General features: G+C 38.1%; 2 protein-coding genes, 1 long non-coding RNA gene and 2 pseudogenes across 3 annotated transcripts; 2 read left to right on the top strand and 3 right to left on the bottom strand.

Annotated features, from left to right (window-relative positions):
• The first annotated feature begins 28,252 nt into the window (after window positions 1–28,252).
• On the top strand, window positions 28,253–28,916 carry LOC125775601 (uncharacterized). Its single transcript, XM_049446250.1, has 3 exons — window positions 28,253–28,380; window positions 28,438–28,630; window positions 28,694–28,916. The coding sequence occupies exons 1-3, from the start codon at window positions 28,364–28,366 to the stop codon at window positions 28,832–28,834; spliced, it is 351 nt and encodes a 116-aa protein (XP_049302207.1). The 5' UTR covers window positions 28,253–28,363; the 3' UTR covers window positions 28,835–28,916.
• A 1,508-nt stretch (window positions 28,917–30,424) lies between these two features.
• On the top strand, window positions 30,425–30,554 carry LOC125775940 (small nucleolar RNA U3; annotated as a pseudogene).
• Window positions 30,555–32,730: 2,176 nt separating this feature from the next.
• Window positions 32,731–34,109, bottom strand: LOC125775736 (uncharacterized). The gene is made up of 2 exons (XR_007421344.1): window positions 33,700–34,109; window positions 32,731–33,626 (listed from the first exon to the last, which is right to left on the bottom strand). It is a non-coding gene; the product is annotated as an uncharacterized LOC125775736 (long non-coding RNA).
• Window positions 34,110–53,074: 18,965 nt separating this feature from the next.
• Window positions 53,075–56,133, bottom strand: LOC125777676 (uncharacterized; annotated as a pseudogene).
• Window positions 56,134–57,625: 1,492 nt separating this feature from the next.
• Window positions 57,626–58,243, bottom strand: LOC125777675 (uncharacterized). Its single transcript, XM_049452782.1, has one exon. The coding sequence runs from the start codon at window positions 58,241–58,243 to the stop codon at window positions 57,626–57,628; it is 618 nt and encodes a 205-aa protein (XP_049308739.1).
• Between the last annotated feature and the right edge of the window lie 13,846 nt (window positions 58,244–72,089).

Raw genomic sequence — 72,089 nt, 5'->3', positions numbered from 1 at the left:
CTCCAACTTTTGTGACCGCATGCAGGGAGGAGGTTCTCGACCTCACCCTAACATCTCATGCGATTGCCTCGCTGATCTCAAACTGGAGGGTCTTCGATGATCACTCATTTTCCGATCACAGGTATATCGGTTTTAGTCTAGTCGGAGAAGGTCCGCCTAGGAAATCTTTTAGAAATCCTAGGAACACGGACTGGGAAGGCTACCGAAGGAGGCTTCGACAAACTCTTCCACGTGCACCGGGGGTGAACACACTGGGCACCGCCGATGTGGTGGACGGGTGGGTCGAAGTCTTCAGCTCAGCGCGCATTTCTGCACTAGAGAGCTCCTGTCCACTGAAAACGCCAAAGGGCAATTGGAAACCTCAATGGTGGACTATTGAGCTCTCGTAAATTAGGGCGTCTTGTAGGCGCTTATTTAACAGGGCCCGTATGAGTGGGTTATCTGACGGCTGGGCGCTGTATAAAACAGGTCTGTCGATATACAAGTCCGAATTAAGGAAGGTCAAGAGGATCTCGTGGAAAACTTTCTGCGAAAGAGTGGAGGGCTGCCACGAGTCCCCTAGATTCAGGCGCATTCTCGCTAAAAACCCAGTGTCTCTGGGTTATCTCAAGGATGTAAACGGGAGGTGGGCCCTGAGCAGTGAAGATACACTTCAGATGCTCCTTGATGCTCACTTCCCTAGCAGCACGTCCTCTATAGAGACATCTCTCGGAGAGTTGCACACTGACTGCACGGCTTTTGCCGACCTTCTGGATGAGCGACACTTGACATGGGCGATTAACTCGTTCAAACCGTTCAAGTCCCCGGGACCGGACGGCATTATACCAGCGCAGCTGCAGCAGGCTGTTAAGGTGTCATGCAGCTGGTTGCTACCGACCTATGCGAACTGCATCAGATTAGGTTACATCCCGGGGGCCTGGAGACGAGTCAAAGTTACGTTCATCTCGAAGGCCGGCAGGGGGTCCCACGTTACGGCCAAGGATTCCAGACCCATCAGCCTCTCCTCTTTTCTGTTTAAAACTTTGGAGAGATTGATGGACTGGAATTTAAGGAGGCGCATTCCGAGAGACTACCTATCAGGAGCGCAACATGCGTATCGTAAAGGCAGGTCGGTGGATACTGCCCTGCACACTATCGTGTCGTGGCTGGAGGAAGCCATTGAAGCTAAAGATTTCGCTGTTGGGACCTTCCTTGATATTGCGGGAGCTTTCAATAACGTCTTGCCGGAGGCAGTCATAACTGCTCTAGACGGTCTTGGGGTTGAATCGAACCTCAAGCACCTCATCTTCAGTCTTCTGTGTGACAGAGTGGTCGAGCTGACGCAGGGATATCTCGGCGTTGTAACTAAATGGGCGGTCGGAAGTGGACTCGCCATAAACCCGAATAAAACAGAAATGGTTTTATTTAGCAGAAGATATAAGATCCCAGTGGCACCGTTGCCGCAAATGGGAGGTATTTGCCTACAACCGGCAGATACAGTGAAGTATCGAGGGCTCATCCTGGATAAGAAGCTTCATGGAAGCCGAATATCGAGGAGAGAGCCAAAAAGGCGTCGATTGCCTTATACTGCTGTAGAGGAGCTATCGGCAAAAGGTGGGGCCTCTCACCGAAGGTGGTCCTCTGGCTCTATGACGCCATAGTAAAGCCTATAATGTTCTATGGAGTCTTTATGTGGTGGAGGGCTTTACAGAGGACCACACTTGCTAAGAAACTCGAAAGCGCTCAACGGGCTGCGCTCATCAGCATGTGCGGTGCATTAAGGTCCACCCCAACTATGGCACTTAATGCAATTTTGAACATAACGCCCGTTGACATTGCCGGAAGGTGTATGGCCGCAAAAGTGGCGATCAGGCTCAGGGAATATGGGTTCCTAAAGGAGCGTGTTTCTGAACACTCAGACACCTTACAAGCTTTGATTGCATCCCGGATCATCTGGATCAAGGAGTCACCATATCAAACTCTCGCGGCTTCTTCTCTACCCATATACCGAAGCGGCAGCTATGGGTGGGCAGAAGCCGTTGGCGGAGGGGGCAGTTAGCTTCTTTACGGGTGGGTCAAAGCTTGGGGGAAAGGTTGGTGGAGGGGTTTACTGTCGGGAGCTCTCCATCAGCTCTAGTTTCAGACTTCCCGACTACTGCAGTATCTTCCAGGCTGAGATTGCAGCCATCAAGGTAGCAGCAGATCTGCTACTCCGGAGAGTGTCCACATTCTGGGAGGTGACCATTCACTCAGATAGTAGAGCAGCGATACTAGCCCTGAACTCATTCACAGTGCGTTCAGGGCTGGTTGAGGAGTGCCTGGCGGCACTGTCCCTGGCGGCGACAGTATTTACTATAAGACTTGTATGGGTGCCTGGCCACAGCGGAATAGCGGGTAATTGCAAAGCTGATGAGCTAGCAAGGAAGGGCATCCTAGAGTCACTATCGGTAGAATGGGAACGGGTCGGTGCTCCGGTGTCCTCTTGTGTCCTACTACTGGATAATTGGGCCTCACGGATGCTTGGTCAACGTTGGGCCAGCATTGGTATTTGCGCGGTCGCAAGAGCATTCTGGCCAAGAATAGATCGCAGAAGATCCAACGATCTCTTTGCCCTCAATAAAGCTAGCCTCTCCTTAGTGGTGGGGCTTTTGACGGGCCATTGCCCTATTGGCACACATGCTGTAAGACTAGCCAGCACTTTCTTCTTGACTGTCCCGCATTCGGGAGGTTAAGACTTAAACATTTGGGGGCACATACCTTCAGACATCCTACCGAACTGGTGGGTGTAGATATTAAATGCCTTTGCAAATTTGTATTGGTTACCAAGGGCTTTGCCGATCTGTAAGTCCGAACACGGGAGTTCTTTTTCTATGGCATCACAAAGGACTACGTACAGTCCACGTGCGATCTTTGATCAGCCATCTAACCTAACCTCTGGGTAACCTAAGAACATCCGTTTGAAGGCGAGCTAAAGTTAAAAGGCTCAACATCTCCTACACAGGGTTGTGCGCTGCGTTTGGGACCCAGCACGTGAAAAACGCCCCCAATGAAGATATTATGTATGTATTTACTTATGGATAATATAATTTATACCAGAGAATTACATGAGTGCCTAATTTTTTATCAAAAAACCCTTTTGTCGCCCAAACCGGTTTTTGTGGGAGAGGGAACGACGAGGAAACCCGAAGAGTTCGCTACTACGAGTTTAACATTCCTTTTTATTTTGAAATTTTTTTCATGGTTGCAATGCGCTAGGTTTTAAATTAATATATACGATATGTTCAGACGATACGATATGTTTTCTGATCAATTTTTACACCCTTGTAACCTGTTGCCATAGAGTATTATTTCACCTAACGGTTGTATGTATCACCAAAAAATAAAAGAGATAGATATAGGGGTTTATATATATAAAAGGTCAGGATGACAAGAAAAGTTGAAATCGGGGTGACTGTACTGTGCTCACATTGAAAGGTGAATTTTGTCCATTTCATCTCCTTCAAAGTAATCCCCTCCCGCTGCAATACACTTAGGCCAACAAATTTTCTAGCCATCATATCACTTGGAAAAATTCTCCGTCGTGATGGCTGTCTGAGCCTTCTTCGTTTACGCTTTTATATCCTCAGTTGAGTCAAAACGGTGTTCTCGGAGTGGTCATGTGAATTTGCTGAATACCCAGAAGTTACACGAAGGTAAATCAGGCGAATGCGGTGGTTGCGGCACGATATTAGTTGAAAATATGGCGAAATGATCACGAATAACCAATGCAGTATGAGATGGTGCATTATCGCACTTCTTTGTTCAATGAATTCAGACATAGTGAAAATCGAATCGATCACAAAACGGTGCGTACCTCAAATATTACTGAATATTTTAAAATGATATTTAGCATAGATGTTACTAACAGCACTACTAATTTACAGAAAAAATAGTACCAATTCGAAAAACACGTGAAGTATAAATTAAAAATTCATCATTCAATTTGGTCACAGTACTATGTCTGTCCGTCTGTCAAAACTACTAAAAGCGAAATAAATCAATAACTAAATACGCCAGAAATATAAAATTTCACCTCTGAGATGGTGTGAGAGGGCTTTATGGGGCTAGCATCGCCCACTGGCGCGTAGCATCGCCCACTTTTTGACCGAAAGACCGATTTCGACTAAATTTGGTACGTACCATTCCTTTCATATTCCCATGGTACAGTGCGAAAATGGCGAAATCAGACCACGCCTACTTCCCATATAACACTATTTTGTGTGACTTTATGCTGCATATGTCGGCAATATATTTTATTTCAATGAATATCAAAGAATATTTTTTACTCATCTTTGTACTTAAAATAGATACAATTGGGCGAAAACTTGACCTAACCAACATATATCTATGTAATAGCAGGATTTTTGAACATCGGCTAAATTAAATCCATATGATTAGTGATTGTATGTGAGGTACATCTAACAAATCTTATGCCAAATAGATTCCGATCCTCTGGTTGCCGTTATCAGTATTTAGTGTAATAATACAAATAATTAATTTTAATAAAAATTAAGTTACTTTACATTTTTGTATTTACATAAAAATAGTAAGATGCTTTCATATTTATTTCATTCAACCGCAAAGGTTTTAGTTCGTAACGAAATTACGGGCTTTTAATGCTTCCCAAAAGAGTAAGAAAAAATCTTGTCACAAATTTGGACTTGCATAGCGAGTATTCAATACATTCTGATGGATTAAGGAATTTCCGACATATAGTTAGAATTTCTTTGAAAATACGTATTAATAGCCGGTATTATATATAATCTTCTACCACATTCTTGGTAAGTCCTTATAAGCAAAATGTGAAAAATTAACTATACAATCTGATCTATGCGGCGTAGATGAAACGCACAAACATTTGTGAAAAATTTGTAAACAAGAAAATGGAAAACTCTACTCGAGGTGCTGGAGTTGTTCTTTTCTATGTGAACGCCAAGCAGAGACAAGACTCAGAGACTCAGTAGACCCGTATACTATATATGTATATGTATGTACATACTTTCTTCATTTATATTGTACAAGTATATTTGTGCTCTATAGTTCTCTGCTTTATACATTTTGTTTGTCTCGGCTAGCTAACAGCATATTAAATATTGTAGTAATCTTTAAAAAAATTACAACCATCATAGTATGCAGCACAGTTCTAAATCGTAGACAGAAACTGCCACGAAAACACGAGCAAATGGGCAGTTGTAATTGACGCTTCACTACATATTGACGTTGCCGTCATTACCGATGTGCAATTTATACAAGTTGAGTAAAATTTGCAAAGATCGGGGAGAGAAGATATGTATGTGTAAGCGTTGTACTAGGTGCGTGCAGGTGCCAAATGTTCACGTACACGGAATTGTCTGTAACTGTTGCACACACACATTTACTTTGATGTTGAGATATATAGGTTTTCGGATATTTAAGTATGTATGTGCATAAGTATGTACATATTGAATAAGAAGTAGACTTCAGAAAAGTTTCCTTACATTCCACTCAAGCATGACTTTCTGTATTTTAAAATTTATTTCCCTTACTTTGCATTTCCGTTTCAAATTGCTGTATCGGATTCCACATTTTCACTTAATATAATTTGATATTTTGTCACAATTCTAACAGCGGGGAATGTTGGATTCATACTGTATCTGAAGTAAACTAAAATCATACACATGTATATGTATATGTAAATACAGGGGCCCTGCGCCTATATTAGTTCACAAACAGAAATTCCTATATGAAACCCAAGTGATCCGGAAAATATCAGATCTTTGCTAATCAAAAAATCTGTTTCCTGCTCTTACTTTCTTTTTTTTTATGTTATTAAATGAAAGCTTTAAGATAAAAAAACATTAAAACGGAAAAAATTATTTAAGAACTTTAGTTCCATTTCTATAGTACCTTTTTTTTAAGAATTATATTATTATTGCAACATTAATATTTATAATAATATAATATAATATTATTATTATGTGGCATATTGTCCGATCTTTGATTTTTTTTAATTTTACTATAATTGAAAGAGGAAGAAAATAATATATTTTGATCGTTGAAAGCTAATGGGAAAATTTAATGTTCACTTATAACTCAATCTCAAACAATTCTTTTTTCCAATGTTAATATTGTATTTATAATCGAGATTGAGTTATAAGTAAAAATTAAATTTTTCCATTATCTTTCAAAATTAAAGTATGCTATTTTCTTCCTCTTTCAATTATAGTAAAGTTAAAAAAATCAAAAATCGGACAATATGCCCTATCCATACAATAAAGATCAATACACGCTGATCGTCTAAATACATTAAGAGGTACTAATGAACCAATTGACGTCCAAGAAAATAAATATACCGGTTCAGAGTACAGCATAGTATAATACCGGATATCTATACTACGCTCTCTTCTCTTAAACTTTATACCAACCTTTCAACACCAAGAATAACAACATACACATATTTTTACCTACATCTCTGGATCGTGCAACAACATTTTAATGTCTTCGATTTGTTTAGACATTATCGAGCCTACACGGTTAAATGCGCTATTAAAAAAATCTATAGACGATTCAGCATTTTAAATTTTTTACATACTAATGATAGTACTAATAAGTCGGGGCATACCTTCCTGCTTTCCAGGAATAAATCAATCCAATTTTTGATAACCTATTGTTTTCCAAATAGTTTTTTACAGGTCTCGCAAAATGAGTCCGATCGTCATTTTCACTTTTCCAAAAAATCTAAAATGTTACTAAATTTTTATAATTTTCTTAATTTAACTAGAATTTATTAACAAATATGAATATCTTTGATTTTTTTGTTTCAGATAGAAATTGCGACCTAATCCTGAACGTCACCCGACAAATGCACATGCGATATGCATCGGGCAACTGCTTCCCAAAGGCAGAATAGAGAAGATTTCATATCGAAAAAAATTTGGGGATGATGTTTAAATATATATGTAACTATAAACCCTAGAAATTTCGTTTTAATTACTTATTTCTCTCCCTTCCAAAAAACTCTTCAAAAAAATCGAGTTTTTTAAACCTCTAAAGAAGGCTCTTAAATGCCCCTCCTTAAATGCATATTCACAAAGTATTTACCATGAAAACAAAGAGAAAGGAACCATCATTTCATATCATCAGCAGCGGAAATTAAACTAGAAACACACTGTAATGGAGGAAATGAAATGAACTATGTCAAAATTGATTGTTGCACTTCACATATTTACTTCCAGTACCGTTCTAAAGATATTTTTGCAACCCTTTTCCATATGCATACATAAGTATTTGTTCAAGTTGAAGCCGCTTTTTATCACATAATTGAAATAAAATTAATCAGGCGTTGTTTCCTTTGAAATGTCGTCATTACCCATATCGCACATAGCAAATTTTTAAGCTGCTTGTTACTTCTACAAACACCTGCAATACTTTCACGTTTATACAGAGATTTGCATATACATACATATATATACTTTTTTTCAAAAAATAAATTCAATCATATGTAGTTACATACATGTAGTTATATACACACCTTGCTCTCTCCACTCAAGGAGTTTTAGTTTGTTTTCTAAGTTGTAGTCGAAAAGAATCCCTCTTGAAATTCCACTCTAACAAACTCGAACCTCACTAGGTAAACGTACCAGCACCTAAGTGTGTACAAAAGCACACACAAAAAATAAAATCATTTTCCTCACAATTGTAGATATAAATTTCTTAATATAAATAAAAGAACTGTACGTACGAAGATGTGCTTAAGAGAACTCCTCACCACGGTAGTTAAGAAAATCTCGACCATACGCGAGACCGATTAGCCGAGTTTTATGTTAGACAGTAATGTCATAATAAAATTTCCGTATGCCAGCAACAGTTATAGGTTGGTTAAACTTTGCGCTTAGTGTGAATACTTCGATTTTATAGCATACTTTGTGGTGCAATGTTTGAATAGTTTAACAATTGCAATGAAATTCGCAAATGATTTATTCTATATCGACTTCTTTGTTAGGATATGTATGTATATACATATGTAAATAATATGAATGAAAATAGCTTTATATAATTAATCCGCACTTAAAAAGTATCTAATAAAAAATAAATTAATTAGTTATATCCACGCATATTTACAAGTATTTACATGCTCATAGACGCCGCTTACGCGGTTATAAGCGAGTTTACAACAGTGCGGCTGTCGTTCTTTCTTTTCACAACGTGGCGCCAATTAGAAATTCCAACCTCAGCCAGGTCGTTCTCCACCTGGTCTTTCCAACGGAGTGGAAGTATTCCTTTTCCTCTGCTTCCCTCGGCGGGTATTGCGTTAAATGCTTTCAGAGCTGGAATGTTTTCGTTCATACGTACCTATGACCTATGACTATGTCAATGGCGTCGTACATCTCACACAGCTCATCTTTTCATCCAATGCGATATTCGCCGTAACCAATGCGCAAAGGACCATAAATCTTCCGCAGAACCTTTCTCTCGAGATCTCGTAATTTCGACTCATCAGATGTTATCATCGTCCATGTCTCTACACTATAATAGGACGGGAATATTGACTTATTGATTTTGGGGTTTGTTTGTCGAGAGAGGACTTAACTTCTCAATTGCCTCCTCAATCCTCTCACCTGTTGGCCAAAGTTATTATGCGTTTGATTTCGAGGGTGAAATTGTTGTTGCTGTTAGTACTGGTCCAAAGATAGATGATTTATCTAAAAAGCTACGACTGCCAACAGTAGACGAGGGAGCCTAGTAGCATGTGCGCCGACTGTTTGTTTGATGACAGGAGATATTTCGTCCTGCTCTCGTTTACTAGCAGAAACTCAGGAAAACGCAGAACTAATGACGCAGTTGTTGAAGATAATGATAATAATATCACCGGCGCTTACCAGCAGCTGTGCATTCTTGTAGAAGATGGTACCTTCTTTATTCAGTTCTGCAGCCCGAATTATTTTCTTCTAGTTGCCGAAACCTCTGAAACTTCCTTTGGTATCGAATGGCTCGGAGAAGTCGTTCCCGATTTTGACGGAGCTCATTTTCCTAGTGGTAAAAGCAGTTTTGAATTGGACGAAGAGTTGGTGTGCGCCGATTCTCTCTTTACGGTTATTTTGTGATGTTGATGAGGCTTATCAGTGTTTCTGTTAGTCGCCGCATCTTTTCGTAGAACCTCTGTCGTTCAGCTTGTTAAGCTCTGGCAGGCAGTCTGTTTTCACTCCATTGTGACACGGCCCTCCTCATCGTATCAGTTGTTCGTTTGCATTTTCCGAAAACCAATGGTTTCATTTGCAGCTGTACGGAAGGGACTTGAAATGCCGTCCCACAGTTTTTTTATACCGAGTTACCGATAAGTGCTCTCGTCTGTTGTGACGTCTCGACGTCGAACCTTCCTTGTGTTTGTTGACGTTCGTATTTTACTGCACAGAGGCGGGTGCTTATCTTGACTACAAAAAGATAGTGGGCACAAATCAGCGATATGTTGAAGAACTTCGCTTTGATGGGGATTGTGGCTAGACATAAATGCAGTTAAAATTGTTTATTTAATTAAAATTCTAATTTATTTTGTTTACAGACCAACCACGGAAGTTTAAAAAACCTATATATAGTATAACCAATACCGTGATTTTGGTCTATATTATCCCATGGCGTTAAAGGGAAAGCTGCCTTAAAAAATTATATAACTTAGCATGTATACGTTTTTTACCGACCCTTACTTGGGATCTTATGTAAGTACTCTTTTTACCGACCCTCACGTGGAATACTATTTCGACAGATCTCTTCCTGAGAGGACACTCTTGTGCTCATAAAACTTGAATTTTACTGATAAATCGAAAAAAAAACTTTCACAATAATAAGAGAAATGAATAAAAATTTATTGTATTTATAAATCTATATTTTAAAATAAAAAAAAATTCATTTTTTTTCTTTATTGGTATGCACTTTTCGAGTTCATATAATTAAGTCACTTGCAACAAAAAAAGCTATAATGCTTTATTAAGTCAAATATTTTTTAGGGAAACCCTTTTGCCAAATCACTCTGTCCATCGTTTGCTCATTGTACGTACCATACCTTGTTTCATTGGTATTTAGTAATTTTGTTCCACTCGTACTTATAATTTGCTGTAGTCTTCATTGTGAGCTAGTCCATAACGAACTTGGGGGCAGTTCTTTAGAAACGCTAGCCTGCTTAGAAATCCAAACTGGGTTGGTTATTCGTGATCATTTCGCCACCTTTTCAACTAACGCAACCACCGCATTCGCCTGATTTACCTTCGTGTAACATTCACATGACCACTCCGAGGTTAGCCATTACGACGGAGGATTATTTCAAGTGCTATGATGACTAGAAAATTCGTTGGTATAAGTGTATTGCACTTGCAAGTGAGGAAAGTTCTCTGATCGCCATTCACTTGGGAGTGGCCAGAAACGATTCTTTTACATATGACTCAAGCAGCTCACGACTTCCGGTCTTTGACCAAGTATCCTCTTGGTAGCCTAAGAACATCCGCTCGAAGGCGAGCTAAAGTGAGAAGGTGAAACATCCCCCGCATAGGGTTGTGCGCTGGGTTTGGGACCCGCCACGCAAAAAAACACCCCCAATGAAAAACCACCCACAGCCTCAGATGAGAGAACCCCCTTTTGATGACGGCCATGGTAAACGAATTAAGGACTATGATTTGAGGGCTTGCACCTGGAATATCCGGTCCCTTAATTGGGAAGGTGCCGCTGCCTAGCTGGTTGATGTCCTCGTGAAAATAAAGGCTGACATCACCGCCGTCCAAGAAATGCGATGGGCGGGACAAGGATAGAGACGAGTAGGTCCTTGTGACATTTACTACCGCGGCCATATAAAGGAGCGCAAGTTTGGTGTTGGATTCGTGGTGGGAGAGAGATTCCGTCGCCGAGTACTATCATTCACTCCGGAGAATGAACGTCTAGCCACAATCCGCATCAAAGCGAGGATCTTCAACATATCGCTGATTTGCGCCCACGCCCTGACGGAAGAGAAGGTGACCGATGTGACCAAAGATGCCTTTGAGTGCTTGGAGCGCACTTATGAGAGATACCCCCGCCACGATGTTAAAATCGTGCTTGGTGACTTCAACGCCAGGGTGGGCAAAGAAGGTATCTTTGGCACTACGGTCGGTAACTTCAGCCTCCACGAGGAAACATCCCCAAATGGGTTGAGGCTGATCGACTTCGCCGGGACCCGAAATATGGTTATCTGTCGTACTAGATTCCAGCATAAGAAGATACATCAAGCTACCTGGCTGTCTCCGGATCGAAAAACGACCAACCAGATCGATCATGTTGTGATAGACGGAAGACACGCTCCGAGGTCCTAACATCGACTCGGACCACTATATTGTTGCAGCCAAAATTCGCACCCGCCTCTGTGCAGCAAAAAACGCACACCAACAAACAAAAGGAAGGTTCGACGTCGAGAAGCTGCAATCACAACAGACAGCCGAACGATTTTCTACTCGGCTTGCACTCCTGTTCTCTGAGAGCACTCGTCAACAACTCGGTATAAGGGAACTATGGGAATATCAAACTCCTTACGTACAGCTGCAACCGAAACTATTGGTTTTCGGAAAGTGCAAAAGAACAGCTGGTACGACGAGGAGTGCCGTGTCGCAGCGGAGAGAAAACAGGCTGCCTACCTCGCAACGTTATGATCGACCACAACACGTGCGGGATGGGATAGATACCGAGAGTTGAAAAGGGAAGCGAGACGCATTTGTAGACAGAAAAAGGAAGAGACCGAAATGCGTGAGTACGAAGAGCTTGATAAGCTGGCCGACAGAGGTAATGCTCGAAAATTCTACGAAAGGATGCGGCGACTTACAAAAGGTTTCAAGACCGGAGCATACTCTTGTAGAACCCCCCAAGGTGATCTAGCCACCGATGACCAGAGCATACTTAAATTATGGAGGGAACACTTCTCCAGCCTGCTGAATGGCAGTGACCGCTCAACACCGGGAGAAGGCGAACCCGATACCCCAATAGATAACGATGGAGCAGACGTTCCATTGCCCGACCATGAAGAAGTTCGAATAGCAATTGCCCGCCTAAAAAAAACAACAAAGTGGCAGGGGCCGATGGATTGCCGGCCGAGCTATTCAAACACGGCGGCGAGAGCTGATAAGGTGCATGCATCAGCTTCTTTGCAAAATATGGTCGGACGAAAGTATGCCCAACGATCGGAATTTAAGTGTGCTACGCCCAATCCATAAGAAAGGAGACCCCACAATCTGCGCCAACTACCGTGGGATTAGCCTCCTCAACATCGCATAAAAGGTTCTGTTGAGCGTATTGTGTGAAAGATTAAAGCCCAACGTCAACAAACTGATTGGACCTTATCAGTGTGGCTTCAGACCTAGAAAATCAACAACCGACCAGATATTCACCATGCGTCAAATCTTGGAAAAGACCCGTGAAAGGAGAATCGACACACACCACCTCTTCGTCGATTTCAGCTGCTTTCGTCAGCACGAAAAGGAGCTGCCTTTATGCCGCGATGTCTGAATTTGGTTTCCCCCAAAACTAATACGGCTGTGTAAACTGACGTTGAGCAGCACCAAAAGCTCCGTCAGGATCGGGAAGGACCTCTTCGAGCCGTTCGATACCAAACGAGGTTTCAGACAAGGCGACTTTCTATCGTGCGACTTCTTCAATCTGCTGCTGGAGAAAATTATTCGAGCTGCAGAAATGAATCGAGCAGGTACAATCTTTTATAAGAGCGTACAGCTGCTGGCGTATGCCGATGATATTGATATCATCAGCCTCAACATCCGCGCCGTTAGTTCTGCTTTCTCCACTGAACTGAACAAGGAAGCAACGCAAATGGGTCTGGCAGTGAACGAGGGCAAGACGAAATATCTCCTGTCATCAAACAAACAGTCGTCGCACTCGCGACTTGGCTCCCACGTCACTGTTGACAGTCATAACTTTGAAGTTGTAGATAATTTCGTCTATTTAGGAACCAGCATTAACACCTCCAACAATGTAAGCTTGGAAATCCAACGCAGGATTACTCTTGCCAACAGGTGCTACTTCGGACAGAGTAGGCAATTGAAAAGTAAAGTCCTCTCTCGACGAACAAAAGCCAAACTCTATAAGTCGCTCATAATTCCCGTCCTGCTATATGGTGCAGAGGCTTGGACGATGACAACAACCGATGAGTCGACGTTGCAAGTTTTCGAGAGAAAAGTTCTGCGAAAGATTTATGGTCCTTTGCGCGTTGCCCACGGCGAATATCGCATTCGATGGAACGATGAGCTGTACGAGATATACGACGACATTGACATAGTTCAGCGAATAAAAAGACAGCGGCTACGCTGGCTAGGTCATGTTGTCCGGATGGATGAGAACACTCCAGCTCTGAAAGTATTCGACGCAGTACCCGCCGCGGGAAGCAGGGGAAGAGGAAGACCTCCACTCCGTTGGAAGGACCAAGTAGAGAAGGACCTGGCTTCGCTTGGAATATCCAATTGGCGCCACGTAGCGAAGAGAAGAAACGACTGGCGCTGTTGTTGACTCGGCTATAATCGCGTAAGCGGTGTCTACGCCAGTAAAGAAGAAGAAGATAAGTGTATTGCAGCGGGAGGGGATTATTTTGAAGGAGATGAAATGGACAAAATTCACCTTTCAATTTGATCACAGTAGTATTCAATATATATTTTATAAGTCAATCGGCTGAACGAAAATAATTACGTTGCGTATACAATGTCTGGTGATACATATAGACGGATTTTATACACATTTGTCGTCATGTTTATGAATTTGTACCTACTTTATTTCGTTAAGAAAAAATAAAATCAACAAAAAGAATATAGATTATCAGTAAAACTCCTGTTTAATTTCATAAAGATATCTCACAAAATTCATGATATATTATTAGTAAAGTGGACGTTTCAGATTTTATTATTTCGTCAAATATCGCATTTTATGCTCTCGCAATATGTTGCTACGGAATAAAATACTTTTGTTCACCAAACTGTTATTTATATTACCTAATATAATCGAAATAGTTTTAGAGTTATACCATATACATATATAAACAGTCCGGATGGCAAAACGAGTTGACAATATAATATTTTACAAACCACTGAAGCTATTTCAACAAAACCTGCTGAAGAAGTTTCTTCTTGGAGTATGAAAATGGAATAATCAGTTGATAACCACGCTCATTCCTTATAACGGGTGATTTTTTTGAGGTTAGGATTTTCATGCATTAGTATTTGACAGATCACGTGGGATTTCAGACATGGTGTCAAAGAGAAAGATGCTCAGTATGCTTTGACATTTCATCATGAATAGACTTACTAACGAGCAACGCTTGCAAATCATTGAATTTTATTACCAAAATCAGTGTTCGGTTCGAAATGTGTTTCGCGCTTTAATTTTGTTCAGCGATGAGGCTCATTTCTGGTTGAATGGCTACGTAAATAAGCAAAATTGCCGCATTTGGGGTGAAGAGCAACCAGAAGCCGTTCAAAAACTGCCCATGCATCCCGAAAAATGCACTGTTTGGTGTGGTTTGTACGCTGGAGGAATCATTGGACCGTATTTTTTCAAAGATGCTGTTGGACGCAACGTTACGGTGAATGGCGATCGCTATCGTTCGATGCTAACAAACTTTTTGTTGCCAAAAATGGAAGAACTGAACTTGGTTGACATGTGGTTTCAACAAGATGGCGCTACATGCCACACAGCTCGCGATTCTATGGCCATTTTGAGGGAAAACTTCGGACAACAATTCATCTCAAGAAATGGACCCGTAAGTTGGCCACCAAGATCATGCGATTTAACGCCTTTAGACTATTTTTTGTGGGGCTACGTCAAGTCTAAAGTCTACAGAAATAAGCCAGCAACTATTCCAGCTTTGGAAGACAACATTTCCGAAGAAATTCGGGCTATTCCGGCCGAAATGCTCGAAAAAGTTGCCCAAAATTGGACTTTCCGAATGGACCACCTAAGACGCAGCCGCGGTCAACATTTAAATGAAATTATCTTCAAAAAGTAAATGTCATGAACCAATCTAACGTTTCAAATAAAGAACCGATGAGATTTTGCAAATTTTATGTGTTTTTTTTTTTTAAAAGTTATCAAGCTCTTAAAAAATCACCCTTTATAACAGTTGTGTTGAAAATTACTGAAAGGGCGTTAGCACAATAAATTAATATGTCAGATACCTTGAATTTTATACCTGACATCGTCAAAGAAGATATACATATGGTAGTCGAAAAAGGCTTTTCGAATTTTGTCAATAGATGTCATTGCATCCGTATATGTCCAGTGATACCAATCACATTGTGTCGTACTATATAGTGTTCAAAATCTGGATAAGGCTTGTTAGAGATAGGCCCCTTAAGATAAGGAATCTCATCGTAAAATTAGGGCAATACTTCCGCTAGCGTCCATATGTTGATATACTTATCTAATATTAGAATTTTAAACTTCCCAATGGCAATCAACATGTACTGGAAATGATATCAAAACAAAGCTAAGTGAAAACAAAATACTAGATTTACTATAGTTTAATAACTAAAATGTGTTAAATTAAAAAAAAGTAACCAGAAAATGTAATTAAATTCCTCAGGTGATAATTGTAAAAAATAAATTTTGCTAAGTTGTCCTTAAGACATGCTTCGTTCTAGATGACCTTCGGCCTCTTCAAATGATTAAAATAGAGTAAAAAACATAGTGCTTAAAAATCGACAGGTAAGTAAGTGTTAGAACGATGGCAAAAGGGTCGACATCTCTCACGAGTCTGTTCGAATGGGGTATGCTCCACTCGCCCCGATAAAACTGAATGTACTAAATTTTTTTCGAAAGAGTACGGTCCTCTTTCTTTGGACATGCTTAATCGTGCGAAATCCGATCCCACATTCATGAAGCGTACTATAACTGCCGTTGAGACATGGGCTCATCGGAATGAAACTCGGTTTCAGTCGATCGAAGCCATGAAACAAAATCCGTAGAAAGAGCAGAAGGCCATCCCAAAAAGTGATTATGAAAATTGTTTCAAGGACTGAAAAAATAGTTGGTAGAAGTGTATTTTTTTGTCACAATGTATAATGATTTTCGTTATTCCAGCAGACCTTATGCCGAATGGATCTTTCAGAGTGTAAGTTATCTTCATAAAGGGTGATTTTTTAAGAGCTTGATAACTTTTTTTTAAAAAAAAACGCATAAAATTTGCAAAATCTCATCGGTTCTTTATTTGAAACGTTAGATTGGTTCATGACATTTACTTTTTGAAGATAATTTCATTTAAATGTTGACCGCGGCTGCGTCTTAGGTGGTCCATTCGGAAAGTCCAATTTTGGGCAACTTTTTCGAGCATTTCGGCCGGAATAGCCCGAATTTCTTCGGAAATGTTGTCTTCCAAAGCTGGAATAGTTGCTGGCTTATTTCTGTAGACTTTAGACTTGACGTAGCCCCACAAAAAATAGTCTAAAGGCGTTAAATCGCATGATCTTGGTGGCCAACTTACGGGTCCATTTCTTGAGATGAATTGTTGTCCGAAGTTTTCCCTCAAAATGGCCATAGAATCGCGAGCTGTGTGGCATGTAGCGCCATCTTGTTGAAACCACATGTCAACCAAGTTCAGTTCTTCCATTTTTGGCAACAAAAAGTTTGTTAGCATCGAACGATAGCGATCGCCATTCACCGTAACGTTGCGTCCAACAGCATCTTTGAAAAAATACGGTCCAATGATTCCACCAGCGTACAAACCACACCAAACAGTGCATTTTTCGGGATGCATGGGCAGTTCTTGAACGGCTTCTGGTTGCTCTTCACCCCAAATGCGGCAATTTTGCTTATTTACGTAGCCATTCAACCAGAAATGAGCCTCATCATAAATCGGACGTAAAGCGCGAAACACATTTCGAACCGAACACTGATTTTGGTAATAAAATTCAATGATTTGCAAGCGTTGCTCGTTAGTAAGTCTATTCATGATGAAATGTCAAAGCATACTGAGCATCTTTCTCTTTGACAACATGTCTGAAATCCCACGTGATCTGTCAAATACTAATGCATGAAAATCCTAACCTCAAAAAAATCACCCGTTAGAATTGAACGTTCCAGTATACTTGCTTATTGTCAAAAGTTAATGTAATCCCTTAAATAAATATCAAAGATTATTAAAAAGATTTCCGACAAACAATCATATCTGCGAAAATAAAATTTCTCATTTTGAAATTGAATTTAATTGCAAAAAATTTGATTTTGCAAAAAAGCTCTCTGCGGGAATAAAAGAATAGCTGTGTAAATTTTCACGTCTTTCCGTGCTGTGGTTTAAATGATCTGTGGTTTCAGCGTTTCATTTTTATGTACATACATACATATCGCTCATTTGCTGCAAGACCGGCATAAGTCAAAAAAATCGATTCTCCAGAAAACGCGTTTAAAGTTTTCAACTGACTACAACCTTACACGGTGACTCCAACCTTACACCTCTTCTCAAGCGGAGCATATAAGAGGTATTCATATGAATTTTTCACTCAACATGAAGTACGATATAACGAACAATTCTGCAGCATTAACTCAAAAATCACGTTTTTTGATTTATGCCGGTCTTGCAGCAAATGAGCGATATGTATATGTATGTATAAGATTTCGAATTTCATTGAAATCTGCCAATCAAATTATAACCAACTATGTTTCAAAACTATAAAAACCCTTATGTTGTATTTATATTGCATTATGTACAATGAAATTAGACACAATTTTAATTTATAAATACGGCGAAATTATTGTAACACTGCTTCGTAGTAGGGTGAGTTATTAAGAGTAACTTGTCAATTAGCGTAAATGAACACTTACACGAAAACGGTATTAAATGCTGAGTTAGGTTAATTTCCAAAAGGGACAGTCACAATGGTCCGATGAAGTAGCATTAAGAGCGATAATGTAAACAAAAAGCTTAACCGCCTACCGAACCAAAGCTCGTAACTTGTCTTTACGCTGAGGTGAAACCCCATTTTTGAACTGTGCCTTAGAAAAGCAGAGAACGAAGTCAACACAAGATAATTTAGCAATTTACAAATTGAAATGACAAAAGTTTGACACAACAATAAAAATCATTATTATGTTAATTGGCCGCAAAAGCGAAATACTGCTGCAAACCTAAAACTCCTATTATTATAATTTATGCTACAAAGCAAAAAATGTCCGTAAAAAAGCCCAAGAATGGGGAGCGCGTAGTGGGGAAACTTAGCAAGCAAGTAAACGGTTTAAAGATATTTTCAAATTTTTGTTTTTGTTGTTTACAGAAAAAAATCTTTATTCAAGATTTTGTTTCCTCCAATATTGTATAATCTTACCATCTCAAGTTAGTTTTGAACGCCATAACAGAATGGAACTGAACACGCTTTAATCACAGTGGCTCATTTACGCGGAAAGAATGTGTTCAAAACAAAACCAAAGTTCAGAGTTTATAATGTAATTATGTATATATGTATGTATTATGCTTGTTCTTCTTTAGGTAGGCTATATTTATTCTCTCTTAACAAACAAACATTAAAAAACTTTTGGGAGGCAGATGTTCACGATTAACGTAAAGGTTCACTTCTACGTCATAAAACCAAAAGGGTCAAATAGCAACAAGAAAAAATGTTTATTAGTTTATTTAAATTGATGGCAAATGAGGCACATGAAGATTTTTTTTTTCAAAATTATTTTACTTATTGAATCCGTGTTTTTCTTAAAGCATAACAATAAGTTATAAAATCTTAAATCTATTTAAAAACTAGACAGGCTCACGCAAGTGATTGAGCTGTTTTGGTGATACGTCACTCTTTAATACGCAGGCATATCTCTTCTTTTAAGTCGTGTTTGATCGCAGAAATGTACCAAGGCATTAACCAAAGTGTTTGGGTGTTCTCGGAGTTTAGATATATATTTAATTCTACTGTCTTCTACTTCTTTCTTTACCATAGGGCTACCAAGGTCTTTATGGATATTTTCGTTACGCATGTACCATGGTGAACATGTATAATTATTGTTCTAAGCATTTTTGATTGAAACCTTTGTAATATATGTATCAATATTAGTTGCACAGGTCGTACCCCACAGTTGAATGCCATACATCCAAATCGGCTTTATGACCGCATTATATAAAAGCACTTTCTTGTCTAGCCTAAGTTTGGGGTTTTTATTTAAAAGCCAATTTAAATTTACAGCTCTAATCTTCATACATGTTATTTTACTAGAGATGTGTTTTCTCCACGTGAATGCTTCGCTAATATTCTTGATGCTAAAATGTGGTATTTGTTACGGCTCACTATAGCTGTGTCGTCCGCAAAAGTTGAAGTTAATACATGTTAATACAGCTGTTGGAAGATCTGCTGTATATATGATGTATAGTGTTGGGCCTAAAACACTGCCCTGAGGTACACCAGCGCTTATCTGTCGTTCATCAGATATGAAATCTCCAACTTTTACCATAAATTTTCTATTTTTTAAATAAGACTCCAATGTTTTATACAATTCTAAAGGTAGAACTTTTTAATCTTCTATAAAAGACCTTCATGCCACACCTTATCAAATGCCTGAGCTACATCTAGAAATATTGCTAAACAGTACTCTCTGTGCTCAAATGCTTTCGTTAGTAATTCTATTTACTTGCTCTATTGTGCCATGTTTCGCACGAAAACCGAATTGATGCATTGGTATTGTATTATTTTCGTGGAGGAAATGAGGCATCTTTGATAGTAATACTTTTGAAAGACAGAGTAAGAGACTGTTTGGTCTGTATGAAGACGGCTGTGTTAAGTCTTTCCCAGGTTTATCTATCAAGAAAATCTGCGACTTTTTCCATGAAATTGGATAGTATCTGAAACTAAGAATTGCATTGAAGAGCAACGAGAGCACGCAAAGAGACCACCTACCTCTACAGCAATAATTGGTAACTCATCTAGCATTTTTGGGGAAATATTATCATGTCCCGGTGACTTTTTTGGATTAAGTTCTTTGATACCTATAATTTCAGAAGGTGAAGTCTTAAGAGCCTCGAGCGACTCTTTAGCTATGTTGGGTAAGATTAGCAGCTTAAAGTTGTTCTTTGGCAAATTGAGTTGAAATACAGCAGATTTTAATTGAAGCTGAGTGGAAGCGGAACGATTTATCCGTCATTCAGGCTTGCACGCTCATGAAGTGCAATGAAAACAATAGACCATGCGCAAGAAGTTTGTTTGAGGCCTACGGCTGTAAATACGCTCTATAAGAAACCTCCAGCAACCAGCTATCGCCTCTGAAATACTACAGCAACTTTTTACCTTGACTAACGCAGTTACTTCGGGCAAAAATGCGTCAAAGTAATTAAACAAAAGTAATTAAGATTAGCAACGGACAACCTTCATGTCATCAGTGACGGCAAAAACAGTTCGAATATAGCACTATCGCCATCATCAATACCTTAGGTCATTGGTTTCCGCAACTACACAACTCACTAGTCAACAGACAAGCCATTCACATATATTTTTATACATATAATATCATGCACATTATCAACACCTTGACCCCATTACTCTTATTCATATAATACAGCTTCATTACAGTCGCAGCTGAAATAATTTGCCACCACGTAGAACAAAGCTTTTATCACTTTCTTAAGGGCAGTGTTACAAAACTGATGCAAATAAACGTACTATATGTATCTATATGTATGTAGTATGAGTTTGCATTTCTGTGTAATACATACATATGTATGTATATCGCATTTGCAACTGATTAACTATAATTCTTTACTGCTCACTCTCATTCTTTTCATCCATCAAAGCTAAAAATCGTCAGTTATGCCTCTTAATTTACCACGTCTAAAAATTTTCTGTTGTGACTATAAATTTATCATAATGAACAAATATTTTTCGCAGTATATCATATAATTATGTACTGGTGGCAAGGCCAAGTTTTTGCCCAATTCGACTTAGGGCACAAAGATACACTGGTATCAGTAGATCACGCCCTGTTATTTTCACTGAGATAACCCAGATGTTGACCGATATATGCGGTATCAAGTCAGCTGGAAGTTCGAAAATTGTCCGGATTCAAACCATTTTTGACACACAGACATACTTTTTTCACAAAAAGCTTCTCCCTGAATTTAATTTCTATCTCACCTATTGAACGATACGGTAAGAAGTATGTGGTACCCAGTACCTATATATTTGGTACCTAGTCAGGCCCGTAGCCAGCTTTTCATTTCGGGGGGGGCTGAAGTAAAACCATATATAAACTTTAAATTTTCTGTTTATTAAAAAAAAAAACAATATAAATTCATATACATATTACTTAAATTATTTGGTAGTTGTAACTTAAATAAGTAATATTTTTCTTTTCTTCTTGCTTGCCATTTCATTAATTACTTCATCTGGATCTATTTTAATATCCCAGTGCACTGCGATAACAGCAAGTGCACTCAGCCGCTCATTGCCCATCACACTGCGTAGTAAAGTTTTTATTATTTTTAAGGTTGAAAAAGTTCTTTCAAAGGAAGCGGTCGTCACTGGAAGAGTTGCTAAAATTGTAAGCAGGTAGTGAATATTTTTAAAATACGTTGCATCGCAATGTTGCAGTAATTTCAACACTTCTATGGTTGGATCTATTATTGATAAGCTGGCACACCACAATCGATACTCTGATTTTAATTCTGTCATTGATATTTGCTCCTCGAAGTAAATAGTTAAATTTTTTTATTCTTCGGCTTTATCAATTGCAGCAAAACCTGGGAGTAGAATTTGAAATGACGAGAGTATATCCTCATTCACTAATAAACGTTCTGTCATGTTTTGAATCAGAGCATCAACGCATGGAATAAATATTGTAACTCTGAAGTGGCTTTCAGGGGTTGTGCAAGGTGGATTAGCACGAGTAGTTTGACGCGAAGTCACTGTAGGCACTACAAGATCTGTGTCAAAAAGATCTTTAGACATTTGTGATGCTGTTTGGAAAATATCGTTGAAAAAACCATCCGTTGTTTCTCTTATCTGGTGCAGAGTTCTTATTAATTCTTTGGCTCAGTTCATTGCTGATACAAAATCCATAGATTTTTCTTGGAGTTGCACAGACAGTGGCAGCGTTAAGCTGAACAATTGCTCACAGACGAATAGACTAAGGAAAAATTCGCTTTTCTCAACCGCTGCTAAGAAGGCTGATGCTTTAGACGAAATGGACCATGTCTTACTCGAAATTATTTCCAAACTTAGTACAATGAATTTGAAAAGCTCCACAAAGCTTATAATGCTTTCATGCCTTTCTATAAACCTTGTTTCACAAAGGCGAACAAGTCGTCTTTTTTTGCTTTCTGGTGCGTGCTTCTGTATAACGTCCTGGAAAGTTGTGTTTGCATTTGAATGGTTTCTAAATAAATTTGCTATTTCATTGACAATACCAAGGCAGTTCCGTATTGAAGGTAATGACATAGTATTAGAAAGCGCAAGGTTCAATCGGTGACTAGCGCAATGAACATATCGTGCTTTTGGATACAGTTGTCTTATCCTGGTTTGCACTCCACTTAAATGCCCTGACATGTTTGCTGCTCCGTCATATCCCTGTCCAACCAACTTCGCCATATCAAGATGGAGATCTGTACAACGCTTAAGTATGACTTTTGATAAGTTTTCAGTCACCGTCTAGTGTAGTTGCGTACGACTGTTATAGGTTTGAGCTCAGTGATAAATCTTTTTTATTTGCGATTTATTTAAAAAATTTCCTTATTTCGGGGGGGGCTTCAGCCCTCTAGCCCCCCCCTGGCTACGTGCCTGTACCTAGTGGCTTAAACAGTTTTAGTTACTTTATGATTGGAAAATTAAATGAAGATTTGGACACTTCATTGGATTGGCCATTAAGCGTCCGGATCCCAATCCAAGGGAACGCTAAATGTGTAAAAAGAAACGCAAAGCAATGGTTGACTTGTGGTAAAAAATAGAAGTGTGAGTGAAATCAGTAATTGCCATCCCAAAAAGAGTAAAACGCTAAAAGCTAAAATACCACAAATTAATCAGGGGTGTTGTGGAATCCAAGACAGAATTGCTTAGCTGTCAGAATTGCAAACCAATTCTGATTTTAAATGGTGTCACAGAATCTGATTGGATTTTCGTCTTTTCGAACATACGCAAAACCAATATTCGAACCAGCTATTTACTAATGTGACAAAACTTGCAAATGAATACATTTGGAATACAATTGGAATACTATATTAAAGTTTTTAAAAAGTTCCGTATTAAAGGAAGATTTTAAGAGATAACATTTATCGAATAAATAAAAACGCATTTGGGTGTTAAATTACGTTTATTACGTTTTATAAATCTTCTTTAAAAGCTAAAGCTTTAAAAAATTTAATTCTTCTTTGCTTAAATTTCTTTAAAAATTATCTAAGAATATTACCCCAGAGATATAGATGGGAACTCGAAATATTATCGAAGCTATAAGGGAAATAGTGACCGAGCGTCTAGCAGATACAAATGTATGTACATGAGCGCTTGGGCAGAAAGCGAAAACTTTGACGCGCGATTTCTCGGTTTTTTTACGATTTTTCTTAATTGGCGGGCAGCAAAAAAAAACTAAACCTCGTATGCAAAGTTTACTATCTTTGACATTAAATTATTTTCTATTTAAACTGAAATATACTAAGTTAAATTTGAACACATGTTTAAACAACATAAAGTAACATTTTTTAGTCAAACACCACTTTTTTTCAAACTTTTAAAAATTATAGATTTTTAGACTTTTTTTTTGAAATTTTCCTAGTTTAACTTGAACATACGTTTTTAATAAATATGAATATTTTTAAATATTTTGTTTCCCATAGAAATTGTGTCCTGCATACTGCCCGCCGTCCGACAAATGCACCCGCGAGATAGATCGGACAATTGCTTCCCTAAGGCAGAATATCAAAGAATTCGTATCCAAAAAATTGTCGGGTGACCTAGACATTTCGCAACAATCAACTATTTCTTTCCCTCCCAAAAAAACAGGTTCCCCCCTTAAATATCCGCATTTTTTCCAAAACTCAATAATTAAGACTTTTCGTGTTTTATACTTATGTTTTGTCCTATAGAAATGAAGATACATCAATTCGTAACAATAAAATAACTTGATTTCTTAACTTACATTTCAAGTCTGTGTGCGACTATCTTCTTGATTTGTTTCTGACAGCAAAACCGATAAAATTGGTTTACGTGACACCCAAAACCGATACAAATTCTCTTTCGAATATCAAACCAATAATGTCTGAATTCATGACACCTTCTGCTTTTTTTGATCGGTTTCAATTCTGGTTCCGACAACTATCAGATTCCACAACACCCCTGAATATATGTACCTCTTTTAACGAATTTTTTGCTAGAAAATTGAATTATTTTGTGCATATTTTAATTTGAAATGAAGCATTACCAAATTAAATTATAATATACAAATATTTTTTAGTAAACTATTTTTTATATATTCGTGAAATGTTGTTCTTAATCGAACATTTTTCACCCTAAACATCAAAATTACAAAATATTTTGAATGCGGTTTTTTTTTGTTTCGCTTGGTATATACTTGTACATTTAACCCCATATCCCACTCTGTTATTTTTAAGTGATACAAAACTATTAACTCGGTAGCAACATGTTACAAGGTTATATAAATTAATGAAATAATATATGCTGCCCGAAATAACTCTCCGTGCCCCTTTCTTCAAACAATGGACATGGGGTAATTGAAAAATGGCTAAACAAAAATTAAAATAATCTTATAACATTTTCCAGTTTGAAACTTATGCTACTTACTTATAAACAATACTTGACAACTCTTCTTTTCATTAAAATTTATATTTTTACCACAAAAGATAAAAGAGATATTGTGGAGAAGCAAGCAACACTTTTGGTTTCTCGCAAGGAATAACAACCATTGTTGTATGAAACTCCTATGGAAATATGTGCAGCACACATTTTTAAATTTTTTGGGATATACAAAATTTACTTTTTGAGAAAACTGTAAATATTGACTCATTTTATTGCTTATTTGAGTACCAGTGTTGACAGTACTAAAGAATTCAATTTGTCAATTTTTACTTATGTAAAGGTATGCAATGTAAGTCGTACTTCTGCAAAAATGTAAGAACCACGGGATTTAAATGCACCATGCTTTGAAGTAGTCCTGATTACATACCTAATCGCACATTATGCTGCTCTGGACCATTAAAATTGTCTTTTTCGTGATTGTTTGTCTTATTGATTCGGTTCTGCCTAATTTCAATCCTAGATCTTTACTCAGTTAGTGAGTTTTTATCAAGATGTGAGACGCATTTTTTAAACATTTTTATTTCGTGGATTTGGGTAAGTATATTGTGTATGTTATTATGAAAGAGTGTATAATTTTAATACTAATGGAGTGATTATTGAGGATGGAGTCATGTGTAGAAGTTCACGCAAGTGAGGAAAGTTTTCTGATGGCCATTCATTTGGGAGTGGCCAGAAACGATTCTTATACAAATGCCTTATGCAGCTCACGACTTCCGTTCTTAGACTAAGTATTCTCTGGGTTGCCAACGAACATCCGTTTAAAGGCGAGCTATAGTGAGAAGATGAATCATCCTTCGCCAGGGTTGTGCACTGGGCTTGGGACCCGCTACGTTAAACACGCCCCCAACGAAAAATTACCAACAGCCTCGGAAGAGGAACCTCCTTTTGAGGACGACCATGGCAAACGCATTAATGATTACGATTTAAGGCATGCACCTGGAATTTTCGTTCCCTTAATCGGGAAGGTGCCGCTGCCCAGTTGCTTGATGTCCTCGACAATGACTAAGGTGAGTAGGTTCTTGGGGCATTAACTACAGTAGCCATATAAAAAAGAGTGAATTCGGTGTGGGATTCGTGGTGAGACAGAGACTTCGTCGCCTAGTCCTAGCATTTACCCCGCTGGATGAAGGTCTAGTCACAATTCGCATCAAAACAAAGTTCTTCAGCATATCGCTAGCTTGCGCCTACGCCACGACGTAAGAGAAGGACGATATGGCCAAAGACGCCAGGGTGGCCAATAGTCGGCGCAATAGTCGGTAAGTTCAGTATCTACAAGGAAACATCCCCAAATCGGTTGAGGCTAAACGATTTCGACGGCAAAGAACGGCTGGTACGATGAGGGGCCCCGTGTCACAGTGGAGAAAAAGGCTGCCTACCTCGTAACGTTACAATCGACCACAATACGTGCGGGATGGGATAGATACCGAGAGTTGAAGAGAGAAGCGAGACGCATTTGCAGCAGAAAAAAAGAGAAGCTGGAATGCGGGAGTACGAATATCTTGATAAGCTGGCCGGCAGGGGTAATGCTCGAAAATTCTACGGAAAGATGCGGCGACTAACATAAGGTTTCAAGATTGGAGAATTCTCTTGTAGAACCCCCAAAGGTATGTGACTGATGCCTAGAGCATACTAAAATTATTGAGGGAACACTTCTCCAACTTTCTGAATGACAGTGAAAACAAAACACCTGAAAATGGCGAAACCGCTTCCCCAATCGATGATGGTGGAGTGGACATTCCACTTCTCGTCGATGAAGAAGTTCGAAAAGTCTTTACCCAACAACAAAATGGCGGGGGCCGATGGATTGCCGGCCGAGCAGTTAAAACACTGCGACGAAGAACTGATGTGAAGCATGCAACAGCTTCTTTGTAAAATATGGTCGGACGAAAGCATTCCCAACAATTGGAATTTAAGTGTGCTCTAGATAAGTCTCGTCAACATTGAGGTTCAATCGAGGATATTGTGTAAAAGATTAAACCCCACCGTCAACAAACTGTTTGGCCCTTATCAGTTTGGCTTTACACCTGGAAAATCAAGAACTGACTAGATATTCACCATGCGCCAAAACTTGGAAGGAACCCGTGAAAAGAGAATCGAAACACACCACCTCTTCGTCGATTTCAAAGCTGCTTTTGACATCATGAAAAAGAGCTGCGTTTATGCCACGATGTGTGAATATGGTATATCATCAAAACTAATACGGCTGTGTAAACTTACGTTGTGCAATATAAAAAACCTCCGTCGGGATCAGGAAGGTTCTCTCCCAACCGTTCGACACCAAACAAGGCTTCGGAAAAGGCGACCTTTCGTGCGACTTCTTTAATCTGCTCATGGAAAAAATAGTTCAATGCGCAGAGCTTAATCGATCTATAAAAGTGTAGAGCTTTTGGCGTACGCCGATAATATTGATATTATTATAATCATTATCCGCGCGGTGAGTTCTGTTTTCTCCATCTCATGTCATCAAACAAACAGTCGTCGCACTCGCGACTTGTCTCCCACGTCACTGTTCGCAGTCATAACTTCGAAGGTGTAGATAATTTCGTTTATCTTTGAACCAGTATTAACAGCAACAACAATATCAGCCTCGAAATCCAACGCAGAATAACTCTTACCAACAGATGCTACTTGGGACTGATAATACAATTGATAAATAAAGTCCTCTCTCAACGAACAAAAACTAAAATCTATAAATCCTTCATTATTCCCCTGCTATATGGTGCGAAGGCATGGGCAATGACTTCGTCTGATGATTCGAAGTTACGTAGTTCAGCGTATTTAAATATTCGATACACGCCGCGGGAAGCAGACGGAGATCTCCATTCGTTGGAAAGACCAGGTGGAGAAAGACCTGGCTAGGTTTCCATTTCCAATAAACTCGGCTATAACCGCATTAGCGATGTCTACGCCAAGAATGCGATAATTGCCCCATGGGAAATGGAATTGCTTGGAATTGCTGCAGCTACAAAAATTCCCTCTAAAAGAGATTAATTACTTCAGATAACGTATGTTCATTTTATAAAAAACAAGTAAAGAAAGGGTTAAGTTCGGGTGCAACCCGACTTGGAAGAATCAAAGCCAGGAAAATAAATTACGATGTAAAACGTCAACGAAAGGATCCGAATCTAAACAATTTTGTATATACATATAACTCATACACTGCCCGAAAAATTGGGCAAACGATTTTTTAGAAAAACGAAAATCACTATACGTAGTATATGGGAGTTGAATTATTTATCCGATTTTATAGGTCAAGCCTCCGCCCAATTTAATGTATTTTAGGCGAAAAATACACTGTTAAGAGCACGTTCTGTAATTTTTATTGAGATAACTCAAATATCACGCAAAAGTTCGAAAATCTTTATATGTATTAGCACCCCTAGTCTGTGCTTTTGACAAATTAATAAAATATTGACAATTAACTCAAATATTTATCAAGCGAGAAATATTTTGGTATTCTGTAGCAATCTTGATAAAAGTAAAAGCTTCAATTCGTAAAGCTTTTCCCCACACGTGTGGTGAACAAAATAATGTAAATAGAAAACAGCTGATTTCTATTCAAATTATTCGTTAAAATGGACTGTTCTGCAACGTAAGTATTCAAATTTTAATTATTAACAAAATTTATAATTTAACTTTTTTTTCATAGTAAACCAAAATACGACCGAGCTACGCACGAGCAGCTGGAGGCATATGTGTTATTTTGCCAAGCACACCCAGAAATGTGTACGGGGAAAAAATTCCCACAAACGCCTCAACTGATGAAGGAGTTATGGCAACAGCTGGCAGATCTACTTAATTCGTGCAGAGGACCAATACGAAGTGCTGCAAAATGGAAAGAGGTAACATTTCAGTTTATGTTGATACAAATATTCGTTTATTTATTATATTGTGTTAATTTGTAGACGTTAGGCGTTTGGAAAAGCCAACTGCGCACTCGTGCAAGACGGTTGAAAATGAACCAAAGGCTCACAGGTGGAAGTCCCAGTTCCAAGCCGATGACGGACTTTGAAGAAATGGCTTTGTCTACATTCGATATTTTGTAGATGGGATACAAAATATCAAAGCCTTGATTTAACGCCAATTGAGCAAACGGATGAATGCGCAATTTCATCACCCACGGGTAGTCCTCTACAATTATGCAGTCAGGTAGAAGGAACCCCGAATCCCGAACACCATCCAGCAAGTCCATCGACACCATCTACGGATCTTAGCTTGGAAAACGAGATAAGTTTTCATTATGATATAATTACAAAATATATATGTAATTTTTTTTTTGCAATTTCTTATTACGTTTTTTCTTTTAAGGATGCTTCAACTTCGGTGCTATCACGAAGTGCACGAAATAAGCTTATCAGCACATTGATAGCTGATATACCAAAAAGGAATGCTGCTGAGAAGGAGAGGCGACGGGAGCATCGTGAAATGACCTAGTATAACTTTTATACGTTCAGGTCCATAAATAATATGTGCAGTCAGGCTCAACAACGAACAGCTTTTAGAAGAATTGGCCCAAATATCTGTGGTTATGCTGATCCATTTCGCTTTTTCTAAGACAGCAACAACCTTTTTTAAAACTTTTTCGTAAGTGTCCGGCATCAGTGATGTTCTGAAAAATTTTTCACTTTTCAGTTTCTATTTCGCCGGCATAGTTGGATTTCCAAAATTAAGCCTTTGAAATGCTGCACCTTCCACTATGCTATAGGAAAGCATATCAACAATAATGAGATCCATTATAGTTTTATCTATTTGAAGTGCCAACGGGTGATCATCTGGCCACAAATTTGTGCGTTCGATTGCTTCTGGAATGGTAATTTGCAATTTGTCGCTAATAATATTAATTTCGCTTTCGTTTGCCTTTCTTTTCTGTGGAATACTGACTATCTCCGTCGACTTTATAAATATATTCCACTTTTCCGGGTGCATTTTCTTCAAATGATTTTTAATTTTATGGGTTGTTTGCCTTTTTTTTATCCTCGTGCCCAAGCGACAATTCTTTTTTGCAAACATTGCGGATGGCAGTTTTTTTCACATAACCCGATAACCACCTTACCGTGAACAGCCTATTTGTTTTTATTTTAACACCTTACCAACGCGTTTGTTTGTTCCAATCTGCGAACAGCTGATATTGACAACAATGTTGCGTTGTGCAACTGTCACAGCAAAAGACATAAAATGTTCTCTACGTAAAGCAATAAATGTCGCCAAAAAGTATGCTATTTTTGGAAGTTATACTTCTTATACGACGCCGGAAAAGGTTGCGATAGATTCTGGTTGCGCAACCTTCCATATAAAAGTAACGCAAAGTTGCGCAACCTCGCTTCATCCATATGAATGTAACGCAACCTTGTCTGCGAAGATGTGCGAGCAGCAAGCGAAGCGGTGACAATCGGCGATCGTTTGTTCGTTTCTTTCGGCACAGCTCGGCCGACACAACAACACAACACAATGCTGTTGTTGTTTTTGTAGAACAATGTTTCAATTTTTGGTTGGTGACATATTCACATGTGTGCGCATATGTATGTTTGTATGCTTGTGCATTATTGAAGTTATAGTTATTTTTCTTTCGTTTGCCTTTCTGCGAATTCTCAACTATTTTGTGTGACTTTTAATTGAAATACTCTGCGTTGGCCTTTCAGAATCACACAGAATCATTTCTGTGGTTTTTGAAATTGACCCATGAGGACGAGGTATATCGTTTTATCTGGGAGCGTGAGATTTAAGAAAATCGCTCGCTTACAAGGGATAAAACGACTTCTGAGTGGCGATCTTAATGAATAAATTCACAGAATCATTTCTGTGCTTTTGGAAATCTATACTAATAAATATTTTTTTCTTACTAATAGAAAATAAATTTATCACAGCAATATACATAAACATATACATAATATTGCTGTGATAAATTTAATTTCTATTAGTAAGCAAAAAATTAAAAATAAATTTATTAAGACTATACTTCTCAGGGCATCACAGCAATGTTATGTATATGTATATACATATTATGCATATGTATATACCAGAGGCCTGCACGATTAAGGTAGGCATCGTACGATTACGTTACTAAGTAACACTTCTGACGATTACCACGATGCGAAGGTAACATTGCGCATCGGCATCGCGGCATCGTGGCATCGTACGATTACTATCTGGTATCGTCAATGGCAAATGAAACGCTATAGTCTTACATGATGTTAATTCGTTGCTGGCTCGACAACGACTGAACGATAGAGCGTAAGCGTACGTGTGAAGTTAGTTTCCACAATTGTTCTAAGAAATGCCGACCACTGGTAACATGTTAGTAATCGGCGATGCCGCGATGCCGATACCCACGATGCCGATGCCCACGATGCCAAAGTACCGTTACGTAGCGTGTACTCGCCGCATCGGCATCGCCGCTTGCTAACATGTTACTTTTTTAATTACTCGTGCAGGTCTCTGGTATATACATATTATGTATATGTATATTGCTGTGATAAATTTATTGCGAAAGCAAATGTTCTACAAAGTATGTATATTTCTATACTTAAACAAAATTATTAGAACCATCGTATTCTTCTTGCATTCATAACCAAATTATACTTAAGTCAGCGCAACCTAATTGTCAATGGTGGTGTTGGTGGTAAGCGCTTGGAAGGTCAAGATGCTAACACAGGTCCCAGGTTCGAATCTGGACAGAATAAATTTTTAATTTTTTGCTTTTAACATCGTATACTAAACAAATTAATATTTTTCTTACTAATAGAAATTAATTAATTAAATTTATCTCAGCAATATTATGTATATGTATATTAGGGTGTCCGTTATTTACCAAATTGATTATTTTTGACGAGACGCCCCCTAAACTTATAGTTTTCCATCTAAAAAAAATTATCAGATCATAAAAAGCCCTTAATTTTCAAAATAAACCTTGCCCCAAACACGATACATCTCCCATGGAAATTACATGGGATTTTGCCACTTTTTACAAATATTTTTTTTTTTCTCGAACTTTCTTGTTTGTAGGAATAAAAAAGTCATATTCTTATACAGAATTGAATGCTCTACAAAAAACGTCCGGACAATTTTTCGATATACTCACTCTTTAAAAGTTATTCAAGGTTAAACTTCTGGGTAATTTCTGGAATTTTCGAACTTTTACGGAAAATTGAAATTTTTTTTTGTAAAATTCAATTGTTTTGTTCGACGTTTTTTGTAGAGCATTCAATTCTGTATAAGAATATGACTTTTTTATTCCTACAAACGAGAAAGTTCCAGAGAAAAAAAAACATTTTTGTAAAAAGTGGCAAATTCCCATGTAATTTCAAAACTAAAAGTTTAAGGGGCGTCTCGTCAAAAATAATCAATTTGGGAAATAACGGACACCCTAATGTATATACATATTATGTATATGTATATTGCTGTGATAAATTTATTTTCTATACTTAAACAAAATTATTAGAACCATCGAATGCTTCTTACATGCATAACCAAATCATACTTAAGTCAGCGCAACTTAATTGTCAATGGTGGTGTTGGTGGTAAGCGCTTGGAAGGTCAAGATGCTAACACAGGTCCTAGGTTCGAATCCCGACAGAATAAATTTTTAATTTTTTGCTATTAACATCGTATACTATAAAAATAAGTATTTTTCTTTATTTTAATTTCTATTAGTAAAAAAAATATTTATTTGTATAGTATACAAATCTTCTATCCTATCTTGTGTGTCTGTACATGCTCATAGGAGTGTATGTATACGCATGTGTGCGCATTGACTTGCATGTTCATACATTCATATATACTTATATGTACATATATTTGCATACATTGCCGAAAAAATAAATCACAAGCATACAAACATACATATGCGTACACATATGAATATGTCACCAACAAAAAATTGATCTTCACAAGTCAATCCGGCAGCCAAATTGGCGAAGAACAAAAGAGAGATGATTACGCTGCATATTCAGCCTTATCGTGAATTTTCATTTCGTGTGGAATGATTCACATTTCGCCTATGCCGTTCACCTATGCTATTTTGAATATTCACCATGCGAAACAGTTCGCTTCGAATTATTTCCACCCTATCGTGAACGGCATCAACGGCGAAATAATTGTCAAATTATTGGTGAAATTTTTCGTTAAAATTTTGTGCGCGAAATATATTTGAATCATGTAAGTATCAATAAAAATTAGATAAAAATTCCTATTTTTATATAATTTAAAAACAATTATTTTAAGGTCAAAATCGATTAATAAAACGCAATCTGAAATTTTGCTCAGTAAAATGGCAGAAAATCCTGATTTAGCGGCTGGCTTCTCTAAACAAGGAAAAGACAGACAAGAAGCGTTATGGAAGGAAACGGCCGCGGATTTGAACAGTGCTGGGCCTCCGACTAAAATGGTGTCTGAGTGGAAAAGGGTAATTTTCATATTAGCACTGGCTAGTAAAATTTTAAAATAATTATTACAAAAATCTGTTAAAGGTTTGGAATGACCAAAAGCGTTACGTACGCAAAAAGTTGACGTTTAATGCGGAACAAATTAGAGGCACTGGTGGGGGACCAAACCTGCATCATAAACTGTCAACATCGGAGGAAACTATTGTAGCATAAATTCACTTCGAACACGTCAAGCATCTCTTCTAGTGTGGCACTAAAGGCAGACTGTGACAATCCCACATCGTATTCCCTACCGACACCCTTTTGGTAGCCTCCTTCTGCAAAGAAACGCAGCGAAGCCGCCAACTTCACTATTGGGGGTATTCCAAAAGATTTCATCGGGTTTGAAGCTTTGTTTGTTGTAATGTCTAGTAGATATTTAAACGCTGTTTTGTTGGTCCTATAACATTTCTGAAACCTAGAGGAACAATAGCAAATAGTTGGTATACTATTTGCATCACAAATTATTTACAAATTATACACAAATTTACAATTGATCCTGCAATTCAAGCGGATTTGAAGCATCCCTAATCTTTCTACGAGCGACTCTTTGATCTTGCACATTTTCATCTGCTAACAGCAGTCTCCTTAAATTTATATTAATCATTTTAAATTTTTCACTAAAGTAAAATGCGTTCAATTTGGTTTCTTTGTTAATATTTTATTTGACGTTTTGACAGCTGTCATCTCACATTCGAAATTTCGATGTGAAATGCTGTTCACCCGAAATCTTTCTGCGTTCATGGTAAGGTGAACGATTTCGGGTGAACGAAATATTTCGCTGGTGAACTATTCCACGCGAATATTCATGATAAGGCTGACTATCTTCCGCAACGAAGAGATGGAACTACTTTCTGAGTCAAAATTCCTTCATTTAGACTTCGCTTTATTTTTCATTTTATGTGCATAATAAATTTATAAAATGTGAATTTAAGTTTTCTAGTTTTCTTTCATATAAAATGATATGCATTTCTGAATATCATTAAGAAGTATAACTTCATCCGCGCGTAGGGACTCCACGCACCTTTTTTATTTATTTATTAATAAACACTTGGTTTTAAAAAAGTAATATTCGGCTAAAAATTCGGTTTTTTTTGGCCGAAGCCGAATGCATAGCCGAATGCATTTTCAAAGCCGAATGTTCGGCAAACCGAAGCCGAAGCCGAACCTTCGGTCGGGCTTTAATATTTAATTAATATTTATTGAATTTAATAAGTTTGGTTTTTTGTTTTATAATATAATAAAAAAATGCAATACAAATTTCAATTTGTTTTCTTTTAACAAAAACGATAAATAAATAAACAAATAATGCAAGTAAGTAGTGTATTTCGAAAGTCGAATTGTGAGAATATTTATAAATGTATGTACATATATGGATTGGCTTCTGTATATACTTATATAACTAAAGAGGTGATATATATCTTGATCTTGTTCTTTCACCTTCGCGTATGTACTGTGAAGAGTTATAATCATTTGTTGGAGAATCAAAGTCTTCTGCAACCCCGTCATCTATTTTGTTGAACGTAATGTCTGCTTTCTTCATTATATTATGCAATATAACGCAAGTATTAACAAACAAAGCGGAAGTTTCGTGTGAATAATGTAGAACTCGGTGCTTGAACAAATATGTGAAGCGAGATTTTAAAACACCAAATGCTCTCTCTATGGAGTTTCTTGCAGAACCATGTACTTTGTTGTATTTTTGCTCTTTATGGGTATTAGGTGTTCCCACTGGTATTAAAAGCCACGGTTCTAGAGGATAACCTTGATCGCCAAGCATCCAAGATTATCTCCGTTGTTGCTCAGACGTGTTAGTATGCTGACGAATGAGATGTTCTCGTAGGTCTGAAGTTGCCCAAATTCCAGAGTCATGTGTTGCACCCGGAAATTTGGCATTTACAAATGTAAAACATAAACGGTGATCGCAAACCTAAAACACGATACATTCAAAAATTGCATTGGCATATATGTATGTACGTGCATGCAAAAACAAAACTTACTGCTTCAACATTGATACTGTAGAATCCTTTTCTATTTAAATATAAATTAAGAGGACGTTCGACATTATTTGATGGTGGAGCAATGATAGCAATAAATTTCAAATTTTCTAAAAAATCTGGAATATATTTGAAATAAATTAGCATATTATTATTTGTATTACAATAATACTTGTCCCGTTTTTATAAAAGTTTCTTCCTCTGTTGAGCTGGGAAACTTTATTTATTATTTATTTCTCCTCCCTTCACTTTCACAATAAGTTTTGCTACAGCTCGCACACTTCTCGAAAGGGACGACTGACTCATGGGCAAGTTGACGTTGTTAGGGGAAACTGGGGTACCTTTGACACCTTTTTTTTGAAATAAAATTTCTCGAAATGTGTTTGAATTATCATAAAATAAGTTGTTACCTGCTTTAGAGCAATTATTCAGCTTTATAATATTGCCGGAGTTTTTTTTTCAGCGACTCCCTTTTACACTTTAATTTACAGTTTTTAAAAAAAAGCCATTTTGTCAAATGTGCCCCTGTCACGGGGTACATTTGACTTTAGGAGGGGAGCATTTGACACCTACATGCATATTTAGGTAAAACAATTTTGTGTTGTCTTTGAATTAAAATAAACCAGCATTTTGTATATAAACTCATATTATTTTAATTTTGAGAAGCAAAAAATATTTCAGTTACAAGTTTTGAATTAAAAGAAAAGAAAAATTTAAAGGAAATGAATTATAAGTTTTGATAAAAAATTATTTTATATAATACTTTGATAAGTCCAGTTTAAAAATATATTTTGTACGACACCGTGAAGTTGAAGCCGGATTTTCAGGAACTGGCAACTTCAGCTCTATTTCACTGCGCATAATTATAGCCAAATCTTCAATTTCTGGATTAACAAAAGCCAAACTTGAAGGAGATGTCTTTCGGAAAAATTTGATGTTATAAGTGCAGTTGCCAAACGTTTCTATTATTTGACCTACATAGAAAACGCTGTTTTTGATGTTTTCTTGGAATTTTACCAGAACGTAGTCTCCCACAGTCAAATTATCATCATCAGTTATTTTGTGTGTCTCTAAATCATCTACCCGGGATTCAAGGTAACCTTCATCATCAGGAGGGAATCCATTAGAGTCAATTGTGTCAGCGTAGCTAATGTTACCCGTACTTTCGTCTGAAGATTCGATTTTCAGTTGAGGTTTTCTTTTTGGTTTCTTCTTTTTAGCCTGCTGTGTTCTCTTCTGTGAAAACTTGAGAGTGCGCTTGGCGGTTTTAAAATTTTTCTTTATAGTAGTAAGCTGCTCAATCCTTCTTTTTTCAGTTGAAGAAGTAAGGGTTCGGGAAGTTCCACTTCTCGAAGATTTCGTGGATGCATGCAGTTGCGATATAGGCCTAACTGATTCTGGCATAGTACATGGTGAGTTATGATTTAGGTTGCTTTGTGGATTTTTTGTAGCATTTTGTGATGAATTCATATCATCTGATCTATCAGGAGGAACGCGTTCAACTTCCTCATCTGTTACAGACTCCAGCGCAAATGTTTCATCTTGAAAAACCTGGGTATTGAGAGGACAAATTCCTGTTGCTTTGAATCCGTTCATTATGTTTTCTGGGGAAAATGCTCTTTGAAAAGGTTGTTGAGTTAAGGTGCCGATGTATATATGATACTGATTTGTTTTCCAGGATTTGTGGTTAAAAAATCGTTAAAGGCTTTGCGGCAAAATTGCTTAAAGGGTCCGAAAACTGATACATCCAATGGTTGTAGACGATGGGATGTATGTGGAGGAAAAGAAAGTAATACAATTCCAGCCTCGGCGCAATAGTTAATGCTTTCCAAACTGCAATGTGACGCATGATTATCAAGCAGAATTAGAATTGGGTTTTCAACTGAACAGTTCGTAAAGTTTTTAATGTGTTTCAGCACATTTGCAAAGAGTTCGGAAATCATCCATCCGGATTTTGTATTCAATATCAACGAACCGGGCATGCATCCACTTCCGAATCTTTCACTGAAACGTACACGAGGAAATATATAAGCCGGAGGCAAACGATTTCCGCAAGCGTTAACTATGCCAACGATTGTAACCAAGCTGCCGCGCTCAGCGGAAGATGCTTGAGAAACAGAACGTTGTCCTTTTGCAGCACAAATCTAGAGAAGAAATATGTTATTTAAAGTCATTAACGTGTATTTCCAACCATGCTAAAAATTCGACCAAATGTATACATAAGCCTATCTTACCTTAATAGGCTCCATCACGGTAGTTAAACCAGTTTCGTCCAAATTATAGATATCTTTTGGCTGAAATGAGTACTTTTCAAACAACGTAGTAAGGCTTTTGAAAAAACTTTCCACTGCTGATTTAGTAAAACCGCGTAATCTTGCCAAACTGATCTTTTCAGGTTTACGAAGAGATATAGAATCATTTCTTTTAAGAAATCCGTAAAGCCAATCGTCTCCAGCTTCTTTGGATTTTTCCCAGGCAGTTGGAGTAACCAAATTTTTAGCTTTAGCGTAATCATATGCAAACTTTTTTAAAGTTTGATAAGTTAAGCCGTAAGAATAAAAAGCACATTTCTTGACGTAATCACAAATATCGGTTTCTTGTTGCTTATTAAATGTCTGGCGAGATGTGAATTTCGATTGAAATTTAAAATAATCATCAGAGCTGCTATCATTGCCAGAATCTGAAAGATTGCCAGAAGGTGCCTTATGTTTTAAACGCATGATTAGAGTTGTTCTATTTATTCCGTATTTGATGGCAGCTGTAGTTTGCGTTTCAGTCCCATTTCTGATATCCGTTATTGCCTTTCTAATATTATCTTCATTTATGGCACACCGATTAGTCTTTTTTTTGTAATTGCGTACCATTTTCCTGCTGAATATCAACACTAAATTGCATAAAGTGTATTCATTACATAGTCAAAACAGAGACGGGGTACATTTTGTCAAATGTACCCCATTCGAAAATGTTAAATGTACCCCAACTGAGTTTACTTTAGAAATTTCAATTTTCTTACCTTTTCAATTATTTTATTCTTAAATTTCCAAATCTTTTCAAAATTATTCAGAATAATACTAGTTAAGTTCACTTAGCACTTTAAAATGGTGTTCAATTGACTTCACAAATGTCTTGCATATCACTGCCACAAAATAACACAGAACGCAGAGAAAAGAGAAAAACACGTGTTGCTTCACCAAAATGTATAAACACTAACTGGTAAACTTCAACATATTGAATAAAATCAATTACTTCACCATTCCCAATTTATAAATGCGATTGATTTTACTGGCTTGACTTCGAAAAGGCCATAGTCAAATGTGCCCCAAAGTCAAAGGTACCCCAGTTTCCCCTACCTACACATTTCTGATATGAGCCGTGCCCAAAGAAGTTCAAAGCTGCTAGAACCCTTACAGTTAAAGGTAGTGACGTTTTCTGATTATCATGTGGGACCAGTTCATCAATTAGGCGGCGGCAATTGATAATCGAAAATTTTGCACAAAGGTATTCTCGCTCAAAGAAAATGGATTGCTATCGTCGCGTAAACATTTTAAATGCCGCACGCGATTTCTATTCTCACAATTTTCATCTTCGTTTAACAATAATAACAAAAGTAAAATATCATCCATTTTCACAACAAAATGCACAATCAGATATTTAATTTATAATGAGCACTGCTGTTAAGAGCAGTTGACATCTTAACAACTTATAAAGAAAAGAACTTTTTATTTCAGACACAGAATACCAAATGCTTGATAAATTTCAAATTTTTACAAATTATAAATATGTTGAATTTGTCAAGTGCACAGAATAGGGGTGTAGGTATAAGGGGGCTCATTGAAACATTGACCCGATTCAACCCATTTCCGACACACAGATTTACTATTATCAGGTAAGAATTCTCTCGGAATTTCAATTGTATATCTCAAACATTGACTGATATTTACAATATTTTAAGTCCACATATTCGGTACCTAGGAGCTTGAACAGGTTTGTTTGGATTTGAGCAATTTTTGGTTAAATGTGGCATACTTTAAAGGAATCTATAACATAAAATTTGTTGCTGTTATATTAATTACTTCTTGATTTGTGTACTAGAAAGTAACAGAATCAAATGGAGTTAAAAAATTACGCTATATAGGAAGCAGGCGTGGTTTCACCGGCTGCGATAGCGCCATCTCATACCATCTCGAAGATAAAATTTAATGTCTCTGGTTTACACTGATTTATTGCTGGTCACTGATTTATTGCTCTTTCAGTAGTTTTGATTATTTTCTGATTTCATCTTCTTTAACTGTAGGAGTTCTTGTAATAATTGCGCTTATCAAATTTAGTTATTATAGCTGCAGTGTTTTAGGCTTATGTACATTAAACTTATTAGAGGGCGGGGTCATACCTACTTTTTCAAACTGCCAACAGGTGCTCACTGCTATTGCAATCCACTGTTCCAAATTACAGCTTTATATATTAATTTAGTGTTTAGTTATGGCCTTTATATGTTTTCATTACGAACTTTTTGTTTACTAAGGAACGCGTGTACCAAGTTTCATTAAGATACCTCTATTTTTACTCAAATTACAGCTTGAACGGACGAACGGAGAGACTGGCAGTCAGTGGAGTCATCCTGATTAGACGATATTTATATATAATATAATTAAATATAACCCTATATCTATATGTTAGTTTTAGGTGATATGTACAACCGTTAGGTGGAGAAAACTATTGTACTATGTAGCAGCATGTTGCAAGACCTAGTGTAATTAGAGTATATGGTGGACCAAACAATATATGTAGCATGGTGATGCTACTATATTTTCAGACCAGAACTCGAACCATTTTTTTAGTATATCAACAAGAGCATAATTTCGCTAAACTAGTTTTTGTAATTGCAAATTTGCTCATCATTGATGTACTCGTGCAGATTTAATGATGTATACGAAGATATAATTTTAAACTCAATAATTATCCAAATACGTATTCTTGGCAATTTGTGCTTTTGAAAGTTCTACTAAAAATAATTACATTTGTACATCTCCACCCATTTTTGCCAATATCGAATTAAATAAAGCCCGATAATGCCGTCAAACCACAATCCATACCAAACGTCAATTTTCGAGGATACAATTTCGTTTCCTGAACCACACAAACTGAACACCCAATAGCGACAATATCGTTCGTTAACGAGCCATTAACCGAGAAATGAGCCTCATCTAAGAAGTTTATTTTCAATGCAATGGCCATCGGATAACGTGAATTTGCATAATAACCTTGAAAAATTTCCAAGCATTGTACCAAATTGAAACGTGACATAATGAAATGGCAAACCTTACTGAATATACGACGGAATTTTACACAAATCCGAAAACAAATATATCCGCCATTACTGTTATACACATCCCAGGCCAGAAAAGACGCAAAATGGGTAGGTTTGGGCTTAGCCCCAGTCTAAACTCCAATGGGTAATCGGAATTATGTAGGTCATATCTAACCATTGAAAAAATTTCACTTCTTAATGAGAAAGTTCTGCGCTAGTTTTGAACTAGTTCAATTTTTCGCAAGATATATGTGTACATACCTACATGTATACACTAGGTTCAACTTTTAATTAAAGCGTGCGTGGACTTTTGAGAGGAAAACTCTTACCTTTACTTTTACTTTTGTTACCCTACTATCAGGAGTCACACGTTCTCCAATAAATCTGTTCACATTCATTATTTGCACATTTCTTTTACTTCCTGCTTACAACTGTATACAAAACCATCTTCTATCTTACAGCAAATAAAATGAAACGCAACAGTACCAACAATTTATAAGAATCATTTGGGTTAGAATGGTGGCTAGAGACTATTACTTATAAAACATTTAGAAACTGGGACGAGATACCATTAAAAAATTAAACCAATAAAAATATTAACTTCGATTGCATCGAAAGTATTTGTAACTGAGTTTGTAGCGTTGCTTTAAACAATAACACCGGTCAAAAACATTTTTGGGCACGGGTTAAATATGTTGCTGTTATAGCTCAAAACTAGAATAAGATTAAATAAATTCTTCACGTATATTTTATGGAAAATTTAAACCCACTAAAAATTTGACATCTGAATAATTTATTTAAAGATATCCATCATCCATTTAACATTCATTCCTACAATAGACATTTTAAAATAGACTAAATTTTTTTTTAAATTAACAGTTTAACTTCTGCTGTCATGTTTCGTAGAAGTTTCTCTTATTACCGTCATATTTTCAGCTTTAATTATAACCTCTATGGTTTCCATAGAAACCATGCACTACTGCTTAAAAAGGTTCCATGTTTTTCTTTCCTCATTGCTAAGTACCTTTGGAAAATATCACAATACATATTTTGTTTATTTATAGGAGGATGCGAGCTTTTAGAGCTTTGAAAAAAAAAAATTTTGAAATATTTGAAACTTACCAGCTCACAATAAAATTTAACATATTATAACATAATTAATTGCTCATAGCTCATAATTATTATAAAACAAGTAAATAAAGGCTAAGTTCGGGTGAAACCGAACGTTTGACACTCTTGCAGCATTAAGGTTTTTTACATATTTGCTAATAGATGCGGTATAAAGTGAACCAGAAGTTCGAAAATATTTATGTCATATACATATGTATGTATAGTATATGAGGAGTGTTGACCCGATTTTACCCATATTTAGCACAAGTTGTAATCCGATTTCGACAATTTTTGGGCGTGAGATTTAATGCTTTGATGACACTATTTGTGCAAAGTTTTACTCTATAACTTCCTTGATGTTTGTTTTATGTACCAGAGGTGTATCCAGAAATAGTTCTTTTAAAAACATTTACTTGTAACATGAAGATTATTATATTAAATATTGTAATCTTCATACAGCTTAATATCATTGCGGAAAAATTTCAACTCGACTTTTTTATATTAAATCTTACTAAGTTGAGAAAAACACATTGTAAATCGTAGAACTGCGGGTGACATACCTTATTTCAATATATTCAAAAATACTGTATTCAGTTCGTGTATTGAATAGAAAAATTTCACAATACAAATCGATATGGGCCAAGTTTTGAAAATCTTTCGAGAACTTCTTCAATGTTATGATGAGTGTGCAGCAACCAGGCCGATCAATATATCTTGAAGCATGTTCGTCCTTAACCACGTTTTCATGCGGCGAAAAAGAGCTTTCAGAGCTCGAATTCGTCACAGGAAGTGTACAGAATACACGAAGAAAACTATGAATTCTTTAACGTTTCCAATGCAGTAGTAATTTGTAGGTAATTGTAGGTAATTTGCTGTTTTTTGATATTTGCTTCTGCCCCCAATGACACTGTCAGTGGGAAAGTTCACCTTTAAGCTTTAAATGTCACACGACGTTGTCTTTATCCAAAAGTTCTTTAAATCTATCTATCAAGCAGTAAATAAGATTTTACATTTTGTGTTCGGTTTCGGAACGTTATAAGAAACGTATCTATCATATTTGATACCTTTGTCAGATCTACCGATTTTTTCTGAAGAAACACAATCAAATTAGCACACGGCTGTGATGAGTATCGTTGCTTTTCTCGCTGTTTTCTTATTTTTCCAGTTACTTATTGTTGTTTCTTTAAGAAAAGTTGCCACAGTAAAAGACACACCATAAAATGTCCGAATGCAGGATGCACAATGGTTTTAGCTGTCAGTTTTTAAATTTTTTTATATTGGAAAACTTGGGGGATAAGCCGCGGAAAATGTATCAATCGAACAGGTCACTGATGGAGCTGAATGCAGCATCTATTTCAAGTTCTCTATCAAGCCGCGTCTTTTCAAATTTAGCACTTTCATTTACGGATCTGATTGGATTTATAAACAATTTGCATATGTTGCAACAGTTTGTAACTTCAATGGTATCTTAGCATTATCTATACTATTATACATATATAATTGTTTGTTTGCATTGAACAGGCTCCGAAACCACTTCACCGACTTGAAAAATTCTTTCACTGTTTGGAAGCTACACTATCCGTGGTGAGCATAGGCTACATGTATTAAATTTTCAATAAAGTTAGGGTCCAATAATGTAACCCAAGGTGTGAAAAAATTGTCAAAAAACTTTCTTAAATCGCGTGCGCCGCCAAAACTATTGATTATACCAGGTTATTCAATTAGTTTTGCCGTTCGATAAGAAAAGCATAATTTTATGGTTCAAAATACACTTTATTATTCAGTATAATCTCCCTGATTAATACACTTGCTCCAACGATCCTCCAGTCTGTGGATCCCATTTCTGAAGTGAAGTCTGCAAAATACGCTTCAACTTCCGAGGTCACACTTCATTTGATGAAAAACACTTGCCACGCATACATTTTTTGAGATCTGGAAACAAATTAAAGTCACTGGGGGCCAAGCACGGTATATACTCCAACAATTCGAACTTTAGTTCATGGATTTTATCCATTGTCAAAATGCTCTTGTGACACGGTGCATTGTTCTGATGAAAGAGGATTTTTTCATCTGCAAACCGGGTCTTTTTTTTACAAATTTTTTCCTTCAACTGGTCTAAAAGATTGCAATAATAATCATAATTTTTTTGCCATTTTGCAAGTAATCCACAATTCCTCGGTGATAGACCCAAGTCTCATCCATAGTGATGAATCGACGCATAAAATCCACTTTATTTTTTATTTTATTTTTTTTATTTATTTATCACCAGGATACAAAGTATATACATACATAGTATGAACCTATAGAGGTGTTACAGTTGACACCTGTTCATAGGCCTGGAAATCTAATTATTACAATTTTCTGTCTTATTCCATACAAGTATCATTAAAATTATACAATGACTTTGCGTTCTAATATTTAATCTATAGTGTTACAATCCACTTTACAATTTTTCTTTTATCGTTTTTTCTTTTAATATTTAGCGACTTTAATTCCATTGGTAATTTATTATAGTACTTAACTGCTATATATTTTGAGTTCTTATATGCTATATTCTTATTTATCTTTGGTAATATTAAAGACTTAGCTCTGGTTATACCCTTGTAGTTGTAATATTCTTTTTTACAGAAATCGTAATGATAGAATAATGATTCTGCTATGAATTTATCTTTAACATCTAGTATTTGTGTGCTATCATTTTTTCCACAAATAGTACTAATTAATTTAGATTGAATTCTTACAAGAGTGTTCATTACATTTTTATAACTACCGCCCCAAGCAATGATACCATAATTAACAATACTATCGAATAGTGCATAGTAAATCTTCTTCAGTGTTTTTTTATTCATTATGTTTCTGAACTTAGAGAATATAAATATAAAGTATCTATTTTTTTTATGACCTCTTTGATATGTTCATACCATCTCATGTGGCAGTCAAAAATTAGGCCCAAATATTTACAATGCTCAACCCTGCTGATTACCTTATCATATATCCTTATCTCAAAATTATTTGGTAAACTATCTTTATGGATTCCAAATGTTATAACGGGTGATTTTTTTGAGGTTAGGATTTTCATGCATTAGTATTTGACAGATCACGTGGGATTTCAGACATGGTGTCAAAGAGAAAGATGCTCAGTATGCTTTGACATTTCATCATGAATAGACTTACTAACGAGCAACGCTTGCAAATCATTGAATTTTATTACCAAAATCAGTGTTCGGTTCGAAATGTGTTTCGCGCGCGTGTTTTGTTCAGCGATGAGGCTCATTTCTGGTTGAATGGCTACGTAAATAAGCAAAATTGCCGCATTTGGGGTGAAGAGCAACCAGAAGCCGTTCAAGAACTGCCCATGCATCCCGAAAAATGCACTGTTTGGTGTGGTTTGTACGCTGGTGGAATCATTGGACCGTATTTTTTCAAAGATGCTGTTGGACGCAACGTTACGGTGAATGGCGATCGCTATCGTTCGATGCTAACAAACTTTTTGTTGCCAAAAATGGAAGAACTGAACTTGGTTGACATGTGGTTTCAACAAGATGGCGCTACATGCCACACAGCTCGCGATTCTATGGCCATTTTGAGGGAAAACTTCGGACAACAATTCATCTCAAGAAATGGACCCGTAAGTTGGCCACCAAGATCATGCGATTTAACGCCTTTAGACTATTTTTTGTGGGGCTACGTCAAGTCTAAAGTCTACAGAAATAAGCCAGCAACTATTCCAGCTTTGGAAGACAACATTTCCGAAGAAATTCGGGCTATTCCGGCCGAAATGCTCGAAAAAGTTGCCCAAAATTGGACTTTCCGAATGGACCACCTAAGACGCAGCCGCGGTCAACATTTAAATGAAATTATCTTCAAAAAGTAAATGTCATGAACCAATCTAACGTTTCAAATAAAGAACCGATGAGATTTTGCAAATTTTATGCGTTTTTTTTTTTAAAAAAAGTTATCAAGCTCTTAAAAAATCACCCTTTATAATTGGATTTATCAACATTAAGAGTTAGGTAATTATTGCACATCCAATTCCCAATCTTATTCAATAATTCAGTCATTTTGGTTTGTGCCTCATCCCAAGTTTTACAGGAGCATTTTATAATTGTATCATCAGCGTACGCTGCTATATTATTTTCAGATGATAGATTGAAAATATCATTTATGTATAATACAAATAACAGTGGCCCGAGGACCGTGCCTTGTAGTACACCAATTTGAACTTTACATGCTTTACTTTTAACATTCATACATTTAACAACTTGGAATCTGTTTGTTAAATAATTATTTATTAAGTCTGCTGTTATGCCTCTGATTCCATATTTGTATAATTTTTCAATTAAGATCTTATGATCTACCGTGTCAAATGCTTTGGCTAAATCAAGAAAAGCTTTACTGTTTTATTATTCTGATTAAGGTTTGTGTATATAAAATTAGTAATATCTACAATAGCATCTTTGGTGCCTTTACTTTTCAAAAAGCCATATTGATTATTATTTATAATTTTACAATCAGTTATAAAGTTATAGAGACGCTCATGTATTATCTTTTCAAAAATTTTAGCTAAGTTAGAGATTAATGAGATTGGACGATAGTTGGTAGTTTTACATTTGTCATCTGATTTATATATTGGTAGGATTTCTGCACATTTTAGTGTATCTGGCCATACACCAGTAATTATGCAGTTGTTGAATATATATTCTAGTGGTTTGCTAATGAAATTGCTTATTAATTTTAAAACTTTTGTATTAATACCATCAACACCACCAGCTTTGTCTTTTAGACCGTTAATTATTTTCCGTATTTCCATTTCATTTGTTGGATTTAAAAAAATTGATTTTACATTGTTCTCTATTGTAGTCTTAGTTTTGTTACCTGTGGTTTTCATTTTAGCCGCTAAGTCAATACCAACATTACTAAACAAATTTACAAATGTATCAGCTATTCGGGTTGGATTTGTAATCTTTAAACCATTGTCAATTATTAGATCTTTATTATTGAATTTATCTAAATTTCTACCTAGTTTCTGATTAATATATTTCCATAGTTGCTTGCTATTATTTACCTTACTAGTGATTGTGTCTCTTTCAAAATTACACTTTGCAATTTTAATTACCTTATCTAGATTTTTACAGAAATTTATATATTTTTTTTTCAGTTCAATATTATCACAATTCCTTTTCCACTTATTATATAGTTTTTCTTTGGTACGACATGACTTCATAATGCCAGTCGTGATCCAATTTTTACGAGGTTTAAGTTTATGTTTATTGTTATTAGGTTTTATATAAGCATTTTGTAGGTTAGTTTGAATTTTATCTATTAAGTTGTTAATTGCAATATTAGGATCCTGTATACATAATATGTCACTCCAAGCTACATCTTTACACTTCTTTACCAGTACTTTATAATTAAGATATGTTTCGGGTTTCGTACTATTTTTAACATATTGCAATTTTAGTGATAAAAATATTGGAAAGTGGTCGGTAAGCGTATGTTTATATGTAATTGAGTTAATATTATTAATGTTAGTCTTAACGAACATATTATCTATACAAGTTCCATTGTCGTTGTTTGGTCTAGTGGTATCATTGAAATATGAGATGTAATTTAAGTTTAACAGTTCAGATATAAGTAAGTCCGCGTGATAGTCATGTCTTTTAAATTTATATTGAAGTCGCCAACTATTATGTGATTTTTGACTTTCATATTAGATTCAGCATAGTTTTTTAAGTTATTTATAAATTCATCTTTACTTATATCATGGGATCTATAAACTCCAGTTATTTTTAAATGTGAGTTATTATTAATATTTATATTAGTAGAGATTAAGTTGGAGCGACCAATAATATCTACCGTTATTGTATGTACCAATGAATTTAGTGCATAAATTACAACCCCATCCGCTTTATTTACCATACTGTGATTATAGTGTATGCTATAATCCTTTAGTGCAAAAAATTGATAAGTTATTAAATTCCACGTTTCTGTACATACTATAACATGTGGTTTGGATTGTAGACTGTTAAGAAATAACTCAAGTTTCTCATAATTAGCATTTAAGCTTCTAATATTAACATGTAGTATCAATACATCCTTATCACTAATTTTTGCGTTTAAATCTTCTAAGGTAACCGCAGATTCTTCAATTACACAGTTTCCCTCTTGATCACTGTCTGTATCCATGTAAAGTAGTATTAGTTGTAGTGAGTTTAGTGTTGCTATGTTGACGCCCTCTTCGGCACTGGTAATTTACCAATATGAGTCGGTATCAATGGGCTCATCGGATAATCAGTGCACTTAATAATTTTATTATATTTAAATTTAAGATATTCACAGGCGCTGACATCAGTTGCTTCGTGGTCTATACAGTTACTCTTATTATACTGTTTATTGTAATACATACAATTAACGCATCTCTTGACAGTACTGGTACACTTTCTGGTGTCATGATTTCCAGCGCAGATTAGACAGACAGTTTCATTATTACATTTTTTGTGACTGTGATTGGCGCGGCCGCAGTTGTAACACGTACTTAAGTCAAAAGCGTTATCCTTTTTAAAATGCTCCAAATCTTGGTGAGAAAGTTGCATTCGAATGTAATTTTGTTATTGTTAGCGAATGCGGCACCCATTGTGCACACAGCTTTCTAAACCCAAACTTTCACTTAAATTATGGCTCACACTGCCTAATACTATGCTCGGAACGACATTGAAAACATCTTGAAACGACAATGTGTCCTTTCGATGAGTTTTCAGTGACAACTCACAAATTTATTTGTTTGTTTACATTTTGAGCAACGAGAATCGTAAGTTTTGGATGCCTTAATATTAAACCGCGAAGAACACTAATTTTGTTTTGCCACAATTCAAGTTTTGCCGTCCCTAAATTGTCACTTGATATTTGCTTACATTCCATATACAAATACAGCTGTCACTTGATATTGTCATATTAGGGGAATTCTCTTGCTCTTGCAAGATTGCACGATGACACAAAATGTAAAAATCCTATACCAAGGCCGTTGAGAGCACCCACTGCAGAATCTAGAGATATATGTGACGGCACAAAATAACATGGGTTTTGGTCTGACATTATTTACAGCCATTGCAAATAATTTTCTGCGTGTGTTTGTTGTTGTGCCGTTGCATAAAGAGGAAAATTCTGATATTCGTGCATCGTGCAAGGGTTTTGCAAGAGCAGGAGAATCTTCTAATATGACAATATCAAGTGACAGCTGTATTTGTATACGAGTATGAAATGTAAACAAATACATATCAAGTGACAATTTAGGGCCGGCAAAATATGTCTTCCAATAAAATCGATTAAACTAGAGCAGGCACCGATTATAATGAGTGGAGTGCAAGTTTTCAAGTAGTTTTCAGTGAAAACTGGTTTTCAATGTGTTTTCGTTTGACAGATTTTAAATGGACGAAAACACAAGTTTTAGGGCGAAAACCATATTTTCCCACGAAAACATGTTTTTATTGTCGGACCGAACATAGTATAATGAGATGTGTAGAACCTCTACTAAATCTCTCTCAGTCAATCGACATATTCTGTATTTTGGGTATGATTTCTGTTGTTGTTCCGCTTTTTGGACGTCCTTCACGTTAATCGTCTTCAAGGCTTGTACATCCACCTTTATATTCAGCATCCCATCTTTCTATCGTTCTAATTGTAGGTGAACAATCATTATACACTTTTAACATTCGTTGGTGAATTTCTTTTGGCCCTACACCTTCCAAAAATAAGAATTTTATCACTGCACGATATTCAATTTTTTCCATTGCAAAAATATACTGTGACATGGCGACACTAAATGCCTAGTAAACAAAGCATAAATTGACAGATTTAAGAGTGTACCAACAAAACAAAAAAAGAATTTGGGCTAGTACGAGTAGCAACGCGTTCTCTTATCAAACGGCAAAGCGTATTGAACAACTTGGTAAAATAAAATAATGTACTTTACATTTGCAGACCATATAATTATCTACACATCTAATGTCGCAACAACATACATATCGCTCATTTGCTGTAAGACCGGCATAAGTCAAAAAAATCGATTCTCCAGAAAACGCGTTTAAAGTTTTCAACTGACTACAGCCTTACACGGTGACTCCAACCTTACACCTCTTCTCAAGCGGAGCATATAAGAGGTATTCATATGAATTTTTTACTCAACATGAAGTATGATATAACGAACAATTCTGCAGCATTAACTCAAAAATCACGTTTTTTGATTTATGCCGGTCTTGCAGCAAATGAGCGATATGTCTAACTACAATGTAATTGTTTTGTCACAATAAGTGTTTTTATCATTTTAAAAAATATGTACACAGTTATTTAAAAAATATCGCATGGTCGCCGCTCAAGCTGCTAGGTTAGGCGGCACCATAACGCACCAAGAAGTTTATAGAATACTAATTGTCAAATCGAATGCTATTAGAGTTGGGGAAATTCTTTATGTGGGCATCTGATATATTGATATTTCATTTTCAAAATGACGCCGGGCAGGTCCGAACTATTGAACCATTTAAAAATTTGAAGAAAATGAAAAAAGTGTAGGTTATTATTATTTATTCGAATTACTGCACTTTTAAACAAATATATATATGTATATTATACTTGTATGTACTATATTATTATTTTATATGATTTCTGCTTTCAATAATTTTTCCAGAATATTCATTGATCTATTTGAGGGTAATAATTTCAGTAAATAATATCTACACATCTAGGAGGATGGAGTCATGTGTAGAAGTTCACGCAAGTGAGGAAAGCTCTCTGATCGCCATTCACTTGGGAGTGGCCAGAAACGATTCTTTTACATATGACTCAAGCAGCTCACGACTTCCGGTCTTTGACCAAGTATCCTCTGGGTAGCCTAAGAACATCCGTTTGAAGGCGAGCTAAAGTGAGAAGGAGAAATATCCCCCGCATAGGGTTGTGCGCTGGGTTTGGGACCCGCCACGTAAAAAAACACCCCCAATGAAAAAGCAAACACAGCCTCGGATGAGAGACCCCCCTTTTGATGACGGCCATGGCAAACGAATTAAGGACTATGATTTGAAGGCTTGCACCTGGAATATCCGGTCCCTTAATTGGGAAGGTGCCGATGCCTAGCTGGTTGATGTCCTCGTAAAGATAAAGGCTGACATCACCGCCGTCCAAGAAATGCGATGGACGGGACAAGAACAGAGACGAGTAGGTCCTTGTGACATTTACTACAGTGGCCATATAAAGGAGTGCAAGTTTGGTGTTGGATTCGTGGTGGGAGAGAGACTCCGTCGCCGAGTACTATCATTCACTCCTATGAATGAACGTCTAGCCACAATCCGCACCAAAGCGAGGTTCTTCAACATATCGCTGATTTGCGCCCACGCCCCGACGGAAGAGAAGGACGATGTGACCAAAGATGCTTTTTATGAGTGCTTGGAGCGCACTTATGAGAGATGCCCCCGCCACGATGTCAAAATCGTGCTTGACGACTTCAACGCCAGGGTGGGCAAAGAAGGTATCTTTGGCACTACAGTCGGTAAATTCAGCCGCCACGAGGAAACTTCCCCAAATGGGTTGAGGCTGATCGACTTCGCCGGGGCCCGAAATATGGTTATCTGTAGTACTAGATTCCAGCATAAGAAGATACATCAAGCTACCTGGCTGTCTCCTGATCGAAAAACCAACAACCAGATCGATCATGTTGTGATAGACGGAAGACACGTCTCCAGTGTTTTAGATGTGCGTGCGCTCCGAGGTCCTAACATCGACTCGGACCACTATCTTGTTGCAGCCAAGATTCGCACCCGCCTCTGTGCAGCAAAAAACGCACGCCAACAAACAAAAGGAAGGCTCGACGTCGAGAAGCTGAAAGATTTTCCACTCGGCTTGCACTCCTGCTCTCTGAGAGCACTCGTCAACAACTCGGTATAAGGGAACTGTGGGACGGCATTTCTAACTCCTTACGTACAGCTGCAACCGAAACCATTGGTTTTCGGAAAGTGCAAAAGAACAGCTGGTACGACGAGGAGTGCCGTGTCGCAGCGGAGAGAAAACAGGCTGCCTACCTCGCAACGTTATGATCGACCACAACACGTGCGGGATGGGATAGATACCGAGAGTTGAAGAGGGAAGCGAACCGCATTTGCAGACAGAAGAAGAAAGAGGCCGAAATGCGTGAGTACGAACAGCTTGATAAGCTGGCCGACAGGGGTAATGCTCGAAAATTCTACGAAAAAATGCGGCGACTTACAGAAGGTTTCAAGACCGAAGCATACTCCTGTAGAACCCCCAAAGGTGATCTAGCCACCGATGCCCAGAGCATACTTAGATTATGGAGGGAACACTTCTCCAGCTTGCTGAATGGCAGTGAACACATAACACCAGGAGAAGGCGAACCCGATTCCCCAATCGATGACGATGGAGCAGACGTTCCATTGCCCGGCCATGACGAAGTTCGAATAGCAGTTGCCCGTCTGAAGAACAACAAAGCGGCAGGGGCCGACGGATTGCCGGCCGAGCTATTCAAACACGGCGGCGAAGAACTGATAAGGAGCATTCATCAGCTTCTTTGTAAAATATGGTCGGATGAGAGCATGCCCAACGATTGGAATTTAAGTGTGCTATGCCCAATCCATAAAAAAGGAGACCCCACAATCTGCGCCACAAGGTTCCATCGAGCGTATTGTGTGAAATATTAAAGCCCACCGTCAACAAACTGATTGGACCTTATCAGTGTGGCTTCAGACCTGGTAAATCAACAACCGACCAGATATTCACCATGCGCTAAATCTCGGAAAAGACACGTGAAAGGAGAATCGACACTCACCACCTATTCCTCGATTTCAAAGCTGCTTTCGACAGCACGAAAAGGAGCTGCCTTTATGCCGCGATGTCTGAATTTGGTATCCCCGCAAAACTAATACGGCTGTGTAAACTGAGGTTGAGCAACACAAAAAGCTCCGTCAGGATCGGGTAGGACCTCTCCGAGCCGTTCGATACCAAACGAGGTTTCAGACAAGGCGACTCCCTATCGTGCGACTTTTTCAATCTGCTGCTGGAGAAAATTATTAGAGCTGCAGAACTGAATCGAGCAGGTACAATCTTTTATAAGAGTGTACAGCTGCTGACGTATGCTATATGATGTATGTACAAGAATTGTATTAAAAAAAAGCACGTCTGTATAGTATATCCGTCTATCGTCAAATAGGCCGCTTCTTTATTGAATACCTCCTTAAATATACATTTGGTTAACGGATTGTAGCATCACGCCATATGATACATTGTGCATACATATATATGAATGTCTATAGTTTACATATTAGATTTACATTTACATTCGCTAAGCTAGAGTGAAACTGCTAGTCTACGGATACAAGGAATAAAAGGAGGACACAATCATATTGATCATTCAGCATTCAGCAATCAGCTGACTGGTATCGGTTTGCGTCCTTACTAATTATGCGCAGGACTGCATTTTACTGAACTTAAATCTTGAACATCCTGCCCGGCTGAACCCTCGCGGTTCAGTAATTCTTCTGTAGGACCTATTAGGCGGCATAACTTCTGCACCGGTCGCTGACAGCGCTGCTTACTAGGAAGTCCATTTGATGATGTCTGGTTGGTATTGTACTCTATGGTCACGGTACGAACCAGGCCATCACTGCCCGGGTGAACGTCAATCACCCGTCCCATACGCCAAACCGATGGTGGCAAATTTTCACCACGTATAAGAACTACATCTCCCCGCTGAACATTGGGTTCCGATCTAGTCCATTTGTTCCGTGTCTGAAGAGTATTTAGATATTCGGATTGCCAGCGGCGCCAAAAATGCTCCAACATTTTCTGGAGGCGTTGCCAATATCGAAGACGATTTTCTGGAGCTTCAGGCAATGGAGGATCTGGACGACAATTGAGTGGCCGTCCGATCAGAAAGTCACCCGGTGTTAGAGCTATCCCTCCTTCAGGATCATCGTAGAGAGCTATCAGTGGTCTCGAATTTAGACACGCCTCGATGCGAGTCAGGAGAGTAGACAATTCAGTGTAACGCAATGTCTGGCTGCCCATGATCCTCAGCAGATGTTTTTTAGCTGAACGAACTGCTGCCTCCCATAGACCGCCGTGATGAGGTGCGGAAGGTGTTATGAACTTCCAACATGTACCTTCAGCTGCCAGATGTTGTTGAGCATGTGCTGTTACCCAAGCCTTTAAGTCTTCCTGCATTTGACGATTAGCCTCTACAAATTGTGTTCCATTATCACTGTATAAGGTGGCACAGATACCCCGTCGACTAATAAAACGATCGTAAACATCTATAAATGCCTGTGTACTCAAGTCCTCTGCCAGCTCAATGTGAACCGCTCGTGACCCCATGCAAATAAATATGGCAGCGTAGGTTTTTGTAGTCGGGGTAGTGCGATGCTTTCCCACACGTACATGGAATGGCCCGCAGTAATCCAAGCCACTACGAGAGAATGGTGGAGCCACTAGTACACGCTCTTTCGGAAGCGAAGCCATTTGTTGACGTTGTATAATTTTAAGATGCCTACGACATGTAGCGCAGGCCCAGATGAAAGACTTTACTTGAGCCCGTGCGCCTATAAGCCAGAAACGTTGTCTAAGGAACTGAAGCATTTGTTGTATTCCACCATGTAAGCAACGTATATGAGCATCAGCGACTAGTAAATAAGCCAGAGCACCATGCGGAATTATAATTTGATGTCGCTGATCTTCACTTAAGTCGGAGTTTGTGAGTCGGCCACCTACTCTCAGTATGCCGTCTGCATCCAGGAAAGGATTAAGTGCTAAGATTTCACTACGACCCGCAATTCTGGAATGTAATGCAAGAGATTTAATTTCTTCTTTAAAATGATTACCTTGTGCTTGTCGAACATGCAGAAGTAAGGCCCAGTGCTGTTCTGCGACTGAAACTACATCGTTCCTGTAACCACGATATTTGGGTAACCAGCGCCTTAACCAAACAGTGGTGTTAAGTAAACGACTCAATTTACTAAATTCCTCTATGAGAGGTATCCTGTTGTCTTTCGTGGATGTCATAATCCACTGGTAATTAGCTCTGGAAACGAAGATGGAGACCACACGAGATTCAGCAATCGAGAGGTGCTCCTCCTCCTCCGTTAAAGAAGGTAATCGCATTTCCTCCATGTCCTGGTGAATGCACGTCGGTCCGGTCCACCAAAGATGATGATCTGCTAAGACGGCGGGAGATAAGCCTCTGCTTGCACAGTCGGCTGGATTTGATTCCGAGCGAATGTGCTTCCAAGCGTTGATGTCTGAATTGGCTTGGATGTAAGCTACCCGGTTGGATACATATTGTTTGAACGTGGATGGTGGTTTGCGTATCCAGCACAAAACAATAGTAGAATCACTCCAATATGTACATAGGGCGTCCTGTAGACCTAAAGCTTGACGTACGTTGTCCATCGCCTTAGTTAGAAGATGAGCACCACACAGTTCCAGGCGTGGTATCGTCACATCCTTAATTGGTGCTATCTTCGTCTTCGCTGAAACAAGAGCTGTGCGTGACGTACCACCTTTATCGATCGTTTGAACATATATAACTGCTGCATACGCTTTGCGACTAGCATCGCAAAAGCCGTGTAAATGCACTAAAGAGCCCACTCGTATGCCCAGCCAACGCGGAATACGAAGTCGTGTAATATCCGGCAAACTGTTGCGGAATATCACCCATGAATTGAGTAGCTCTGGAGGAAGTTCAGCATCCCATGGCAGACCAGCCTTCCATAAGTCCTGTATGAATAGTTTGGCCACCACGACTACAGGGGCCAATACCCCAGTTGGATCATATAATTTCGCCACGTCACTCAAAACCTTTCGCTTGGTATGCATTGACGTGTCGTCAACTAAGCCTACCTTGAAGAAGAGCTCGTCGCTCACTGGATCCCAGTAAAGACCCAATACCTTTGTTGTTGAGTTGTTCAACTCTAGTTCTGATGCAGAAACTGTCCATCGCTGTCGACGCTATCCAAATAGTCATCAACGTAGAAATTATAAAGTATGCTATGACGCGCTGCGGCAGCCCGGCTTGGGTCATAGATGACTTCATAATTGTCATTCGCACATTGACGCAGTGCGCGTATTGCGTTGAATGGACTACAAGCCATTCCATAAGTTACCGTCTTCAATTCGTACACTTGAAGAGGTTCATTTGGCGATTCACGCCAAAGTATTTGTTGCCATTTACGATGTCGTCTATCTACCAGTATTTTTCGGAACATCTTCTGTATGTCTGCAGTAATGGCTACCTTGCATTTGCGAAAACGGTGAAGGATGTCGACAATATTGGCATGTAGTTGGGGTCCAGAAAACTGTGTATCGTTTAAGGATGTCCCATTCGATGTCTTCGCGGAAGCGTTGAAAACTACGCGAAATTTTGTAGTTACCGCATGATGAGGTATGAAGTAACCATTTTCTTTGTTGGTGAAAGCTTGCTTGCTAACCTCCATATGATCGAGAGCAATGTATTCTCGCATAAATGCAATTTACTGCTCACGAAGACATGGGTCGTTCATCAACCGCCGCTCGAGTTGTAGAAACTGGCGGAGTGCCGAATGATGAGATTCTCCAAGAGCAGGAGCATCTGGTCGAAATAAAATTTGCACCTGGTACCTGCCGTCTGAGGTACGGGTAACAGTATCGTTGAAGATCGTCTCACAATCATCCACGTGTACTTCGGATGATAGTATGGGCTCTTCAAGTTCCCAGAAGCTTCTAAGTAACGTGTCTAGCCGTTGTTCGTTGACACATTTCGCAGTAAGAGATGTGTGTAAAGTGGAGGGAGCAGAACTTATGACTGGTCCAAATACTACCCAACCAAGACGAGTGTTTAAAGCGCAAAGTTGCTCTGGAGAACCCTGGATGAAACCCTCCTGAAAGAGACCCGTTAGTACGTCAGCACCAAGTAGCAGATCCACCGGACTTGGAGTGGCAAACGTTGGGTCAGCTAGTGGTAAATCCTTTAAATGGCTCCAAGCTTCTGCGCCTATATGCGTATCTGGCGTTACTGAGGTTATTGTCGGCACGACATAAGCCTCGAGTTTGAAGTTAATGTTGTTGTCAAAGGCAGCCTGCATCTGTACTGTTATATGACCCTTACTGTAGACTGCAGCGCTAGAACCAATTCCTTCAATTCGTATCTCCCCTGGACGCCTACGAAGACACATACGTTTTGTAGTAGCATCGGTAATCAGACTCACCTGAGAGCTCAGGTCGCAGAGGGCACGACACACGAATTGTCCTCCATTGTGATCGATCAGGATGGCCTTCGCAGTCGCTGGTACAATGGTCCGGTCTCCATTAATGAGAAATGACCGGACCTTCCCCAAATGTCACTGTTGTCGTGGGTATACCTGTGGCACCTGTGTTGAAGGTGTGTCCAGGGATATATTCCGATCGGTTACGTGATTGTCGGTGTCTTCCTCCATAGTCGGTGTATTGTTCGCAACGTTGCCTTTGCAGAGCATCGTATGATGACGATGATGGCACCGTAAGCAATCACGCGATGTACAATCCCGAGATCCATGATCACTTCCAAGGCAGTTGAAACATAACGAAAGCCGCTTAACTGTATCCCAACGTTCCGGTATGGAAAGATTAACGAACCGTTGACACTTGTGTATTCGGTGCCCGTTAGCACAAAGTTGGCAAACAACCGTAACCCCTTTCACTGAAGGTAACGGCTGAGATGAGTTTACCGTTGCAACGTTAGCCTTAACGGGACGGGTTGGTCTCTGATGAAGAGTTGTTGTACCGTTCGTAGCTCCTTGAGGCAAATTGTTGGCACGCTTCTCAATAAACGTCAAAAAGTCCTGATACATTGGTATGTTGTTTGTCTGAAGGCTCATCCCCCACTCATACTTGGTGATTGTGGGCAATTTAGGTAGCAGAAGTGGCACCAAGAGAGCGTCCCAATGCCTTACCGGAAGACCCATAACGCTTAAAGCTCGCATCACATTTTGGACGGTGTCAACTAGTCGAAGCAAGCCCTTCTGGTTGATTAGGTAAATTCAGGATACGCTGCACGTGCGATTCCACTAACAAGCGTGGATTATCAAATCGCCGTTTCATCTCCTGCCACATGTCCTCATAGCCGCCTGTGTAAAGTCCACCGACCAATGGTACGCTATCAGCATTGACGTGTTGGCGTAACTTGCTTAATTTATAACTGGAATCCAGATCCTTACGATTGTGAACTAGTGCCTCGAACAAATCTTTAAAAGGCAGCCAATTCGCTGGGTCACCATTGAACACAGGAATCTTAATTGGATCTAATCGCATGTCCAATTGATTCGCCACACAAACACCACCTTCACTAGCGCCACATATACGACGTAGTCGAATACATATTTGTGTGTACAGCAACTCCGTAGCAGCCAGGAAGTTGTCATGTGTGGTCAATTCGCTGGCTTGTGCTGAAGACACCAGATCCGTATGATACTCCATAAACCTTTCAAAATGCTTGTCCAATTGTCCACGAATCACCTCGCACTCAATGCTGTCCGGATCATAATTAGCTGCTTCTGTCATTTTGCTAATGCGCACAATTGCGGCATGCGCTGAAGTACGTAGATTCAAACTAGCCATCATAAAAAACTTGACATTAAAACGGGATTGAAAGGTTCCTCACAGGAGGCACCAAAAAGATGCGCACAAGAATTGTATTAAAAAAAAGCACGTCTGTATAGTATATCCGTCTATCGTCAAATAGGCCGCTTCTTTATTGAATACCTCCTTAAATATACATTTGGTTAACGGATTGTAGCATCACGCCATATGATACATATGTGCATACATATATATGAATGTCTATAGTTTACATATTAGATTTACATTTACATTCGCTAAGCTAGAGTGAAACTGCTAGTCTACGAATACAAGGAATAAAAGGAGGACACAATCATATTGATCATTCAGCATTCAGCAATCAGCTGACTGGTATCGGTTTGCGTCCTTACTAATTATGCGCAGGACTGCATTTTACTGAACTTAAATCTTGAACAATGTATATGATATTGATATCATCGGTCTCAATACCCGCGCCGTTAGTTCTGCTTTCTCCAGACTGAACAACGAAGCAACGCAAATGGGTCTGGCAGTGAACGAGGGCAAGACGAAATATCTCCTGTCATCAAACAAACAGTCGTCGCACTCGCGACTTGGCACTCACGTCACTGTTGACAGTCATAACTTTGAAGTTGTAGATAATTTCGTCTATTTTGGAACCAGCGTAAACACCACCAACAATGTCAGCCTGGAAATCCAACGCAGGATTACTCTTGCCAACAGGTGCTACTTCGGACTAAGTAGGCAATTGACAAGTAAAGTCCTCTCTCGACGAACAAAAACCAAACTCTATAAGTCGCTCATAATTCCCGTCCTGCTATATGGTGCAGAGGCTTAGACGATGACAACAACCGATGAGTCGACGTTGCGAATTTTCGAGAGAAAAGTTCTGCGAAAAATGTATGGTCCTTTGCGCGTTGGCCACGGCGAATATCGCATTCGATGGAACGATGAGCTGTACGAGATATACGACGACATTGACATAGTTCAGCGAATTAAAAGACAGCGCCAACGCTGGCTAGGTCATGTTGTCCGGATGGATGAAAACACTCCAGCTCTGAAAGTATTCGACGCAGTACCCGCCGCGGGAAGCAGAGGAAGAGGAAGACCTCCACTCTGGTGGAAGGACCAAGTGGAGAAGAACCTGGCCTCGCTTGGAATATCCAATTAGCACCACGTAACGAAGAGAAGAAACGACTGGCGCGCTGTTGTGAACTCGGCTATAATCGCGTAAACGGTGTCTACGCTAGTAAAGAAGAAGAAGAATATCTACACATATGCCAACGATTCTCATTAAAATATTAACTATAAACATACATACAAGATGCACACATACATACTATATGTATTTACCTACCATATTTACCTACATACATGCTATTCCAGCAAATTTTCAAATAATATTTTGCCTGTCAAGATACGCCGTAAAAATAGCAAGCGATGTAGGTATGTAGGGATGAAGTCATATATAGAAATTCACGCAAATGAGGAAAGCTCTCTGATTGCCATTCACTTGGGAGTGCCCAGAAACGATTCTATTACATATGGCTGAAGCAGCTCATCACTTATGGTCTTTGACCAAGTAACCTCTGGGTAGCCAGAAAACAAGGCAGAGCTAAAGTGAGAAGGCGAAACATCCCCTATACAGGGTTGTGCACTGGGTTTAAGACCCGCCACGTAAAGACACTACCAATAAAAAAGCGTAAGCAGACTTGGATAAGAGACCCCACTTTTGATGACGACCATGGCAAACCCACTAAGGATAACGATTTAAAGCACCTGGACTGTCCGGTCCCTTTATTAGGGAAGTGCCGTTGACCAGCTGGTTGATGTTTTCGCTAAAGTGAAAGCTGACATCATCGCCGCCCAAGAAATAGGATGAGCGAGACAAGAACTGAGACAAGTAGGACCTTGAGTCATTTCAAGCTCCTTACGTACAGCTCCAAACGAAACTATTGGTTTTCGGACAACGCATAAAAACAGTTGGTACGATTAGGAGTATCGTGACGCGGCGGAGAGAAAACAGAATGCCTACCTCGCAACATTACGATCGATCACAACACGTGCTTGATGGGATAGATACCGACAGTTGAAGAGGGAAGCGGGACCGCATTTGCAGACAGAAAAAGAGAGAGACCGAAATGCGTGAGTATGAAGAGCTAGATAAGCTTGCCGACAGGAGAAATGCTCGAAAATTCTACGAAGATGCGGTGACAGAAGGAGAATACTCTTGTAGAACCCCAAGAAGTAGTGATATTGTAGTGAAAACATAACGGCAGGAAAAGGCAAACCTGATACCCCAATCAATGACGATGGAGCAGATGTTTCATTACTCGACCATGAAGAAGTTCGAAAAACAATTGCCCATCTGAAGAACAACAAAGCGGCGGGGGCCGACGGATTGCCGACCGAGCTTTTCAAAAACGACGGCGAAGAACTGATAAGAAGCATGCATTAGGTTCTTTGTAAAATATGGTCGAACAAAAGCATGCCCAAAGATTTGAATTTAAGTGTCCTCTGTCTAATCCACATAAAGAGAGACCCCACAATCTGCGCCAACTACTGTGAGAAAAGTCTCCTAAATATCGCATATAAGGTTCTATAGAGTGTATTGTGTGAAACGGTGTGGTACACCGTCAACAAACCGATTCGACCTTATCAGTGTGGCTTTCTTCTTCTTCTTCTTTACTGGCGTAGACACCGCTTACGCGATTATAGCCGAGTCAACAACAGTGCGCCAGTCGTTTCTTCTCTTCGCTACGTGGCGCCAATTGGATATTTCAAGCGAAGCCAGGTCCTTCTCCACTTGGTCCTTCCAACGGAGTGGAGGTCTTCCTCTTCCTCTGCTTCCCCCGGCGGGTACAGCGTCGAATACTTTCAGAGCTGGAGTGTTTTCGTCCATTCGGACAACATGACCTAGCCAGCGTAGCCGCTGTCTTTTAATTCGCTGAACTATGTCAATGTCGCCGTATATCTCGTACAGCTCATCGTTCCATCGAATGCGATATTCGCCGTGGCCAACGCGCAAAGGACCATAAATCTTTCGCAGTACTTTTCTCTCGAAAACTCGCAACGTCGACTCATCAGATGTTGTCATCGTCTAAGCCTCTGCACCATATAACAGGACGGGTATTATGAGTGACTTATAGAGTTTGGTTTTTGTTCGTCGAGAGAGGACTTTGCTTCTCAATTGCCTACTTAGTCCGAAGTAGCACCTATTGGCAAGAGTTATCCTGCGTTGGATTTCAAAGCTGACATTGTTGGTGGTGTTTACGCTGGTTCCAAGATAGACGAAATTATCTACAACTTCAAAGTTATGACTGTCAACAGTGACGTGAGTGCCAAGTCGCGAGTGCGACGACTGTTTGTTTGATGACAGGAGATATTTCGTCTTGCCCTCGTTCACTGCCAGACCCATTTGCGTTGCTTCCTTGTTCAGTCTGGAGAAAGCAGAACTAACGGCGCGGGTGTTGAGACCGATGATATCAATATCATCGGCATACGCCAGCAGCTGTACACTCTTATAAAAGATTGTACCTGCTCGATTAAGTTCTGCAGCTCGAACTATTTTCTCCAGCAGCAGATTGAAGAAATCGCACGATAGGGAGTCGCCTTGTCTGAAACCTCGTTTGGTATCGAACGGCTCGGAGAGGTCCTTCCCGATCCTGACGGAGCTTTTGGTCCCGCTCAATGTCAGTTTACACAGCCGTATTAGTTTTGCGGGGATACCAAATTCAGACATTGCGGCATAAAGGCAGCTCCTTTTCGTACTGTCGAAAGCAGCTTTAAAATCGACGAAGAGGTGGTGAGTGTCGATTCTCCTTTCACGGGTCTTTTCCAAGATTTGGCGCATGGTGAATATCTGGTCGGTTGTTGATTTACCAGGTCTGAAGCCACACTGATAAGGTCCAATCAGTTTGTTGACGGTGGGCTTTAATCTTTCACACAATACGCTCGATAGAACCTTATACGCGATATTAAGGAGGCTAATCCCACGGTAGTTGGCGCAGATTGTGGGGTCTCCTTTTTTATGGATTGGGCATAGCACACTTAAATTCCAATCGTTGGGCATGCTTTCGTCCGACCATATTTTACACAGAAGCTGATGCATGCTCCTTATCAGTTCTTCGCCGCCGTGTTTGAATAGCTCGGCCGGCAATCCGTCGGCCCCCGCCGCTTTGTTGTTCTTCAGGCGGGTAATTGCTATTCGAACTTCTTCTTGGTCGGGCAATGGAACGTCTTTTCCATCGTCATCGATTGGGGAATCGGGTTCGTCTTCTCCTGGCGTTGTGCGTTCACTGCCATTCAGCAGGCTGGAGAAGTGTTTCCTCCATAATTTAAATATGCTCTGGGCATCGGTGACAGATCACCTTGGGGGGTTCTACATGAGTATGCTCCGGTCTTGAAACCTTCTGTAAGCCGCCGCATCTTTTGGTAGAATTTTCGAGCATTACCCCTGTCGGCCAGCTTATCAAGCTCTTCGTACTCACGCATTTCGGCCTCTTTCTTTTTCTGTCTACAAATGCGTCTCGCTTCCCTCTTCAACTCTCGGTATCTATCCCATCCCGCACGTGTTGTGGTCGATCGTAACGTTGCGAGGTAGGCAGCCTGTTTTCTCTCCGCTGCGACACGGCACTCCTCGTCGTACCAGCTGTTCTTTTGCACCTTCCGAAAACCAATGGTTTCGGTTGCAGCTGTACGTAAGGAGTTTGAAATGCCGTCCCACAGTTCCCTTATACCGAGTTGTTGACGAGTGCTCTCAGAGAGCAGGAGTGCAAGCCGAGTAGAAAATCGCTCGGCTGTCTGTTGTGATTGCAGCTTCTCGACGTCGAACCTTCCTTGTGTTTGTTGGCGTGCGTTTTTCAGTGTGGCTTTAGACCTGGAAAATCAACAACCGACATGATATTCACCATGCGCCAAACATTGGGGAAAAGAATCGACACACACCACCTCTTCGTCGACTTCAAAGCTGCTTTTGACATCATGAAAAAGAGTTGCGTTTATGCCGCGATGTGTGAATTTGGTATATCCTCAAAACTAATACGGCTCTGTAAACTGACGTTGGGGAACAAAAAAAAGTTCTGTCCGGATCAGCCAAGAAAGGTTCTGGAAACAGTTATGGTCCTTTGCGCGTTGGTCACAGCGAATATCGCATTCGATGATTCAGCGAATCAAGAGACAGGGGCTGCGCAAGCTAGGTCTTGTCGTACGTATGAACGAAAACATTGCAGCTGTGAAAGTATTCTACGCAATTCCCGCCGGGGGAAACAGAGGAACAGGAAGACCTGTACTCCGTTGGAAGGACCAGGTGGAGAAGGACCTGGCTTCGCTTGGCATTTCCAATTGATGCAACTTTGCGAAAAGAGGAAACGATTGGCGCGCTGTTGTTAACTCGCCCATAATTGCTAGAATATATTGTCTTTTTTTCATTTTAAAATGCCCGAAAGATCTAAATATCAACTTTCTAGAAATAGTTCCCAGGTTAGGATATCAAAAACACACCGTGATGGAGAATCTTCAACAGAAACTGAAAATCGTCCTGCAAGTCGAAGAAAGTTTCAGATACGATCCACAGATTGAGTATGCTCAACGTCCAAATTAGAGCCAGGAATAGGATTTGCTCTAAGTGTTCTACCAAAAAATGGGCCGATGAAGCCAATGGTATGTGCTCTGCTTCTGAAAAAGTCAATCTCCGCGATGTGAAGGAACCGCCACAGCCAATCTGTACATTGTTTAAACAACATACGTAGGTACAATAACCTTTTAAAAACGACGTTTTTAGGCGAGAAAGAAATAAAGGAAGATAATTTTATGCCTACTTGTAAAATAGAAGGAAAAGCATCATCAGGCCAAAGTCCACAATTCTTGCAAATCTATTTCATTTCAGGACAAAAATAGCTCCAATGCTAAAAATTTATTTAATTAACGAATTACAAGCCGCACTGAATAGCAACAATATATATATAAGATAAGAATTTTAAACAAAACTTAGATTGTAACTCTCCAGATAATTAAAAATTAGCAAAATAAATTTAATCTATCTGTAATCTTTTACAGGGAAGCTCTGACTCAATAAAGAAGCGGAGAAGGTAAAATATATAGTAAAGGCCTTTTTACAAAAATTAAAAAAATAACAATAATAAAAAAATATACTTTCATGTTCAAATTTCCTTCATTTTACTCATTTTTAATGACCCCACGCAAGAACGAGAAAGTATGTGTTGGAGAGTGTGTACAAAATTATAACTCAACCCAACTCCCATAAAGGCTGCCTGTGGCTCATTTATTATGTGAGTTATCGCAAATTTAGTAATTTTCAACATATCTATTATGTGGGGGGTGGACGTGGTTATCATCGGATTTCATCCATTTTCACAGTGTAGTATACGTATAAAGGAATGCTAGAAAGACTTCTTCTCCGCAAGTTTTGTTGAGGACATGTACAATTAACCAGTTAGAGAGCGGATTTAAAAAAAATAGTAGATACACAAGTGGCTTAGTAATGACACATTTAAATTTTCGTTTAAAAGCGTTTTTTGGCGTGGAGGTGGTCCGACTACGCCCTTCTACTAACCCATCCCCATTTTTTCCAAGGATCACGTGTACCAAGTTTCATTACGATATCGCAATTTTTAAATTAAAAATGGCCAAATCGCCATAATTGCTTAAAAGGCAAATATTTTCGATTTGATTGTCAACAACGGTATTACCAATACCAGACCAATTTTTCTTTTTTCAACCATATGTTTTCAAGTATAACCTGCAATTTCATTTATTGCCCCTGAATTCTTTTTCTGGAAAGTATGGCAAGTCTTTCTGGCGATTGCTTTTCCAAAGCCTTCATTCGCAAAATTTCCCCCTCTTCCACCCTGGTTATAGGTTCTCCGAATTTTTAGCTGCAGTAGTTCCACTTGGATTGACCGCCTGCTGAAAGCAGAGCTACTCGTCCACGACATGCTCTAAAGCTTCGTTGAGTGTAAGGCCCTCCGCCTGTGGCTATATTCTCCATCGGATTATCAACATTTTTTTTTTTTAATTTTTGTTTGCAGTCCAACCAAACCTAAATAATACACAAATCCATACGGATATATTTATGTACATACATACAAACATATGTATGTATGTACATTAGCCTGTTCGTTAAAAATTTTTATTCGAAATTTTTATCACGAAAGCTGAAAATAGTTGAGACTTGATAAGAAAATGAATCTACGAAAATTTCACGCCTCTCGGACCCCGCCTTATAGTGCCGGTAGAAAATTGTATTGTTAATTGCACGTCACTCATACCCCAATGGTACATTCGCTGAATTATGTATGATACATTACACAAAATTATAATTATTTACAACTTTTAAAAGTTTGTTTTGAACAATTCGGATACATTTTCCTACGTTCTTGTATGCATTGCAAAATATAACCCCAATCACTTTCATTTTTGGTTAGCAATCCATGGTAATCTTGCATTAGTTTTATGGCTCTTTCTGCAGTGTCGCTAACTACTTTTAGAGAGTTTATTATTTTTTTGCCATCCATATATGAAGCCTGCGTCTGCCATGTTTCTGGGTTGAAATCCAAGAAGCTGGTATCTATCTGCAGCCTTGAAAACAATTTGAGACTGTTGGAAGATATGAAATGCTCCATGGTCTCGTCTGTAAGACAATAATTTAAGAATAAAATAAAAATTTAAGAGTATTATTCTCATATTATACCTAACAATTGTCCCATGTCTTGTGAGCTTAGAATAATTTTTTTGCATCCATCGCATCTGCCGGGTTTTTTAAGAGCACTGACCATTTTGACTTTTGTCTCTACTGATAGTCTGTCATCAAAAAAGGCTAAAGCGGCTGCTTCCTCTGTCAAATACCATAAATGGTTAGACAATTTTCGCAGTGCAGCATCGCTGGTTGTAAAATCAATGCTTTCATAATATTTTAAACTTTTTATTATATTTAAATCGTCAACAGGAGCAGCAGTAGCGTCGGAGCATTTGAACCAAATCTTAATATAACATCGCACTATGAAAATGCAGACATCAGCTAGTGCTGCTTTTTGTCCTGCATAGGATATTGAGCTCGGAACAGGAATATTTTTAAACAGTAAATAGCGCGTGCCATCCATCTGGCTTGATGCATTGCTCCCGGAGGACGAAGTCGGATTCGTGTATCGCTTTTTATATCCAAGAAGATTAATGTCAATTCTAAAAGCTCTCGATAGTCTTCTCTAACTAGACTTTTTTTTAATTGTTGTGCAGCAAAATCTGCAATGTCATCGATTACATCGTTAATGCTTTCACGGCAATGTTCATCCTCCATACCACTTTGATATTTTTCTCTGTCAAGCTTTGACCAAGATTTCTTAAATTCTTTGAATAACGGAATATCGGGGCTTGATGTGAAATGTGGAAGTTTAGCTTCAAACACTCCTCTCAGTACTATCTCAAATATATGGTGTCGACAAGAGAGATAAAGCAACTCTCTATCAAGCATTTGCTCTTAGAGCACACAGGCACCACTCAATCGGCCAGTGTTTGAAGCTGTAGTGTCACAGCATAATGCCTGCACTTTCTCCGATACATTCCACTCCTCCAACGCATTATATACTGCTATTGCTTGTTCTTTGCCCGTTGAATTTGACAGTTTTGAAACGGCTAGAAGTTGGTAATGGTCCATTCCTGAAACAACTATTGGCAACCGCTCAGCACTCTTATCATGGACATGTTGATTATAAAATGTATGTTATTTTTAGATACCTGCCTCTAATCTTTGTAAATGAAATCCAATTTGTACTTACTTAATGATGGCAGCATCTTACCATCCCAATGCACAACAAGGAATGGCGGAAGTGATGATTTAAACTTCTCTTTAATCAGCTCAGCTTGCACAGAGCGCAGGTGTTTTCTTTGATGATAAATTGACGTTTGAGTTATAACCAAGTCGTCAACATTGTGGCCAAGAGCTTCTGCAGCCGCTTGTAATATATAAACTGCATTCCGTACACTTACTTGGCATCGATCTAGGACAGAAACTAATTTTGCCGTTATAAAATGTTTTTGGCTTCTCTTGACTACTCTCGATTTCTTCAGTGACGGTATAGCTTCGGCTTGATCACTATCCACTTCGTTTGAATCATCAGAAATACTGCTAAATGATATTTCTCCCGGTTGAATTTTTTGTTCAGCAATATTTCGCTCCCGACGTTCTTCTTCATCATGCCTTCTTTTTTGCCTTTTTTCCTCTGCTTGACATAACTTAAAATCGACTGATCCGAGGTAACCAACACGACCCTGCTGTCTTTGTCCGAGAAGAAGAAGCCTATCTTCTTCAACCTTTACGAGTTTCATAACATCTGCATGCGCAACATCAAATAAATTGTCCAAATTTTTAACAAAAGCTTTTTCTTTTTCACGGTAAGAATCACCGGACTTTTTATTATTTTTCTGCAGAAAACGCCACTCGTCATACAATTTTTGCAATTTTTTAGTGCAATGGTGCTTTTCTTTAGTGGGCAAACGAGCCTTTTCCCAAAATATTAGTACTTATCGAATTACAAGATTTGCACTTTCACACACAGATAACTTTACTACACGAATATTAAAAAAAAGTACCTGTAGCACTTGCTTATTTGATGGTAGTTTCGAGCCCAGAATACTCAAGTTGATCGAACCAACCAAAAATATTTTATTTTTATTTCTTAAATCCATTTTACTTCAAATCACTCTTTCTTGCTTGTAAATATAAACAGAATAAGCTCACCGTAAAATGAGAAACGCCAAAAAGCATTGACGCCGAGACGGTGTAACGGTACTATCTTGCTCATCAAAGAATCATAGTGCAAACAATACCAAAACAATAACAAGCTGAAGGCCTCGTAGCCAGTGCTGCGTTTATGTATTTATATAATAAAACTCCTTTTGTTATATGAATTATTATAAATAAATAAATAAATAAAAACTCGAATGAAGCAATATAAAATAATAATTTGTGAAATGTAAATAATTTTTTGTAATGTATCATACATAATTCAACGAAGATACCATTGGGGTATGACTGACATGCAATTAATAATACAATTTTCTATCGGCACTATAAGGCGTGGTCCGAGAAGCGTGAAATTTTCATAGATTCATTTTCTTATCAAGTCTCAACTATTTTCAGCTTTCGTGACAAAAATTTCGAATAAAATAATTTTCCCATACAAAGTTAGAACAGCCTAATGTACATATACCCAACGTAATTGGTTACCTTATTCCATTCACTTCCACTGGAGCCAATGTTATTTTACTCAGCTGCAATACCTTCCCACAACCCCATCGTATTTTTTTTGTGGACCCAAACGGCGTCTTTCCTATGGCTACACCAGAAGTTTTCTCCAATAACTCTACCATCGAATTGCTTCCGATCGGTTCTTTTTATTCTAAAAATAAATAAATGCAATAAATAAATTTTTATTTTTTTTTTTTAATTTTTTCCATTTCGAATTAAACTCACGAATCCAATAATCGTTCGCCAAATTTTGAGAGTTGCAGCGAAAAGAAGTTCACAAATTCGCAAGTGACAATATTAAATAGCAAAAAACCAGTTTGAGCGGTCAGTTTGTATGGCAACTATATGGTAAAGTTGTAATAATAAAAATAATAATATATAGTATACATATGTATATATATTGCAAGATCGACGGTGGTTTAGTTTTTTTAATTTTTCTAAGTGAAAAGTATATGATTTAATATTGTAATGTATAAAAAGAAGCTTATTCACGTTTTCTCCTAGCAAATTGGTTAATATTTTAAGGAGGTCATCTCATCTAACGTCCTGTTGTTAAGATTTTTCTTTACGACCAGTAAATATAAAGAGCTTTAAGTTTTTTTTATCATTTATTAAGATATACTTTCACAGTATAAATATAAATTTTCAGCGAAACATTGTGTAATTGAAAAAGTCTTTTCGTATTTTGTCTGTAGATGTCGTTGCAGTCGTATATCTCCAGTGTTACCAATCACGTTGTGTCATAACATATAGTGTTGGAAAGATGAGATTCAAAAAAAATTTAATTCGGGGAAGTTGAAAAAAGCTACAGCTGTTCAAAAATGAGTGCAAATAATCAATAATATGTACATATGTATATCAAATTGTTTTTTGTCCTTCCGTCCGTGCAAGCAATAACTTCAGTAAAAATTAAAATATTTGGTATTATAAGAAAAGTAAAAATTTTAATTTCTCAAAAAATTTAGAGGGTCGTCTTTATGTGATGACCGAATAACTTGAACTTTTAAGGGAACATGTAAACGCACTGAATGAACTATTAGTAAACAAAAATTCCCATAAGTTCTATTTTTTTATGGCAAAAAACAAAAAAATTCAAAATTTTAAACTTTTTTCAAAGGTCTACCGAAAGTCTAATTTTTGGTATATTCATTTAATAATAGTCCATTTCGTATATTTAAGCTTACAGATTAAAACCCGCGAGTGCAAGCAATTTTTCCTAGGCGGGGGTGTTCAAAGCACTGAAACTCATATTTTACGCACTCATATTTTACACTTAAGAATGCCTCGGCTAAAAAATGGGCATCAATCGGACACTAAGAACATAAACTTATATACACATTAGGGTGTCCCTTATTTATGAAACCCGGACCGATTTGCATCGGTGGATATTCCTGGTTTCCGTCATTTGTTCTCAATTAAAAAGCAATAAAAATTGTGTTTTCTTAATTGGAAAAAAATACAAGATATTTACCAGCCCAGTGAGGAGGATTTAATAACAATTTAGATAATTTATTTGATATTTTACAAGCTGATACTTTGGAACTGATGAATATTGAAGAAGATAAGATATTTTTACAAAAACTAAGACGTCCAGGGTGTTGTGTTGTGAGCAAATGTGTTTCTACACATGACTCCATCCTCCATTTAGCATAATCAATAGTAGAAATATGAACCATTTTTGATGTATATGTAGATTGCTTGTAATAATTAAAATCTATACCAATATTATAAATAAATATATTTGATAATTTGTTTGTTTAAATAGAATAGGTTCCGAAACTACTCGACGGATCTGAAAAATTCTTTCCCCGTTGTGAAGCTATACTCTCTCCGGTATTTGGGTGTAACCAACCATTCTATACTTTTGCAACCCGCATAGATCAAAGCCGGCTAAATACCTTCAGGTGTTGGCAAAACTTCATTTAAATAAGTAAGGAAGTGCTAAGTTCAGGTATAACCGAGCATTTTATACTCTTGCAACTTTCAAAGATCCCAGCCAGCTAAATACCTTAAAGTGTAATCAACATTGGAAAATGTGGGGAAAGGGTCCACCTTCATTGTTCGATGAAATCGTGAATGGATTATGTTATACTAAAACATCCTCAATCGATTTGATCTATTTTAGCCAATTCCACATAATATTAACATTCTAATAAAATGTAGTAAAGTCAGCCGGATACGAGTATTCCAAAAATTACATTATTAGTTAATTTTATCGTTTTTAGGAACATAGACTCACTTTATTACACTCACTAGATTTCATTAACATAATTCGTTAATTGGCCGATATAAGCGGTATAAATGCAAACGGAAGTTCAACAAATTTTCTATTAGGTATATTGGGGCTTAGGAAAGTATTGAGTTCAATCAGTTGTAGGCATTGAAACAAATCATTATCAAGCAAGCATTCTCTCCAATTCTCAATTGTATATCTCACACATCAACCGATATTTTCAGTAAATATTTTAATATAGTCACTGTATCTAGGGGCTTGAATAGTTTCTGTTCGATTTGAAAAAGTTTCGGTCATAAGATGGCATACTTTAAAGACATTATTCTTGCAAAATTTTATCCCGTTATATTAATTGGTGCTATATTTGTATAGCGAATGTGAAACAATCAAATGGGAAATATGTAGTATGGTTGTTTTCCGATTTTACCCATTTTTGCATAGTGGAATAGTAATGGGAGGAGATTGTTATCTGGTCCAACGCTGCATATCATAATACTACCCCCAAAATATTTTGTTTAGGGCACCGTATACTCTTCTTATACTGGCCAATCAATTGTGTGGTATTATTGGACCACGTTTTTGACTAGTAATGACAGCGTTGTTACCTTTGTTTTTGCCTAATAAAATAATCGTTCATCGTTGTCATTGATTTCTATATTTATTACTAGCAAACCCGGCGAACTCCGTTTCGCCACCAGATGGCTTCGCTTTATGTTTTATGTTATGAAAAGGAAAATTATATTTCATTTCACAACAGTAATGAATTCATTTCGATTACAAAAATGAAGTGTTATTTAGTTGAACTTCCCTAAGTTAATGAAAGTGAATCCAAAGTAAATACTGAATCGAAGCGTTATACATGTCTGTAAATTATCCGTTTCATTGAAGTGCTCTTTAGTAAACCTCACGGAGCTCGAGACCTTTCCAACGAATGCAAAACGGTGGAAATCGGTTCGTGCGTTCTGGAGTTATAGTGTCAGGGAGGAAAACACGAATTATTTTTTTAGATAATACAATTTTTGATATAAATTAAACTTAATTTCATTAATTGAAATAGACGTTCAAAATACATAGTTTTTAAGGTAGTTAAAGCTAAGAGTTTAGGAATGTTTACCTGTATGATGTTGTTTTCCTCTATAGACTTATATTAAATATAATTACCTATAAATTTAAATATTATTTCCGAACATTTTTGCGTCAGATTTTTGTGCAGCAATCATTGGAGCTGTCAATTTAATATAATTTAGCAAGTAAAGGAGGGCAAAGTCTCGGTGTGTCCCAACATTGTTTACCCTAGCGACAGGATTAAAAATCTATTATTCGATGAAATCTTTAATATATTACAATAGAATTTGGTGTTTTCCCTCCCA

The sequence above is a fragment of the Bactrocera dorsalis genome, chromosome 1 (genome assembly GCF_023373825.1).
Source record: "Bactrocera dorsalis isolate Fly_Bdor chromosome 1, ASM2337382v1, whole genome shotgun sequence".
Taxonomy (NCBI): Eukaryota; Metazoa; Arthropoda; class Insecta; order Diptera; family Tephritidae; genus Bactrocera; species Bactrocera dorsalis.
The sequence above is the reverse complement of the archived record's forward strand: the minus strand, read 5'-3'. Positions and strand labels throughout refer to the sequence as shown.

Coding starts and splice junctions, on each gene's coding strand:
- LOC125775601 (XM_049446250.1), top strand. Junction 28,631..28,693: donor GTGCTGCAAAATGGAAAGAG/GTAACATTTCAG, acceptor GTTAATTTGTAG/ACGTTAGGCGTTTGGAAAAG.
- LOC125777675 (XM_049452782.1), bottom strand. CDS start 58,243: ATGGCTAGTTTGAATCTACGTACTTCAGCGCATGCCGCAATTGTGCGC.